This window comes from Ranitomeya imitator, chromosome 2, assembly GCF_032444005.1.
Source record: "Ranitomeya imitator isolate aRanImi1 chromosome 2, aRanImi1.pri, whole genome shotgun sequence".
NCBI lineage: Eukaryota > Metazoa > Chordata > Amphibia > Anura > Dendrobatidae > Ranitomeya > Ranitomeya imitator.
In genome coordinates this window covers 824,437,330-824,509,418 of record NC_091283.1, presented here as the reverse complement: position 1 = coordinate 824,509,418, position 72,089 = coordinate 824,437,330, and the positions used below count along the sequence as shown (strand labels likewise).

Sequence of the window (72,089 nt, the reverse complement as noted above, 5' to 3'; positions counted from 1 at the left end):
GTGGATGCGTTGAAAAACTACAGCTGCTGCCCACGTTGTGCACAATTTTCACAACGTGCGTCGGTATGTCGGGCCGACGCATTGCGACGGCCCCGTACCGACGTAAGTGTGAAAGAAGCCTAACCATAAATTTAGCCCCAACCCTAACCCTAAATTTAGCCCCAACCCTAGCCCTAACCCTACCCCTAACCCTAGCCCTACCCCTAACCCTACCCCTACCCCTAACCCTACCCCTACCCCTAACCCTACCCCTAACCCTAACCCTACCCCTAATTTTAGCCCCAACTGCTGTTCTCCTGCCGGCCGGCAGATGGAGACAGATGGTGGGCGCACTGGGCATGCGTCCGCCATGTTCTTCTGCCGGCGGCCAGGAGGAGCAGCAAGAGGATCCAGGGACCTAGGTGAGTATGCTAGGGTCCCCGAATCCCCCTATTTCTCTGTCCTCTGATGATGATGGTAATACCGACCCCGATCATGCTCTTTGGGGTCTCGGCTACCCCCGGCAGCCGAGACCCCAAAGATTCTCCCGGTGCCGGCCGGCGGGCGCACTGCGCATGCGCCCGCCATTTTGAAGATGGCACCGCCCACCGGGAGACACGAGGAGCATCGGGGGAGCTAGGTGAGTATTGGGGGGCCACCTGGGACCTCTTTTCTCTGTCCTCCGATGTGCGATCACATCGGAGGACAGAGAAATTAAAAAGAGATCGCGTTTTTTTGTTTTTTTTTTGCGATCGCCGGTAAACGGTTAATTACCGTTGATCGCAAATGCGGGGAGGGTTAAAAACCCCCCGAATCATGTTCTCTGGGGTCTCGGCTACCCTCGGCAGCCGAGACCCCGGAGAAAATCGGCCTCTGGGGGGCGCTATGGACTTTTTCCACAGCGCCGTTAATTAACGGCGCTGTGGTTTAAGTACCCTTAGCGGCCGCCGTTAAAAGGCGTATCAGCGGTCGCTAAGGGGTTAAACAACAGAATATAACTCCAAGTAATCAAACTTCTGTGAAATCAAAAACTGTCCACTTAGGAAGCAACACTGATTGACAATCAGTTTCACATGCTGTTGTGCAAATGGAATAGACAATGGATGGAAATTATTGGCAATTATCAAGACACCCTCAATAAAGGAGTGGTTCTGCAGGTGGGGATCACAGACCACATCTCAGTACCAATGCTTTCTGGCTGATGTTTTGGTCACTTTTGAATGTTGGTTGTGCTTTCACACTCATGGTGGCATGAGACGGACTCTACAACCCACACAAGTGGCTCAGGTAGTGCAGCTCATCCAGGATGGCACATCAATGCGAGCTGTGGCAAGAAGGTTTGCTGTGTCTGTCAGCGTAGTGTCCAGAGGCTGGAGGCGCTACCAGGAGAAAGGCCAGTACACCAGGAGACGTGGAGAGGGACCTAGGAGGGCAACAATCCAGCAGCAGGACTGCTACCTCCGCCTTTGTGCAAGGAGGAACAGGAGGAGCACTGCCAGAGCCCTGCAAAATGACCTTCAGCAGGCCACAAATGTGCAGGTGTCTGCACAAACGGTTAGAAACCGACTCCATGAGGATGGTCTGAGTGCCCGATGTCCACTACTGAGCATCATTTCCTTGTCTTGAGGCATTTCCACTGAAGTTGGATATGCTTGTAATTTGATTTTCCACTATGCAATGAATAAAAATTTGCAACTGGAATATTTCATTTAGAGATATCCAGGATGTGGTATTTTAGTGTTCCCTTTATTTTTTGAGCAGTATATATATATATATATATATATATATTAATATTATTATTATTTCTCTATTTTTTTTATTTTTTTTTAACAAACTTACCTGGGTGCAGCCCTTTAGAGCCATGCACCTGCATTGTCTGCATAGATAGGGGTGGAATACAGGTGTATACAGTGCCGTATGAATAACAATGCTACCCTGTGTTATCTAGACCTCCGTCAGAACAATATAACTCTCATCTGCAGAGACATAACTTGAGAAGCTCTTGTGACCCAATGCAAAGTTTTTACTGGGAACCTCATTGTAATAATAGGCGCCATCAGCAACCAGGGCATGGGTGTGAACCCATCAGCAACCAGGGAGACTGAGGAAAACACTGAAAATAGACGGTGATAGCCACTATCGATACCTGCATATATTACATCATAAAGTGCTAACAGTGCAAGTCACAGCAAGGATTTTTTGGGACCGGGTAGTCACTTACTATATAACATAGATCCCACACTGAGATTGAAGTCAGAGTATAGTACACTAAATGCCAAATCCTGGTTCCATAAGCCTTACCCATCCTGCAGATACCCAGGGGTCACCACCGATGCCCCAAAGCACGTTTCGCGTCGGCTTCTTCAGTCTCCCTCGCTGTGTTTACCTTGTATGTAATGATTGATTGTTTCAATATTTTGTATATGATCTTTTCTATGGAATAAAAACGTGTATATATACTTTTTCAATTTGGACGTATACTCCGTGTGTTCTTCTCAGGTATATTTAATTGTATATTGGAGTGTCCTATATAGTGGTCATCTCTCTAATGGCCACTTCTTGACACATGGCTAGGAGCATGTGTGAGAGATCGATGTTATTTTTGTCCATTGTGGGCTGTTTTTATTACTGCCCAAATAGATGCGGTAGCTGATGGCCTCCTATGTGCAGAAATAGGAGGACGCAAATATGGACGGATTTTGCCACAACTCACAAAAAGTCGAGAACTATGTAACAACACGAAAAACTTTTCATTAATTCAAAAACTTTTCTCTTTAATTACTGCCTGTGCTAGTCTCCACTTACAGTCTGGAATTCAATTCATGAACTAGGTAGCTCAGGATGAAACAAATGTGTAAGAGCTTTTATGCACGGGGTGATTTTAAAAGTATGTTGTGATCAATAAGGGGAGATCTCCTGGATACATTTATTTAAGTGTCTACAAGACTAGTTGGACTCATTTAAAGCACTGAATGGGTTAAGTTTCCATTTCCCCTGATGCCGGAATAACTCATGTAGAAGAAATGAATGGCCGCCTGTGAGCGTGTGAGGTGCGGCCGTGTTTTCCTCCCTTCTGTTCATTGTACACTGTTTCATGGGAGCCGAGTTCTTAAGATCGCTGTAAAAAAAAAAATTTGAAAGGTATAAAAATATAATCCGGTACTGTGAAGAACGTGTTTTTAGTGGGCAGTGATGTAATGCGCTGTCTCTGGAATGCACATGACCTGAATGGGCTTCTGTACCAACAGTGCCCATCCCAATGCCAGGCGCGAGCGCAGCCAATCATCGTCCGCGGTGCACATTCTGCACCGTAACCCTACAGCCATCATCAGGGTCAGGACAGGACTAGGTGATACATAGGAACAGTTGCAGGAGCAGGTTGAGTGGCAAAATACAGCCTCTAGGCAGGGTTTAGCGCTTTGCAGTCCGTTGCTAAACATTTAGCTGCTGAACGTGACCACTTTTTTTGGGGGGGGAGAGGGGTGGTGGTGAAAAAATTAACTATATTGTCCCATACAGTTCAACATGGTTAGTGTTACATTACGGTGGTATATAAAACGCAGAAAAAAAATTCTAAAATTTTGTGGGTTCAATTAATCATCCATAGATATTAACAGACAACTTAGTGTTACATTACGGTGGTATAAAACTAAAAAAAAAAGCAAAATTTTTTCCTGGATTCGATTAGTCATCCATACCATTTAGTGTGCTCTGTGTAAAATTACGGTGGTTTAAAATGTTTAAAAACCGCTTGACCTGCTACAGGTAACCACATTTTTTGGTTTGTTAAAATAATTTATTTTCAATAAATTAAGGAAACTTGAAAATGCGTAAGGTGTGCGATAAGAGACGGGGAAGTAAAAGTGCTGATGATGGTGCACGCAGATGCCAAGGACGTGGGGCAGATGTGACAACACCTGTTGGTACAAGAGTGGTACCAGATGAGGACGCCACACTGAGATAAATAGTGGAGGCTAGAAGCAGAGTATCGAGGGACAGCTGCCACCATGAGTTGGCAGAAATCCTCCATGTCTACAAGTTTAAATGGCAACCTTTACACAGCAAGCCCAATTAGGCATGTGGGTGGGTGGATGTTAACTATCTTTTTTTTCCAAGGTCAGGTGTAGGGACAGCTGAATGGTCTGCTGCAATATGGATTTGGAAGTGACTGATGATGGTAAGACGGAATGTGCAAACAGAGGTGCAGGGCAGGAGGCATCTGCCCAAGTGTCATGGACAGTGGATTGGGAAGCACCTAGCACAGGAGAAGAGGCAATGGTGTCACCCTCTGGCACCAATCATGAACCCAAGAGTTCAGCCCACTGACTAGGGTGCTTAGATGACATCTGCCTGATCATGCTGGTGGTTAGACTCTTAGTGGTAAGGCCCCTGCTGATCTTTGCATGGCACAGGTTGCAAATGGCCATTTTGCCTGAGCACTCTTTTAAAAATGTCCCAGATTGAGGAACACCTAACTCTTTGACGGAGAAATTCACGAGTGTCAGTGCTCTGCAGAACAGTTGCCCGCCTACTCACTCTAATCATCCCACTATCACCCCACTATCTCCTCCTGCCTGTTTCAGTGCTGCCGATCATCCCTCCCACTCATGCCAGCTTCCCAGGTTGGGTCGATGATTTCGTCATCCACCACCTCGTCTTCCACTGCAGCACCCTGGTCCTCCTGACTTGGTGACTTAACAACAATCTGACTTATCGGCAACTTAGTATCTCAGAGCACGTCGTTGACATAAGTCAGAAGCTGGAAGCTCTGCAGCATTACCTCAGCAAAAGCATCAACAGGATCTGCTGAAGCTAATTTATATAGCAAAAAACCACACACAGCAGTTATTGAAAGGCATAACAGACCAGACAGATCTGTGGCTCTCACTGCTGAACCTCCAACCAGGCATGGTCGTGTGTGAGAATGGCCGTAACTTGGTGGTGGCTGTGAAGCTTGGCAAGCTCACACACGTACCATGCCTGGCCCACGTGCTAAACTTGGCGTTCAGTGGTTTCTGAAAACCTACCCAGATTTGCCAGAGCTTTTGGTCAAGGTATGCTGCGTCAGCGTCCATTTCTGCAAGTGGGCTACAGCTGCCGCCGTTCTGGCAGTTCTGCATCACCACATTCAAGTGCCAGCTCACCGACTGGTGCACGACATCATCACATGCTGGAACTCCACACTGCACATGCTGGCAAGGCTTTATGTGCAGCAGAGGCCAGTTGTCGAATACCAGCTCCAACATGCTCGTCGATATTCTGGGCAACCTCTGCACATAACTGTAGAGTTGGCATGGATGCCTGACATTTATCCCGTTCTCCAAGACTTTTAGGACTCCACAAGGATGGTGAGCAGTGATGACGCCATAATCAGTACAACGATATCGCTTCTGTGCCTACTTAAACCATCGCTGCTCACATTTAAAGCTGAAGCTTTGCATGCATACCAGGTGGAGATGGAGGAAGACATGAGACAGGGAGATGCTACCCAGACCAGCCTCATCTCATCTACTCAGCACGGATTCGGTAAAAATGAGGTGGAGGCTGAGGAGGACAAACAGGAGCTTATTGCTAGCGCAACAGAGGCTACTACCCACACAAGCTTTGTTTCATCTCTCTTACGTGTATGGGCTGAGGAGGAAGAGGAGGATGGGGAAATGGAGAGTGGTCCTCATGGTGGAGACAGTGAAGTGTTGTAGGGAGCTAGGCACATATGGCTGATGTTATGTACCGCTATCTTTCCTGTGACGCTCGCATTCCAGTACTCTTTTTTTGGCAAAGAAATGTTTGTTCACCCTGCTAGACCCACGTGGCAAGGAGAACTTTGCATCACTCCTTCCTGATGTGGAGAGGTCTACCAGAAAAGGGTGTTATACTAGGCCATTCTGGAAAATATGTTGAAAAAATTCCCAACAGACAATGCTAGCAACAGTGGGCAAGCATCCTTACCAAATCAAGGATGAGAGGCGAGGGAGACACACATCAGGTACAGTAGAGGAAGAGGTACCCTGTCAAAGTCTTAGGCAAATTTCATGACACACTTCCAGCATCAATGCATGATGACTGGCTATTTTTGGCAAGGAGGGAAAGTTTTTAAAGTTGGTCTATCAATACCTGGCCAAAAAAACAGCATACTTCCTAATTACTCTGAGACACGATAATTGACGGTCACAATCTCGACATCTGGCATTAGCTGTTCCTCTATGCCTTGGAGGTGTTGTGCTGCCCTGCCACTAGCGTCTTGTCTGTGTGGGTTTTTAGTGCCGTGGGGAGTGTCATAACAGACAGGCGCTTTTGGCTGTCAACAGAAAATGCTGACAGGCTCACTCTGATAAAAAAAGAACAAAGCCTGGATTAACCAAAACCTTTCCACACCACCAGATAATAGCAGCACACAAAGTGTTAATTTTCAATATTTGAATGAGGCCTGACAGTTGTTACATTCAAGGTATGGCTGACAGGATGACAATACTTGTAATGTTTTCCTGTCTCTGCACTTTGTGTAAAGCCTTTACGAGTATAGGAATACATCAACTACACTTTAATTTTTTTTATAATTTTTAAAAAAAAATTTTTGTATGAGTAACACAACTATACTATCTTAATAGAATGTTGCACTACATTTGATGCCTTCAAGGGTGTATGAATGACCCTGCTTGTAATGTTTGGCAGGCTTTGCACTTAGTGCAGACCTTTAATGAGTGTGGGAGTTCCACAATTACACTTTGTTCACAATATTTTAAAAAGATCCTACTATTAGTGCCTTGAACAGGGAGTATGGTTGACCCTGCTTGTAATTTTTGGCAGGCTTTTCACTGTTTGCAGAGCTTTTATGAGTGTAGGAGTATCACAACTACACTTAGTTCACAATAGTTCAATACGGCACTACAGTTAATGCCTTTAAGTGTGTATGGATGACTGCTTAATTTTTAGCAGGCTGTGCCCTTCGTGCATAGCCTTTATGAGTCTAGGAGTACCACTACATGACAATTTGAAAAGAATGTGTATGAGGTCCTCCTTTATGTCTCATACAGGGTGTATCTGCGTCCCTCTTCTATCATATTCTTAGCTGTTCATGTTTTCTTCATAAATTACACTGAAATTTCCAATTTTTTAATGAATATTTACATTTTGGTTCTCTTTTCATTCAACACTTTTTGCACCTTCTTCATAAATCTTCATCATTATAATAAAAAAAAATCTAAAAACACACTATCAAATTCTATTCTCTTGAGAATAACACGCAACATGTAGAACAATTGCGCCACTTTTTCCACAGCATAAAGGGGGATTCCATGTTTGTGCATCAATGCGTAATTGGTGGCATCTTAATTCCGGAATAAATTTACACACAAACATGTGATATAAGGGGACTGGGAGGTGGAGCCGCATATTCATCACTGTAATGAGTGGCACCACATGACCGCTCATACAGGACAAGCTGCAAAGCTGAGAGGAAGCATCGAGGGAGCTGGGTGAGTATTTTATTTCCAGCGGGCGGGCGCACAGGGGGTGGGTAAGGGGAGATTACAGGGAACTTTATTTTTTTTTTTTTTTTTTTAAATTCTTTATTTAAAGTTTTCAAATAAGGGAACTTTATTTTAACAACAAAAAAAATAAAAAAAAACAATGATTTTTCATTCCTTCTCTCCAGCGAACGCTGCTGGGGAGAAGGAATGAATGCCGCCTTCAGCACCCAAAGCAGGGGACAGCGCTTACTGTAGCGCTGTCTCCTGCACGGTCCGTGTGGTACTCAGTCGGCACACGGCTGCCGCACGTGTGCCACACTGATGTGCCACGTGAGCACACGGACACGGATAACTCCGGTACCGGAATTATCTGGACGTGTGAGACTGGCCTTACAAAAGGATATAATAATGGAATTTTTGAACAGTTCAACCACTATATTTAAAGCAGGTAACAGCATTAAAATGGTGCAAAATGTCAACTTCAATTTAGAATTCAGAGCCTTTCTTAAACAAAAAAAAAAAAACACACATTATGGAAATGCAAATTAAGCAATATTGTTTCTTGGAAGTTGCCTTATCCTTCCCGGTTTAATTTGCAACCATTCCTTATCTTCAGTTCCCTCCTTCTCGGAGATCATGTCCCTGTATAGTTTCGCCTTATTGATTTCTGTCTTAGGAGATGATAATACTCGGTTACCAAAGGAACAGTTAATTGGTTCTGTACTACTTATCATCTGATCATCGCTACATAAATAATAAAGTATATTGTGCCTCCTCGGGGGGCATTCATCTTCTGTTGTTCTGAATCTACACATGGCAGTCTGGCCTTTAACTAATGCTGTTCAGAAGGCACTTTCATAAGACGTCATTGCTTCGATTTGCTCATCTGCTAAGAACTGCAGGAGGGGGAACAGACTATTTAATATCCAGTAAATGATCAAAATCATTAATGAGCAATACTGTTTTCCAGCTAGGTTGACATAGACAACTGCTATCCTCTGCTGCACCAACACTGCACCTTTAAGGCTAAGAAAAAATTAAGGTGCTATCTCATATAGAATATGTAAAAAGTGAGTAATTGTCACCTCCTTGCCCATAATACCAAGTAATGATGTCACCTCCTTGCCCATAATACCAAGTAATAATGTCACCTCCTTGCCCATAATGCCAAGTAATAATGTCACCTCCTTGCCCATAATACCAAGTAATAATGTCACCTCCTTGCCCATAATACCAAGTAATAATGTCACCTCCTTGCCCATAATACCAAGTAATGATGTCATCTCCTTGCCCATAATACTAAGCAATGATGTCACCTCCTTGCCCATAATAACAAGCAATGATGACATCATTGCTTGTTATTATGGGCAAGGAGGGGACATCATTGCTTGTTATTATGGGCAAGGAGGTGACATCACTGCTTGTTATTATGGGCAAGGAGGTGACATCTCCTTGCCCATAATACCAAGTGATGTCACCTCCTTGCCCATAATACCAAGTAATGATGTCACCTCCTTGCCCATAATACCAAGTAATGATGTCACCTCCTTGCCCATAGGACTAAGCAATGATGTCACCTCCTTGCCCATAATACCAAGTGATGTCACCTCCTTGCCCATAATACTAAGCAATGATGTCACCTCCTTGCCCATAATAACAAGCAATGATGACATCATTGCTTGTTATTATGGGCAAGGAGGGGACATCATTGCTTGTTATTATGGGCAAGGAGGTGACATCACTGCTTGTTATTATGGGCAAGGAGGTGACATCTCCTTGCCCATAATACCAAGTGATGTCACCTCCTTGCCCATAATACCAAGTGATGTCACCTCCTTGCCCATAATACCAAGTAATGATGTCACCTCCTTGCCCATAATACCAAGTGATGTCACCTCCTTGCCCATAATACCAAGTAATGATGTCACCTCCTTGCCCATAGGACTAAGCAATGATGTCACCTCCTTGCCCATAATACCAAGTGATGTCACCTCCTTGCCCATAATACCAAGTAATGAGGTCACCTCCTTGCCCATAGGACTAAGCAATGATGTCACCTCCTTGCCCATAATACTAAGTAATGTCACCTCCATGCCTAAAACTAGTAATGACGTCACCTCCTTGCCCATAATACCAAGCAATGACGTCACCTCCTTACTTGTTGTATGAGGAGCACTCCAACGCCAAATGAAATTGAAACAGAGAGAGGTCATCTTGAATTTTTATATTTTCTGTAGATATAATGTAGAATCTCTAACGGCCTCTCATGCTTAATTTAGATTATTAGACTTCTTCTATGAGGGCAGATGGATCTTTTTTTATACTAGAGCGAATCTATATCTACTATAGTTTGTCATCTGGAGGGAGTTCCCGCCTAGTATTTGTTCCTGTCCACTTCCTGCCTAGCTCTGCGGAGGCGGGGCCAATAGAACCCTCAATAAGTTACAATAACGGAATCAGAATCTGGGGAAGGGAGGAGAGGGACATTGTGGTAAATGTAAATGATTATAAATTAGTAATTTCTGTAAATTCCTAATAATAATAATATTATAAGGTCAGGAAACCCATCGTCTAGTTTTGGGTCTAGTGCTCAAAGCAGTACAGCATTTCCTGTTTTGGCACGCTACTGGAGGTGTGTGTGTGCGCTGACTGCTTATTTCAATAATCAAAGCCAGCCCCCTCCATGTCTATGCACCTACTATATGTCTTTAGCAACTACTTCTGATTACTGCAGAGTATGCATTAAAAAAAACAAAAAAAAACACGTAAGTACTACTTTAAAGAGGAGTCCTAGGCCATTGACAGGGCTGCTGTGCCAGCCACCAGTGATGATGGACCTAGGACAAGCTGCTGCCTGCACGCTTGCTGTTTTCTGACGCGCTCCTCCCATCCGCATGACATGGAATCGCTCGCTCTGAAAGCCTCAAGGACACAATTATTTAAAAGCGCCGATTCTTGTGGAATAATTGAGAACACCAAAATAAACAGCCGGGCTGTCAGGTTATCAGCGGCTGTCAGGGAGAATATTAGGTACATGTGTGAGGAGCCATTGACACTACTGATTTTACGTCCGATAGCGATCGCTCAGCCGTTATTGACGCATCCAATCAATGAGTGCCTGCTTATATTTAATTCCGAGTGGCAGGAAAAAAAAGTGCTAGACGAGACAAAGTGGAAGCCAAAGAGCCTGGAGACGACAGCGACTGAGGACCCGGCGTGCTCAGAAATAACAGCTTAACATCCAGTAAGACAATCAGGGGATAATAAAGGAGTTAAAAACTACTAGACGTCCAAGATTAGAAATTTTTCCTTTTTTTTTTTTTAAAAGAAAGGAAACTTACAAAATATATTCCGCAAGCAAACTTCTGCATTATATGTAAAAAAAACAAAACCACAGATATTTTATTTTAAAAACAGCGCCACACGTGTCCACAGGCTGTGCCGGTATTGCAGTTCTGTTTAACAGATGTTAAATGGTGGAGGCGTAATACCAGATACAACCTGTAGTCAGGTGAGGAGCTATTCATTTAAATTCCACCCATCACTGCCAAAAAAACGGAATCAATTCCATAGATGGTACTCACCAAATAGAGCATGGAACGGAAGGTACAGAAAGTTCCAAGTGGTTATGAGAAGTTCCACAGCTCAAACTCCACCTTCAGGGTCTCCGCAGCCCCACGCCTCTATTACATGATGTGGATGACGGATTTCTTGCACTGGTAACAACTTCATTGTATTGACTGAGTAGTGTGTTACTTGTATTGTTGGTTTCTATACAATAGCCTGCCTCTACTTGTCGCACATACAGGTGCTTCTCACTAAATTAGAATATCATCAAAAAATTAATTTATTTCAGTTCTTCACTACAAAAAGTGAAACTCATTATGAAGGCCATCATTTTTAAATGGCCTTTTCTTAGTCTTTTTCAAGTCTGTAATTATCCCAGTTGCTTGTGTTCTCTACCACACTTTTTCCTTCCTCTCAACTTTCCATTAATATGCTTGGATACAGCACTCTGAACAGCCGGATTCTTTAGCAATGACCTTTTGTGGCTTCCCCTCCTTGTGGAGTGTGTCAGTGACTGCCTTCTGGACATCTGTCAAGTCAGCAGTCTTCCCCATGTGTTATGATCTGGTGGCCTTGGAGCAGCATGAGACGGACTCTGGAGAAGGTGGCCCCTGTACTGACCGCAAACCCTGAACCTAGCAGCGCAACCAGAAGTAGCCGTGGGGGGTACCTAACACTCCCTAGACCCCTCGACACAGCCTAAGAAACTAACTACCCCTAAAGACAGAAACAGGAAACCTATCTTGCCTCAGAGAAAATCCCCAAAGGACAGACAGCCCCCCACAAATATTAACTGAGAGGAGAGGGAAAAAACATACGCAGACATGAAATCAGGATTTAGCATAGGAGACCATACTAGTTAAATAGAAAGAATAGAACAGAGTACTATGCGGTCAGTATAAAAACACTAGAAAATATCCACCACAGAAAATACAAAACACCACATCTGACTAAAGACATGGAGGGTATATCTGCATCTCCAGAGACACAGCAAGGCTACAAAAAACACTTCACAGACAAAGCTGGACAAGACAAAACATGAAAATGCACAGAACTATAAGGTCCACAGCAGGTGGACAGCAAAAACAAAGCCAGGACTTCTCTTTGAAGAAAAGCACAGTGAATAGAAGAGACAAGAAGGGATGTGAATCCTCCAAAAACAATGGACAACTGGCAGGGACTAAAGAGTCCTGCAAAGCTATATACCCCAGTCAGTTTTGCAATTAGTAGATACACCTTTCCAATCCTGCAGTCCAGGCACAACTGCATTACCCTCTACAACCACCGGAGGGAGCCCAAAAGCTGAATTCACAACACCCATGATTGTGGAGCTACTGAAACAGACTAAGGGATCTTTTTTAAACACTTAGGAAGCCTTTGCAGGCATGCTCAGAGGAGGAGGAGGATGATGAGAGCCTGAAGGCGTGCTCAGAAGAAAAGGACAAGAGCCTGAAGGGGTGCTCAGAGGAGGACAAGAGCCTGAAAACGTGCTAGGAGGAGGTGGAGAGCCTGAAGGCGTACTCGAAGGAGGATGATGATTATGAGAGCCTGAAGGCGTGCTCAGAGGAGGATGATGATGATGATGATGATGAGAGCCTGAAAGCCTGCTCAGAGGAGGAGTGTTATGATCAGGTGGCCTTGGAGCAGCATGAAATGACCTTCGCTGGAGCAGTGGTAACTTTACTGACCGCAAACCCTGATCCTATCACCGCAACTAGAAGTAGCCGTGGGGTGTGCCTAACCAGACCTAGACACCTCGACACAGCCTAAGGACTAAATATCCCTAAAGATGGAAATATGAAAACTCTCTTGCCTCAGAGTAGACCCCCAAAGGATAGGTAGCCCCCCACAAATAATGACTGTGAGTAGGAGAGGAAAAGACACACGCAGACAGAAAACAGGGATAAGCAAAAGGAGGCCACTTCTACCTAGATAGGAAAGGATAGTACAGGATACTATGCGGTCAGCATAAAACACTACAAAATATCCACAGCAGAAAAATACAAAAACTCCACTACCTAACTAAAGATGTGGAGAGTATATCTGCGACTCCAGCGAATCCAACTAGACTGAGAAAAACATCAGGCACAGTCTAGCAGGAACAAAATAGAAACAAGATCAGCACAGAAAATAAACACACAGCCGTGTGTCTGAAAAATGAAGCAAACACTTATCTTTGCTGAATTGGCAGGAAGCAGGAGAGGCCAGGCAGAGGACCAACACTTCCAAAGGAACATTGTCTACTGGCAAGGACTAATGAGTCCTGCACAGCTAAATACCCCAGTCAGAATTGCAATTAGCAGAAACACCTGTCCAAGACTGCTGCTCAGGAATAACTGCATTACCATCAACAACCACCGGAGGGAGCCCAAGAGCAGAATTCACAACAGAGGAGAGCCTGAAGGTGTTCTCAGAAGAAGAGGACAAGAGCCTGAAGGCGTGCTAGAAGGATGATGAGAGACTGATGGCGTGCTCACAGGAAGAGAAGAGCCTGAAGGCATACTCACAGGAAGAGGAGAAGAGCCTGAAGGTGTGCACACAGGATGAGGAGAGCCTGAAGGCGTGCTCGGAGGAAGAGGAGAGCCTGAAGGCGTACTCGAAGGAGGATGATGATTATGAGAGCCTGAAAGCCTGCTCAGAGGAGGAGAGCCTGAATGTGTTCCCAAAAGAAGAGGAGAAGAGCCTGAAGGCGTACTCACAGGAAGAGGAGAGCCTGAAGGCGTGCTCGGAGGAAGAGGAGAGCCTGAAGGCGTACTCACAGGAAGAGGAGAGCCTGAAGGCGTGCTCAGAGGAAGAGGAGAGCCTGAAGGCGCACTCACAGGAAGAGGAGAGCCTGAAGGCGCACTCACAGGAAGAGGAGAGCCTGAAGGCGCACTCACAGGAAGAGGAGAGCCTGAAGGCGCACTCACAGGAAGAGGAGAGCCTGAAGGCGCACTCACAGGAAAAGGAGAGCCTGAAGGCGCACTCACAGGAAAAGGAGAGCCTGAAGGCGCACTCACAGGAAAAGGAGAGCCTGAAGGCGCACTCACAGGAAGAGGAGAGCCTGAAGGCGTGCTCGGAGGAAGAGGAGAGCCTGAAGGCGTGCTCGGAGGAAGAGGAGAGCCTGAAGGCGTGCTCGGAGGAAGAGGAGAGCCTGAAGGCGTGCTCACAGGAAGAGGAGAGCCTGAAGGCGTGCTCACAGGAAGAGGAGAGCCTAAAGGCGTGCTCACAGGAAGAGGAAAGCCTGAAGGCGTGCTCGGAGGAAGAGGAGAGCCTGAAGGCATGCTCGGAGGAAGAGGAGAGCCTGAAGGCGTGCTCAGAGAAGTAGGAAGGTAGCTAAGCTTGTCCTTACCAGGGGCATAGATGTAAAGGGGACTTGTCTTCACCACTGCACACGGTCTGGGCAGTATGAATCAGTCTGGCTGCATGATATTAGCAGGGTGTATTTCTCCAGAATGCTCATCTCCGGGTATAGTTCCTGGTCCGATCATTTAAGTATATTTGCTCTAAAACACTGAAGTGCTTGGGGTAAAATATACCCAGATGCAATTGTGCTTCCAGGTTGCGATTATTGCTGCCTGCAGTTTGGGCAGGATGACTCAGGTGAAAGGTTCAATTTAATTTACTGCCCTAATACAGTATGTAAGTGTCCTGGCAAAGTCAGCGGATTCGTTAACCCAATTCCCCACTGAGCTAGCCCCCTTAGCAAACCCCCCCCCCCCCCCCCCCCCCCCGCGTGTGCATCTTAATGTTAAATTGGCACTGCTCACTGTGGCGCTGATGTGTTTCTGGATGGTGCCAGATAACCTCTAACTTTTTTTTTTCCTTTTCCTAGACATGTTATGACAGAGTATCACAAAACACGGTTTTGCTTTTTTTTCCAAGTTGGAAATGTTACGACGCTCATCTGGGATTATATTGAGCCAAGAGAAAAGTTAAGAAACAATTCATTGGTCTTAGTGCTACTTGTAGAAGTTTGGCTCAATTCCTCATAATAAAAAAAAGTTTTCCGCTATTTAACAGATCGTGCCATTCGCTGTATCATTATCAACCAGCCACAAATAAAACGTACAAGTTTATTTAAAAGAAACACTAATTTTTTTCACATCCTTTTCATTCTCAAGAAATGTCTATTACAAGAATGAACGAGTATAAATAACATCGGCAATCATTACACACACAAGATTAAAAAAAAAAAAATAATACAATAAAAAGGCTCAAACAACAAGTGACGACATAAAGCCGGTGGGCCCGCTTCTCATCGGCCCTTGCCGTGGGATACAGTAGTGATGGCACGCTGGAAACAAATACAGTCTTTTCAAGATGAATAAAAACAACATTTTATGGGAATTTGTCAACCACAAGTGACTACATAATACGGGTGTGATGCTGCCATCTAGTGGCAGATTGGGGGGGATAAAACGGCAATGAAAAAAAAAATCTCAAAAAGTAAAATAAAATTAAAAATTTTTTTGCAATTTGGATCATAATTAGTTAAAATGACAATATACAGTGATTTAGACAGCATTGGGGTTGTTGCACTGGCAGACCTGCGCATCGATACATTTATAATTTTAGAACTGTAGTTTTTATGAATCACAAAGTCTTCGAAAGACGGTGCCACACCCGTCGGCTGGCATTTATGGAACGGAGCTGCAATACCAGACGCAAACCATGGACGGTTGTGGCATCGTTTTAGAAGCTATTTATTTTTATTTTATTTATTTTTTTTTTTAACTTGTACGATTGTATTAGGTGAACCGGCAGTCCTATGTAAAATTTGTTAGATCTACAAGGCTGGCCTCCACTATCTTCCTTGCAGGAGATGCCGCCGGGTACAAATCCTAGAGGTTGACCAGGTCTCTAAAAAACTTAAAATAAACGCACATCTTAGGGGACTACTTATAATTTTACTTAAAGGCATGTATTTTGCACTAAAACTAAAATTTCTTGCAAATGGGTTCCGATAAATATGTTGCGCAGTTTGGCTTCTTACAGCTTCTTTGTTTTTCCCTGTACATTGCTGGTTGTAGAATGAGTTAACGTAAAAACTGACAGCGAGCTCCTGGGGAGTTTGTCCGTCTTTCTCCGAGCTCCTCTATAGTGATCTATGAACACAGACCGCAGTAAAGTGAAGCTCAACTTTGATGTAGTCAGAAAAATCAGCCGATTAAAAAAAAAAATTAAGACGTAAACTCTCCATCGGAACGTGCTCAAAGACAAATTCTCAGCCCATTAAGTAGCTGGTGGTATAGACGGAAAGAAAAGTGGTGGTAAAAGCCAAAAGGTGCAAAGTTTAAAATAGTTTTTAAGCCTTAAATATATGCAAAGTAAAAATTAGCCCATATACTTTAATCATAGAATTTTTCTCATTTTTGCCGTTCCACGTTTTAAAACAGTCAAACCTTTTGTATATATTTTTTTTTTTTCAGATCAAAAATGAGTTTTTTTGGGCGCAGTTTCTGCGTGCATAGCTTTAGAACTTATTTTCTATGAAAAAAAAATATTTGTCTTTTTTTTTTTTGACAAGGTGGGATGATTTAATTGTGTGCAGTGTTTCCACTGTAACTTAGGCGTCCATAGAAGCCCAAGTTACAGGGGAAAATAGCCCACTACTGGGATACAAGTCTCGGGGCAGGGCTGATCTACATCTCTTGGACCCGGCAGCTAATCTCATGTGATCGCCAGGTCCTACGGAAACATTCGCATTGCTGATGCTTCTATGTACTATACAGCAGCAAAAGAAAAAAAAAAAAAAAAAAAAAAGACAGTCGGTAATAAACCGCTTCGGTCTTCTCTTCTGGGTCGTAGATCGCAGGAGATTTAATCCTGCTCCATAAAAGCCTACAAAAGATTTACAGCTTGGTTGTTATCAGGTTAAAGCCAATCAGGGAGGAACAACATAATTCAAAGGTTTATTTTTCCTTATTTAAAGTCTGAATTAAAAAAATAAAATTAAAAAACGTCATTGTATAATGGACCGAGCGCCAACGTAACGGAACAAAATGTCTGCAACACAGAGCGCAGAACTGTTTAACAGTGTGCACCGTATGGCGGATAGTCACACGCTCTCCTATCAATATTCTAGGTTACAAAAATAACGGAGATTTAGGAAATACATAAAGTCTCTACTCTGAGCGACTCTTTGGCACAAAAAAAATCCTTTATTCTTCAAGTCAACCTAAACCTCTCAACATGAGCATTAACCTACGCGAACGTATAAATCAGATAAGTGATGGCCACGTTTGGTCAATGGTCGGTTGCATTCATTGGCATTCTGCCAGCACTATAGGTGTCGGAACCGTTTGTTGTGAGAAATTGGTCAATTTGGCATTTGAGAAAGCAATACAGTCACGTCTGGATCTCTGGGGCCCCGTAAAGGATATAAAATGTATCAATAGCTTATGTTCATGCTGTCAAAGTCCAAATCTGCAGCATTTTTGTCCATCAAAAGTGCAGAAGATAAAATTAAATTATTGTGGATTAGCTGAGTGAATGCAGCTCTTAACTAGACAGAATAATTCAGAAAAATTGGGACACACATCCGCCCACACCGGGTCTTATAAGCCAGGCCTGAAAAGCTTTAAAGGGTTTGGTCCGACACTAATAATACTCTTACCCTCTAATTGAGAGTTACCGTTACCGTTTTTCTCCCAAAAGACCCCTTTAACTGTTACTTCTCATATTTGTCAGCAGCGTTCGTAAAAAAAAGCATCCCATATCTCAGCCTCCAAGACTTTTGTAAGTATGGCTTGGACATAATGGGGGGGTGTTAATACTTTACTGGACTCAAATGGATTTTGTAGCAAATTTGGGTTCCATCATTACCAAGAAAAAAAAAATTAAAAAGCTTAAAAAAAAAAAAAAATAAATAAATAAAAATTATATATATATATATATAAATAAAAGTTACAAAATACATAAAAGGCCAGTGCTCAGGAATAAGTTACACACGGTGAAGTTACACATAGCATAGAAGTCATTTCAAAGAGAATTAAATCTTCACATTTCATGATACAAACATCATAGGTAACAAACAGGTATTTTGGGGGGAAAATTTTCACAAAAAAAAAAAAAAAATTTTGTGATCACTTGGGGGGGGGGGGACCCAAAACGATGTAAACATGTCAGAGATACAGTGTGAATATTCCAAGAGTTAAAAAACAGAAAGAAGGAAATATAAAATAAGGCACATGGAGGAGAAGGTCTAAATCGTCCCCTTCTCCAGCCAGCCACGTCCACAAGGCAAGCACAAATGTTTGTTTGTTTTTTTTCTTTTTGGTCCTCGTTAGGCACGGTTCATATGCGGTGCGTGCCGGCCGCAACAGTAAATGTATATATATTTAATTAAAAAAAATTTAGAAAAAAAAAATCCAACATTCACAAAAGGTGATCCAGGTCTGCAAAGGCTGAAAATTGCTCCTCGACACAAGCAATTAACGGATGCGGGGGTTGTCTTGAAGCCATGGGTTAGAATAATGGAAGGAGGGGTCCGTCTTGCAGACGGGAGGGAGGGAGGGAGGGGGGGACTCTCCTTGAGCCAAAATACAATATATTAAATAATGGGGAGTGAAACTGCATAACTGAGGATTAGTTGTAGGTTAGGATAAAATGTAAAAACAACAAAAAAAATAAAAAAAAATATAAAACACTAATAAATACGTATTGTGTGATTTTAAAAAATGCCTTAATGGGTTAATTAACATATCAGTAAATTATCACCTAATTACCGGGTACATGCTGATTTGTGATGAGTGACCGTGCTTGGATAAGGTGTTATCTGAGCATGCTCTGGTGCTAAATGAGTGTGGATTGCTGGGAACTCAACCAGTCCTGAGAGTGGGGCTCCAAAGTTCCCATATGTCTGCAAATGCGGACAATCACTCCATTCGTTCATGGACTAGGGGACTGATCTTTAAGGAACTAATGGAAGATTAATAATATAAAAAAAAAAATACTTCGTATAATAAAATTATAATAACCCACGGTAAGATAAATACTGTTAAAAAAAACCCTGTTATACTCGTTGTGGCGAGTCATGTCATTTTTGCCTCTTGTTTCATTGGTTTACTGCACCCAGAACATTTATAAAATTTGCAATTGGAAGGAGGGGTGAATAAATGTAAATGCATAAATGTGTGTATATATTTTGCAATTAAACTTATTCATCCAATATCCAATTTTTTTTTTTTTTTTGTTCACTTTTTTCGGCTAAGCAATATAAAGCGGTCTTTAGTTAAAAAAATTTATTTTTCATCTTTAGGAGTTTGCAAATTTTTTTTTGGGTGCATGCAATATATATTTGTATAAAATAATATATAAACACAAAATAATCTAAATAAATGTGTATATTAAAATATATACGCACGCTTAGATTATTTTGTGCGTATCTGTTTTATATAAATATATTGCTTATACACAAAAAAAAAAAAGGAAAAATCGTAAAAGATGAAAAATTAAAATACATTTATTATATATTATATAATTAAAACAACCATTATATAGCTTACAGAAAAAAGTGAACGAAAAAAAAAAAAATATATAAAAAAAAAAAAGCACAAAAAGCTTTTTTCCGTCCATAGGGAATGAGCTGAAAAACCATGACCTCAGTGATGCAATTTCATGCTGGGGTAAAATACTGCGTTTGGCTGTCTGTAACAGGTCTGCATATTTCCAGAACAGTCCGTCCGTCTGCTCCGGGGGGGTAACAGTTGGCACAGTGCGGGCAGATGCCCCCTGCAGGGTCCAGTAATAAAGTGCAGGTACACCCCTCGCCATGAGAGATGGACAGACTGCGGCTTCTAAGTAAAGAGGAATCTTCAGTACTTTTTTGTAGTAAATTGCACTTGGATCACATTTCTTCATGATGTCCGCTCCTTCCGCGGATTAGCTTTTCCAGGGTCTTCGGTCTACCCCTTTGTTCTCCGGTATGTGGCGGTAGCGGCATTTCTCGCCGTAACTGCAGCCGTTCAACCTCCAGTAGAAACATTCACTGCTCTTAGAGGATACTTTCTTCTTGGTGCTAAAAAGAAAAAACATATTATTGCTTTTATTATCTGTCCTTGTAGTTACATTTTTTGGATCGGTGCCGTAGCATTTAAATGGAGTGGTGGAGAGTAAGGGTATTGGTGGTCCGCACGCCTCTGGCCATGTGCTTTCCGTGTAAGGCATAGAGGGGCTAGTGATACATTTCCGCATATAATACTGATATTTCAGCTTCTCAGTAAAGTTTTTTTTTTTTTTAAACTTTTTTAAAACAACAGAAGTTGGGGTCAGCGCAGTTCAGCGATTATTAAATATTGATGGTCGACGCGCCCCTCGGCACATTCCACCCCCCGGTTCACGAGTCGACTGCTCAAGCAGCAGAATAAGGCGAGAAAGCAATCAGCTCGGGCTGCGAGGAGGATGAACAAATGGTAGATGTCACCCAGGACTGCAATTATTACACAGCAGCACATTAATGGGAGGCGCGAGGCGCGCACCGTAGGGAGGATGGGCAGAATCCAAGGATCGGCACAGTCTGTTCATGGACACAAGACTGCAAACTAAAACTAATATTATAAGGAGGAAGATGTAGCACCTCCGGAGCGATCATTAGCAGCAGCAGGAAATAGACTGCTACAAATCAATGGGAGGGCAGACTGGCGAGGCCACGGCCAAATGTCACATCTCAAGGTCTAACGACAGCTCTGCAGTCACCAGCGAGACGTGCACAGGGGTATATGCAAGAAGATCAGACATAGACATCACTTCATAGCCTAAACCTACCGCTACAACATTCTACACACTTTCACTCAGCAGTGAGACCAGGCTCTTACTCTGGTGTTGTCTGCCTCCATTACCAGATAAAGCTTCCTTTGGCGCACAGACCAGTCTAATATGTCCAGTATCTATCCACATTCTAATTGCCAGACACCTTTTTTCAGCCGCTGGTGCGCCATTCAGTATTCTGCCAGCACTATAGGTATTGGGACTTTCAAAGTCTTAGCATGACTTTCTACCATCATTGCTCAATGGCCTGTCTACCCAGAATGGAAAGCTTGTCTTCGCCATGTCTGTTTTGCTCTTCACCAAGGGGGGCGGGCCTTTGTCTAATGCCTGTGAACTGCAAACAAAGGACTGCACCCCCATTGGTGAAGAGCGCGACAAAGCACCGCCATCACTTGGCGAAGAGCGCGACAAACAACTGCCCCCATTTGGTGAAGAGATCGACAAAGGACCACCCCCCACTTGGTGAAGAGCGCGAAAAAGGACAGCCCCAACTTGGTGAAGAGCGCAAAAAAGGACATCCCCCACTTGGTGAAGAGCGTGAAAAAGGACCGCCCACTTGGTGAAGAGATCAACAAAGGACCGTCCCCACTTGGTGAAAAGCGCAAAAAAGGACCGCCCTCTTGGTGAAGAACGAGACTAAGGACAGCCCCCACTTGGTAAAGAGATCGACAAAGGACCGCCCCCACTTGGTGAAGAACGCGACTAAGGACCACCCCCACTTGGTGAAGAACGCGACTAAGGACCACCCCCACTTGGTGAAGAACGCGACTAAGGACCACCCCCACTTGGTGAAGAGATCGACAAAGGACCGCCCCCACTTGGTGAAGAGATCAACAAAGGACCGCCCCCACTTGGTGAAGAACGCGACTAAGGACCGCCACCACTTGGTGAAGAACGCAACTAAGGACCGCCCCCACTTGGTGAAGAACGCGACTAAGGACCGCCCCCACTTGGTGAAGAGATCGACAAAGGACCACCCCCACTTGGTGAAGAGCGCAAAAAAGGATTGCTCCCACTTGGTGAAGAACGTGACTAAGGACCGCCCCCACTTGGTAAAGAGATCGACAAAGGACCGCCCCCACTTGGTGAAGAGATCGACAAAGGACCACCCCCACTTGAAGAACGCAACTAAGGACCGCCCCCACTTGGTAAAGAGATCGACAAAGGACCACCCCCACTTGGTGAAGAACGCAACTAAGGACCACCCCCACTTGGTAAAGAGATCGACAAAGGACCACCCCCACTTGGTGAAGAACGCAACTAAGGACCACCCCCACTTGGTAAAGAGATCGACAAAGGACCACCCCCACTTGGTGAAGAGCGCAAAAAAAGGACCACCCCCACTTGGTGAAGAGCGCAAAAAAGGATCTCTCCCACTTGATGAAGAACGCGACTAAAGACCGCCCCCACTTGAAGAACGCGACTAAGGACCGCCCCCACTTGGTGAAGAGATCGACAAAGGACCACCCCCACTTGGTGAAGAGCGCAAAAAAGGATCGCTCCCACTTGATGAAGAACGCGACTAAGGACCACCCCCACTTGGTAAAGAATGCGACTAAGGACCGCCCCCACTTGAACGCAACTAAGGACCGCCCCCACTTGGTGAAGAGATCGACAGAGGACCACCCCCACTTTCTGTAATTCGTCTCGGGACAGATTACACTTGGCAACAAGCAGTAAATCGCAATTTATACAGAAGGAAGACCCTCTTATTTGGGGGCTCAATTTCTCGATTAAAACAACATGATAACTTTATAGGATGTCCGGCCTTTTGGTACAAGTCAGTAGTCACACTGTGAGGATTCACCGTTCTGCAGTCACACACTCACTGGACGCGGTGAGGATTCTTTGGGTCCAGGAGCGTAGCCACATAATGCATGCAGTCACACACCAACTAGACGTGCGCGGCCGGACACAATCAGGATGTGGCAGGAAGCATTTTTAATTGCAGACTTGTGGTCACATGACTGCCCGATCCCGGGGCTGGAGAATCCTCACAGCGAGCAGCGAGGGTGAGGAGTCACATGTCACAGAGAGTGACTGCAGACTTGTACTCTAAGGCTGGACGACCCCATTTAAATGAACTGATAGATGATTTGATAAGTAGATAATCTACAATCACTGATCACACTGTCTGAAAACACAGGGACCATTTAATTTTATCTGTGTCCGACAAAGCAGAGAGAACCAATATGGCCCCAGCAGGCTCCTCACTATAGAGTTGATGTTGCAATTATTTTTCTTTGGATCCATAATTAGGCAGAAATGTAATTTACAGATGGGGAAAGCTGAGTGCCCGCCCCCGAGGGGCCCGTGATGAAGAATAGAAAATAAACCAAAATAATCGAATGAAGCTTGATAATACTCGATTTTCCATAAAGACAGATGTGCAGCGGGCGCTCCGCGGGTGACAACTTACTTTGCTGCTGCCGTTTTGGTTTGTGCTTCAGAACTGATGACGGCCAAGGGTCGGTAAGGCTTGTCCGGGTATCGAATCAATAACTTTGTGTTCTCTACTTCTTTACCCTGTGGATAGGAGCAAAATTCTCTCTAATCTCATGTTTCTCAGCAGTATAGAGCCAGGATCCTCAGATCTGTGGGGGTCAGACAACTAGCGCCCCCACTGATTTGGTTTTTAATCCATGAAATAAAAAGCTGATTTAACAAGTAGGTCTTTTTCTGATTGATAATTTCTCTTTACTACGACGTCGTTAAAGATTTTGAACGACAAATAACTATTTATATTACTGGATAAGATTATGTAAAACAGGACAAGATTTCAATAGAAAATGTCTGCGCCCATGTGCAGATCTTACCATTACATTCTCATTACGGCGCCCCCTGCTGTTCTTTTGGTTACGTCTCAGAAAATCCACCAAATGTGCCCAGTGCTGGGGTCAGACACGCCGAGTAGATCAGTCCCGTTACCTGGATCCTCTGGCACAGATGGACAAGTGATCCCTGCTGTTGTGAGACCACCAGTAGGAAACGGCTCACCAGCAATGGACACATTAGATGAATGTTCCAAGAAAAAAAAAAAGAACAGCAGGGGGCGCTAAACCAGGAGTGTAACAGCAGGGGACGCTAAACCAGGTATATAACAGGAGGGGACGCTAAACCAGGTATATAACAGCAGGGGACGCTAAACCAGGTATATAACAGCAGGGGGCGCTAAACCAGGTATATAACAGCAGGGGGCGCTAAACCAGGTAGATAACAGCAGGGGGCACTAAACCAGGTAGATAACAGCAGGGGGCACTAAACCAGGTATATAACAGCAGGGGGCGCTAAACCAGGTAGATAACAGCAGGGGACGCTAAACCAGGTAGATAACAGCAGGGGGCGCTAAACCAGGTAGATAACAGCAGGGGACACTAAACCAGGTATATAACAGCAGGGGGCGCTAAACCAGGTAGATAACAGCAGGGGACGCTAAACCAGGTATATAACAGCAGGGGGCGCTAAACCAGGTAGATAACAGCAGGGGGCGCTAAACCAGGTAGATAACAGCAGGGGACACTAAACCAGGTATATAACAGCAGGGGGCGCTAAACCAGGTAGATAACAGCAGGGGACGCTAAACCAGGTATATAACAGCAGGGGGCGCTAAACCAGGTAGATAACAGCAGGGGACGCTAAACCAGGTAGATAACAGCAGGGGACGCTAAACCAGGTATATAACAGCAGGGGACGCTAAACCAGGTATATAACAGCAGGGGGCGCTAAACCAGGTATATAACAGCAGGGGGCGCTAAACCAGGTAGATAACAGCAGGGGACGCTAAACCAGGTATATAACAGCAGGGGGCGCTAAACCAGGTAGATAACAGCAGGGTGCGCTAAACCAGGTAGATAACAGCAGGGGGCGCTAAACCAGGTAGATAACAGCAGGGTGCGCTAAACCAGGTATATAACAGCAGGGTGCGCTAAACCAGGTAGATAACAGCAGGGTGCGCTAAACCAGGTAGATAACAGCAGGGGGCGCTAAACCAGGTATATAACAGCAGGGGGCGCTAAACCAGGTAGATAACAGCAGGGGGCGCTAAACCAGGTATATAACAGCAGGGGACCCTAAACCAGGTATATAACAGCAGGGGACCCTAAACCAGGTAGATAACAGCAGGGGGCGCTAAACCAGGTAGATAACAGCAGGGGGCGCTAAACCAGGTATATAACAGCAGGGGGCGATAAACCAGGTATATAACAGCAGGGGGCGCTAAACCAGGGAGATAACAGCAGGGGGCGCTAAACCAGGTATGTAACAGCAGGGGACACTAAACCAGGTATATAACAGCAGGGGGCGCTAAACCAGGTATATAACAGCAGGGGGCGCTAAACCAGGTATGTAACAGCAGGGGGGCGCTAAACCAGGTATATAACAGCAGGGGGCGCTAAACCAGGTATATAACAGCAGGGGGCGCTAAACCAGGTATGTAACAGCAGGGGGGCGCTAAACCAGGTATATAACAGCAGGGGGCGCTAAACCAGGTATGTAACAGCAGGGGGGCGCTAAACCAGGTATATAACAGCAGGGGGCGCTAAACCAGGTATGTAACAGCAGGGGGCGCTAAACCAAGTATATAACAGCAGGGGGCGCTAAACCAAGTATATAACAGCAGGGGGCGCTAAACCAAGTATATAACAGCAGGGGGCGCTAAACCAGGTATGTAACAGCAGGGGCGCTAAACCAGGCATATAACAGCAGGGGGCGCTAAACCAGGTAGATAACAGCAGGGGGCGCTAAACCAGGTAGATAACAGCAGGGGGCGCTAAACCAGGTATGTAACAGCAGGGGGCGCTAAACCAAGTATATAACAGCAGGGGGCGCTAAACCAAGTATATAACAGCAGGGGCGCTAAACCAGGTATATAACAGCAGGGGCGCTAAACCAAGTATATAACAGCAGGGGGCGCTAAACCAGGTAGATAACAGCAGGGGGCGCTAAACCAGGTATGTAACAGCAGGGGGCGCTAAACCAAGTATATAACAGCAGGGGGCGCTAAACCAAGTATATAACAGCAGGGGCGCTAAACCAGGTATATAACAGCAGGGGGCGCTAAACCAGGTATGTAACAGCAGGGGCGCTAAACCAGGCATATAACAGCAGGGGGCGCTAAACCAGGTAGATAACAGCAGGGGGCGCTAAACCAGGTAGATAACAGCAGGGGGCGCTAAACCAGGTATGTAACAGCAGGGGGCGCTAAACCAGGTATGTAACAGCAGGGGGCGCTAAACCAGGTAGATAACAGCAGGGGGCGCTAAACCAGGTAGATAACAGCAGGGGGCGCTAAACCAGGTATGTAACAGCAGGGGGCGCTAAACCAAGTATATAACAGCAGGGGGCGCTAAACCAAGTATATAACAGCAGGGGCGCTAAACCAGGTATATAACAGCAGGGGCGCTAAACCAAGTATATAACAGCAGGGGGCGCTAAACCAGGTAGATAACAGCAGGGGGCGCTAAACCAGGTATGTAACAGCAGGGGGCGCTAAACCAAGTATATAACAGCAGGGGGCGCTAAACCAAGTATATAACAGCAGGGGCGCTAAACCAGGTATATAACAGCAGGGGCGCTAAACCAGGTATATAACAGCAGGGGCGCTAAACCAGGTATATAACAGCAGGGGCGCTAAACCAGGTATATAACAGCAGGGGCGCTAAACCAGGTATATAACAGCAGGGGGCGCTAAACCAAGTGTGGAACAGTTTTCCTTCCTTTTGGAGGAGAGATCTTGCACTGGCTGTATTACAGTCTTCAGAGCTGAAATCTTCCACCATACAGGTGTAATGCCTGCACAGAGTTTGCTGCAGCGATTTCAGCTCTGGGGAGCGTCGGCTTTGAACTGGACATTGTAATGTAATATGCGCTAGGAATACCGATCCGCTCGCTGGAAGCGTCCGTACAGTAGTATAGAGTGTGCTGCCCCGCTACAACTTGTGCGCTCACATGCCAGAAGAAGCCATTGCTAGGTGCACACACACACCACTTCTTACCTGCAGCGCCTCAAGTGCTCTGGCTGTCGCAATGGGGCACTTAAAGTTCACAAACGCACAGAATCTTTCACCGAGGAGTCGAATGCTGTGAATTTCACCATAACTGGGGAAAAGAAAAAAAAAATGAAACAGTTGTAAAAGAAAGAAAAAAAAACAAAACAAATTTAATCATTAAATTAGTTGCAAAAAATTTAAATTGCTGAAAAATGCAAAGAATAAAGTAAACTCTAGATTATAGATGTTTTGTCAGCAGATTCCAGAGCTTTCTGCAGGGACAGGTAGTTAATCAGATGCTTATCGGATTTCAGATACAAAAAAAAAAAAAGAGTGAAAAAAAAAAAAAATCCTAATGCCAGTACATGTGCCATGGTTGCTCTGAATTGTGCAATTCTCCATTTCTCCTGCGGAGGCGCTGCAGGAGAATTGAACACTTTCTGCCTTATTCTATCGCCGGTCACATCTGATCGCTGAGGGTTTCAGCAGCAGAACACCCTGTGATCGGCTGATAAATGGACGTCGCGCCCTCCGATGGGGCAATAAATGGTCTAAAAAGTAAAAATAATTCAGATAAATAATAAAATATTAATTATTTTGACTCCTTAGACTAATGAGCTGACTATGGAGAGGCGTCGGCATTCCCTCCCGCCATCCATTAAGCAGTGCGGTCCCCGGCTGCGCGGTGTTGCAGAGCGATGCTTTTCAGTAACGCGTAACGACTACGCTAATTTCAAGGCTAATTGTCAGAGGCAAACAGAGCTAATGAGATGAAGCCAAGACTTTCCCCTCCGCAGAATTTACAGGTAGAGTCACAAACTGAACACAACTAAGTGAAACGATGGCTAATATCAAATCAAATCTAAGAAGAAGGAAAAGCTTAAAAAAAAAACAAAAAAAAAACACCTTGCCGAAACCAGGAAATCTAGTGCAAAATAGGAAAAAAAAAATGATTTTTAAATGATTATTTAATAATATAACATTCTACCAATATTATTAGTAACAATGATAAATAACCATTTTATTTATTTTTTTTTTGCCAAGTTAAGGTTTGCTACATAACAGTATATCACTTTTACTATTTAATTTGAGCATGCTCAGATAACACCTTATCGCTAGCCAGGAGAAAACAAAGGTCCCAAGTCCCCCGTTCTGGCACTTTGGGGTCCCACTGCACCTTTAAAGTTTGTTCAATTGAATTCAGATGTATCATTATGAGCCCGTTCTGAAATCGGAGTAGCCAAATGGGCCACTATTACAATGCCGCGATCAGCATGCGAGCCCTGACGCAGAACCAAACACATGAGCTTGTTACTGCGGCAAGCAGCCACCCAGCCAAAAAACAAAGAGCGGCTTAAAATGCTGTCCCTTTACAAAAACCAGCAGAAACATGGAAAATAAAAGCCAAAAACAGAGCTTTTCCTTACTATTTAAACAGGTCGCGCAGCTGCTTTTCCGTTATCTGGTCGGTGACGTTTCCCACCCACAGCGAACAGCTCTGCGTCCTGCAGAACAATACACAAGGAGGGAGAAATCAGTGCGACCACAGGACAAAGAAATGGAAGGGAGAAAACCAAATCCTACACAAAACGTTGACAAATAGACAGAAAAGTAAAAGCAGTATCCTGTCTGAGGGTGCTAAGATTTACGCAAACTCTATGCACATGTTTTTACATTGAGTTACAGAGGTGAGCGTCGCCTTGTCGTGGCCGGTGGGCTTGTCGCCTTGCTCGTCGCCTTGTCGTGGCCAGTGGGCTTACAGCTTGTTTTTATGTGAGGTTCTAGACAAACATTTAGTCGGCACAGTGTTTGCAGACACACACTATATGGAGAAAAGTCTGTGCTCCGTCGACCGCAGGAGCTTTCCTGACCTCCCATTCTCCATAGACAAATATGGAGTCGCCCCTTCTGCAGATACAACGGTTCAGGCACTTCTGGAAAGGATCTGTGTAGGATTGTTGCCCCTTCATCCAGAAGAGCATTTGTGAGTCGAGACCCTAATATTGAGGGGGGGGAGCCGGACTCAACAATTTCCGGTCTAGGTGTTGGATGGAGCTGAGGTCCGGGCTCTGTGTGGCTGGACATGCTCAAATGCCACCAACCTTGTCTTCATAGACATGGTCATGGGGACCCAAAAAAGCCTTCCCCAAACTGTTCCTACCAAGTCAGAAGGTACAATGGTCCAAAGTCTCTTGTGCTGAAAAATCAAGATTTGTGATGAGCGAGCGTGTTCGGATATGGTGTTATCTGAGCATGCTCAGGGGCTAACCGGGTGTCTTCGGTGTGCTCGAAAAATACGTTTCAGTCCCTGCGGCTGCATGTCTTGCACCTGTTCGACAGCCGCAACACATACAGGGACTGTTTAACGCTAACAGACACAAGACATGCAGCCGCAGGGACTCGAACATATTTTTTTCGAGCACGGTGAAGACAGTCTGTTAACATTCAAGCATGCTCAGATAACACCTTATCCGAAGACATTCGCTCATGACTAAGGCCTTGCATTGGAATGATCTTTGCATTATTCTATATGGCTACTACATAAAGTACAGTGGTCAGCAGCTCAGTGGTTAGAAAGGTGGCTCAGTGGTTAGCACTGTTGCTTTGCAACGTCTGCCATACCGGCTTATGGTAAAGACCATAAAAAAATAACACTAAATAAAAAAGCCCTTTTTTTCTTTTTAATGGTGGATAAAAAAAAAATGGGGCAGCAGTGGGAATAAAATAAATATAAACAGTTTAATACTATTTGGGGCAGCACGGTGGCTCAATAGTTAGCACTGCAGCGCTGGAGTCCTGGGTTCAAATCCCACCAAGGACAACATCTTCAAGGAGTTTGTATGTTCTCCCCGTGTTTGCGTGGGTTTCCTCCGGGTTCTCCGGTTTCCTCCCACATTCCAAAGACATACTGATAGGGAGTTTAGAGTGTGCGCCCCATCGGGGACAGCGACGATAATGTCTGTAATATGCTGTGGAATTAACGGCGCTATATAAATGAGTAAAATAAAATAAAACCTGTTCCAGATCTGGTGCATCAATTGCGCAAAATGAACGTTTGTAAGGTTCTCTCGACGATTGCAAAAAAACAAAAAAGAAGGAGGAAATGCTCCATGCAAAATTCAGCTCTGCTACAGCTATAGAAACCAGCAGATAAAGAGCAGAGACCACCGCAGCCAACGTGATAGAAAGCGGGCGAAACCGATCCTGTAATAAGAGCCGGCAGTTGTCAGGAAACATTCTCCCGTAAAACAGTTTATAATAATATCCCGAAGACGACGCTCGGGAGGGAACTGAACCGTGAAACGCACGCCTGACTACGAGATTAAAAAGGAAGGCAATCTGCATAAGTGAAATACTTGTGGAGAGCACGGATACGCTGTTGTCAGCCATTACAGATTTATAGGTTTCCTCCGGCAGCAGATGTGGCGGCGGCCGCTGCACTCACTCAGACAAGTCATTTAGGAAGAGCAGCTCCTCTTCTCCCGTCTCATCGAGCTTCATGTTCTCCTGCAAGACTGCGGGGGGGAAAAGGAGGAGAAGGAAAGTCACCGAGAGCTCGGCCTCTGCCCCCCCGTAAATAAGGGTAAGTGTCCGGAAAATCACCTTTAGCAGAAATTGGCGCTTCCATTACAGCAGCAACAGATCCGTATTCCTCTACCAAGTGAAGGCTTTGTCCCTGGGTAAAACCCAGATCCTACAAAAAAAAAAAAAAAAAAAAGCGAAAGACACCTTAGGGTATGATAAAATAAATAAATAAAAAAATCTGTTGCTTATTTTGTCGCAGCGTATCTAGTTTTCTGCTTTCATAATTGTATTTATTGTAGGATTAGAAACATTTACTTTTTATTTGCTCAGAATTTCCCAAATCTCCGTAATCTGGATGTTAAGAATGCCTGACAGCAATCAGATGCTGAAAGTGAAAGGAGCAAGAGTAACTGCATTGTGAAAGGTGCTAAAGCTACATTCTTCAGACGCGCAACACTCCTCCGCCTCCTGCTTGCCACAGTGCAAAACTCCTCCGCCTCCTGCTTGCCGCAGCGCAGAACTCCCCCGCCTCCTGCTTGCTGGTGTGCATCGAGTTCCACTTGATTGACAGTTTTGACCAGCACCATAGCAGCAATGCTATTCCAAGCTGTGTCCTCTCTTAGATGCTCCAAGCAGACAGATTAGCCTCAGCAGCATCGGAGGAGCAATGAAGCTTGGCAGATCCAGTAGTCCGGCCAGCTTCAGATCAGTGCTTACAATCCGTATAGTGGACTTCTTGTAAGTGTACGCTCCTTGCCTTGGAAATCGGCTACCACAGACTGCAGAGTTGGCCGGTAACCTGGACAATAATCTAAAAACTATAGAATTAAAAAATCCCTCAATTACACATTGCAAAACATGTCCACTGCGGATTTGGCTATGAATCTGCATGTGTGCTACTTATGGAATTAGTAAATGGCATAAGGGGAAAATCCACAACGGAGCACTGAAAATGGATGGGAGGAAACTGCAATGATAATTGTCAAAATAAAGAGCGTGCTGTAGATATGAGGTCTGCACCATGCTTTCACGGTCGGGCGGATTTTTTTCTGCAATGTGCGACTGGGATTTTTACATTTTCTTGCACTGTACTGTATTAGCTGCGGACTTGCTGTGCGGAATCCAGGAACCAGAGGTGAACTGCAAAGTTGCTTATTTTTTCACATCCTTTTTAATTTTACCCCTTCGAGAAGTTGAGACAACCCCTTTATCTACACCGACTACTGGAGATTCACTTTCTGATGACCGGTCCTTCCTTCATGCTTTATATTGCACCGCAGGCTTTTCACCATGCTTTCCACTGCAGCACAGCCGGAAATACAGGATTGTGAAACGATTGAGGAAAACCAGCAGAGAACCATCATGAGTATCTCAAACTAAACTGATTTTTTTTTAACACAGCGTATCTGAAAATGGCATTTTATAAGCCATATTACACGGGGGGGAAAAAAAAAAAATACAAATTTAAAAAGCCATTAAATTACCATGAGTCGCAAAACTTGGCAAGTGTGAATCTCCTTTGAAGCCTCGCTGCATCCGTCATCCAACTTTAACACCATCTTGAAGGCGTCTTCTGCTTCCAGATACCTCTGTGCCAAGGAGATAAATCTGTTAATGGCAATTAAAGGGGTCCTCCAATCACACCTAGATTATTTTATATACAGGGAGAGGCGACCAGATCACATCTATCAAAAGCTCTACAAAATGTTGAGCAGGATTATGGAGGGGCACTAGGGCACGTCTATGGCACAGGAAAGGCGACAACTGCGCCCGGCGCAGCAGCATGTATGGCACAGGTGTCTCTTCAAATTTAAAGGGATCCTTAATTATACAGAAAAGGTGCAGATGACATACCACCTGTGATTGGTGGATATATACAGCGGAGCAGGATGCTGTATACCGTGTGTACCATGTATAACAAGAGATTGTGAATATTCATCCATCTTACACACGACAGACATGAGAAAGCAGCTGAAACGCCCCATGCCACCTATAGCTTTAAAGGGATACGTACATTGCATCCTTTCAGGGCTCGGCCTTTCCTGAAATAGCCCTTAGGGCAATCAGCCGAGAGCTGTATGGAAATGTCTGCGTCCACCAGGGCCTTGGGGTAAAGCTCCAGCTGCTCGTAGCAATAGGAACGGTTTCCAAAATACCTGAAAAGTGCAAAATATATTAGCGCGTCCAAGAAAGTTATTACAGAAAAAAAAAAAAAAAAAAATCTTGATATCCAACAGTTCAGCACTGACCGATAAACTGGAATCTCACAAGAGTTAGGAGAATGAACAAAACCCGGCCCTCCGAAAATAAATCAGTCATTATAGATGTATCTGGAGCCCTGTAACCTCCTACAGCATAAAGACCGGCGCTAGCAATGGTCAGAGCGATTAGCAAGTGGTTTTCTTAAGTCAGTCTTCACAGCTCACCCCCTCCTGTACAATCACATATCACATCTCTATAAAGAGTAGAGAACACAGGATCCACCATTCACAATAGGTGATATCACAGCTCACCTCCTCCTCCTCTACAATGACTGATAACACCTCTATATACAGTAGATAACACAGGATCCACCATTCACAATAGATGATGTCACAGCTCACCTCCTCCAACAATGACTGATAACAACTCTATATAGAGTAGATAACAGGATCCACCATTCACAATAGGTGATGTCACAGCTCACCTCCTCCTCCTGTACAATCACATATCACATCTCTATAAAGATTAGATAACACAGGACCCACCACTCACAATAGGTGATGTCGCAGCTCACCTCCTCCAACAATGACTGATAACTCTATATAGAGTAGATAACACAGGATCCACCATTCACAATAGGTGATGTCGCAGCTCACCTCCTCCTGTATAATGACTGATAACACCTCTATATACAGTAGATAACACAGGATCCACCATTCACAATAGGTGATATCACAGCTCACCTCCTCCTCCTGTACAATGACTGATAATAACAGACTTGGATGAGGTCAGTGTGCTCCCCATATAATCGCGGTTCCGCACACAGATTAACAACATTATCATCATGATAAATAAACATTTCCTTAAACTTCAAGGAATCAGAACCCAAATCCAATTTCCACAGCAGGTTACATGATAAGGAAGATATAAACCCTCCGGCAGACGCCGTCGCTCCCGGCTGCACATTTTTACCTGTAATCTTTAGGATCTAATCTGATCGCGTCACTAAACAGTTCAATTGCTTTGGTGTAGTTTCCGTCTTTCACTGAATTAACGCCTTGTTCTGGAAGAAAAGAGAAGGTTAATAAAGGCGAGGAATGCAGGAATTCATGTGTAATGGCGGGAGGGCTCGCTGCCAAACACAATCACCAACTAAACCACAATTAAAACACTTTTTTATTATTATTTTGTAAGCAAATTGTTAAACGTCGACTATTTTTTTTTTCTTTGCAACTATAAATGTAGATTATTCATAGAGTGAAATTAGAAGAGGCAGAGACCCCAAGGTACCCAATAACAGACCTAGCAGGATAGAGACCCCTATAGTAGCGCCAGGACAGCATCCCCATTACACAGCCAGCACATAAGGACCCCCCATTACACAGCCAGCACATAATAAGGACCCCCCCATAACAGAGCCTGCACATAAGGACCCCGTTACAGAGCCTATATGGATAATAGCCCCTATTAAAGCCAGGACGTGACAGGGACCCCATTACAGTAGTAGAATTTAGCAGAGCCCCCCATATAGCAGAGCCAGCAGCACATAAGGCAGTGCGCACACGGTGCATTTTTGATGCGTTTTTTCAACACGGAATTGGGCCAAACACGCTATGGAATTATTCTATAAGGTAATGCAATGACAATCCTGAAGTGTTGTGCACACGATCGGTCATTTTCCCTGAGTATTTGCAGTGCGTTTTTTTCTGCAGCATGTCCATTCTTTGTGCATTTCTGCAGCGTTTTTCACCCTTTGACTTCAATTGAGTCGGTCAAATCCACAGCAAAAACGCAGGTATAAAAATCTTTGTGGATTTGCTGCATTTTTATTTGCGTTTCTTACCATCTTCCTATGGCATTTCCCACACTGTCATCTGTTTTACAGCGTGGGAAACACCAGAGCGGTGGTTCTTATTCGCGGTAATGCTACCACCGGTGAGACCATCCGTCAGAGTACTGCGGGATCATGCTGCCAGATGTCACCGTGACCAGAGGTAACACTAACTTCTGTAAGACTGTCAGTCAGAGCGCTGCGGGGCAACGCTGACACCAAGCCCTAAACCCAGTACTCTGACGCCACTGCATTGGTATGAGAAAGGTGGTGGTGTTGAACCAAGAAATTACATCACAAGACTTAAAAAAAACAAAAACAAACAAAAAAAAAAAAAAAACTTTTCTTTTTCCCCAGGAACACTTTCTTTTACTGCATGCTGTGTCTTGTACTGCAGCTCAATACCAGGGACACTAAAGCAGCAGCATCAAAATCAAACCTGCGGCCCAGAGGGGCGCTGTAACATTCTCTTTTACAACTTAAATTTAGGCTATGTTCACACGCTGCAATTTTTTTGATGCAAAATTTAAAGTTGCATTTTACAGTACCAGCAAAGTCTATGAGGTTTCAGAAATGTCCCACACACCCTTTTTTTTTCTGAGTGATTTTCAAAACCCCTGCGTTTTTGCAAACTGCAGCATGTCACTTCTTTCAGCATTTTTGCAGCGTTTTTTTTTTTTTTTTTTCCACCCATAGGAAACAATGAGTAAGTGCAAAAACCTAAGGAAGTGACTTTTCTTTATTTTAAAGGGGAACTAAACTTTCAACATGCACAAGAGACAAAGACACAGCAAAACCTGCTTTTTATAAGCAGCTTCTTCACTGACCAGAGCAAGTTTTGCATGTAGAAAAAAAAAACCACGTGTGAACGTAGCCTTATATAGTTTGTTTGTTTAACATTAAATCACATGCTTTATAATATATGAGCTGCCCCCACTCCCTGGGCGGAGAGAGAGCCGCCCCCACTCCCTGAGCAGAGACAGAGCCGCCCCCACTCCCTGAGCAGAGACAGAGTCGCCTCCCACTTCCTGGGTAGACAGTCGCCTCCACTCCCTGAGCAGAGACAGTGTCGCCTCCCACTTCCTGGGCAGAGACAGAGCCGCCCCCACTCCCTGAGCAGAGACAGAGTCGCCTCCCACTTCCTGGGTAGACAGCCGCCTCCACTCCCTGAGCAGAGACAGAGTCGCCTCCCACTTCCTGGGCAGAGACAGAGCCGCCCCCACTCCCTGAGCAGAGAGAGCCGCTCCCACTCCCTGAGCAGAGACAGAGTCGCCTCCCACTTCCTGGGCACAGACAGTGTCGCCTCCCACTTCCTGGGTAGACCGTCGCCTCCACTCCCTGAGCAGAGACAGTGTCGCCTCCCACTTCCTGGGCAGAGACAGAGCCGCCCCCACTCCCTGAGCAGAGAGAGCCGCTCCCACTCCCTGAGCAGAGACAGAGTCGCCTCCCACTTCCTGGGCAGAGACAGAGCCGCCCCCACTCCCTGAGCAGAGACAGAGTCGCCTCCCACTTCCTGGGCAGAGACAGAGCCGCCCCCACTCCCTGAGCAGAGACAGAGCCGCCCCCACTCCCTGAGCAGAGACAGAGTCGCCTCCCACTTCCTGGGCACAGACAGTGTCGCCTCCCACTTCCTGGGTAGACCGTCGCCTCCACTCCCTGAGCAGAGACAGTGTCGCCTCCCACTTCCTGGGCAGAGACAGAGCCGCCCCCACTCCCTGAGCAGAGACAGAGTCGCCTCCCACTTCCTGGGCAGAGACAGAGCCGCCCCCACTCCCTGAGCAGAGACAGAGTCGCCTCCCACTTCCTGGGCAGAGACAGAGTCGCCTCCACTCCCTGAGCAGAGACAGAGCCGCCCCCACTCCCTGAGCAGAGACAGAGTCGCCTCCCACTTCCTGGGCACAGACAGTGTCGCCTCCACTCCGAGCAGAGACAGTGTCGCCTCCCACTTCCTGGGTAGACAGTCGCCTCCACTCCTTGAGCAGAGACAGTGTCGCCTCCCACTTCCTGGGCAGAGACAGAGCCGCCCCCACTCCCTGAGCAGAGACAGAGTCGCCTCCCACTTTCTGGGCAGAGACAGAGTCGCCTCCCACTTTCTGGGCAGAGACAGTCGCCTCCACTCCCTGACCAGAGACCGTGTCGCCTCCCACTTCCGGGGCAGAGACAGAGTCGCCTCCCACTTCCTGGACAGAAAGAGTCACTTCCAATTCCTAGAGCCAGTGTTTCTCAACTCCAGTCCTCAAGACTCCACAACAGATCATGTTTTCAGGATTTCCTTAGTATTGCACAGGTTATAATTTCATCACCTGCTCAAGCATTAATTCCATCGCCTCTGCAATACTAAGGAAATCCTGACCCCATGACCTGTTGTGGGGTCTTGAGGATTGGAGTTGAGAAACACTGTCCTATAGAGAGAAACAGAACCACTCCCACTTCCTGAGCAGAGATCTCTCAGCCCTCCCTCCCACTTCCTGAGCAGAGATCTCAGCCCTCCCACTTCCTAAGCAGAGATCTCAGCCCTCCCTCCCACTTCCTGAGCAGAGATCTCTCAGCCCTCCCTCCCACTTCCTGAGCAGAGATCTCAGCCCTCCCTCCCACTTCCTGAGCAGAGATCTCAGCCCTCCCTCCCACTTCCTGAGCAGAGATCTCTCAGCCCTCCCTCCCACTTCCTGAGCAGAGATCTCAGCCCTCCCTCCCACTTCCTGAGCAGAGATCTCAGCCCTCCCTCCCACTTCCTGAGCAGAGATCTCAGCCCTCCCTCCCACTTCCTGAGCAGAGATCTCAGCCCTCCCTCCCACTTCCTGAGCAGAGATCTCAGCCCTCCCTCCCACTTCCTGAGCAGAGATCTCAGCCCTCCCTCCCACTTCCTGAGCAGAGATCTCAGCCCTCCCTCCCACTTCCTGAGCAGAGATCTCAGCCCTCCCTCCCACTTCCTGAGCAGAGATCTCAGCCCTCCCTCCCACTTCCTGAGCAGAGATCTCAGCCCTCCCTCCCACTTCCTGAGCAGAGATCTCAGCCCTCCCTCCCACTTCCTGAGCAGAGATCTCAGCCCTCCCTCCCACTTCCTGAGCAGAGATCTCTCAGCCCTCCCTCCCACTTCCGGAGCAGAGATCTCTCAGCCCTCCCTCCCACTTCCTGAGCAGAGATCTCAGCCCTCCCTCCCACTTCCTGAGCAGAGATCTCTCAGCCCTCCCTCCCACTTCCTGAGCAGAGATCTCAGCCCTCCCTCCCACTTCCTGAGCAGAGATCTCTCAGCCCTCCCTCCCACTTCCTGAGCAGAGATCTCAGCCCTCCCTCCCACTTCCTGAGCAGAGATCTCTCAGCCCTCCCTCCCACTTCCTGAGCAGAGATCTCTCAGCCCTCCCTCCCACTTCCTGAGCAGAGATCTCTCAGCCCTCCCTCCCACTTCCTGAGCAGAGATCTCTCAGCCCTCCCTCCCACTTCCTGAGCAGAGATCTCAGCCCTCCCTCCCACTTCCTGTATTCCGTCTGTTTCCAATGAGAGACAGATTAGACCTGTCAACAGGCAAAGGACAGTGAGCAGAAACCTAGTGGCCGGCATTTTGGAGTGATTTGGGGGAAGGGAGAGTGGACAACATGCATAATAAATAATGTAATAAATGGACAATCTGCAAATTATCTGTCAAACGAGATCGAGTTCTCCGACAGTAAAGAGACCATTTAAAGGACCACGCAAGAAATGGATGAGAAAAGGACGTGCTCAGAGTCTCGCAGATCAGACACACAAATTTGCTTTTAAAACCAAACTCTATGGGTCAGGTTTCTACTATTAAGAAAAAAAAGATAGATCGACAGCCCAGACACGTACAGCAGATATGTGAATGTATTGTAAACCTAGCGCCGGACATAAGGGGCCAGAGAATGCCCTAGGCGTCACAGATGGGGATGGCTTTAGTGCGCACTGTCCCTTTAATTCCACCACATGTGCGCATAGTTGCGCCTTACACACAGTTCAGCCGCTCCGCTTTGTATCGCTTGGTGCATTCATTAATTCTGGCTATTAACAGTCCAGGGAGTTTAGGCAATTTGTAAGGTGCTGAAGTTCATGTGCGGAGCAGCGCTCACTCGGAGCTATCCACACAGCACAAATCTGCTGATCAGAGCAAAGGGCCGGCCGGCTCTCTCTGGTCCGTGCTCTGATGACGCAATGGATCACAATCCCACCAGATCTTACAGCGCCCCCATCAGGGTTTCCTATAACAAGTTTACAGGGGTCTTCCAAGGGTATAAAAAAAAATGACAGAAAAGTCCCTTAATCTGTGTGAGCGGCCACTATATGATAGAGCGGAGCGGAGGGCATTATCATCACCGTCTGCCCCCGCTCTGCGCTGCACCTTTAATGCCGCCAGGTCCGGTTGTGGGTGAAGCTTCCACACCGGACCGTTCTCATGATTTCTCTGCCTTCTCGCAGACATTGCATCTATTATAATCGAGGGGAAAACAAATCTATAGGGGCTTCCTGCACTTCATATTAATGGCCTATCCTTAAAGGGGCAATCCGGCAATAGACGCGATCTCCTATCAAGACAGATTTTTTAACACTTACTGCCAGGTTTACCTAAATCCACAGTATTTTTAAAAAGGAACTCTTAGGGTATGTTCACACGTTCCCGATTTCCATCCTTTTTTTTTTTTTCAGGACTGAAACCGCAGCTCTTGGCAGAAAACGCAGGTCCTTTTTTTGTGCTTTTTTGGTGCGTTTTTTGATGCGTTTTTTGATCCTTTTTTTTATGCAGTTTTCTATGCAGAGTCTGTGTGTTTTCTAGGAAGTTTTTTAGGGTTAAAATGGCTGAAAATACCCTAACCCTACCCCTATTCTAACCTTAGTGGAAAAAATAAAATAAAAAATTCTTAATTTTTTTATTGTCCCTACCTATGGGGGTGACAAAGGGGGGGGGGGTGTCATTTACTATTTTTTTATTTTGATCACTGAGATATAACCTATCTCAGTGATCAAAATGCACTTTGGAACGAATCTGCCGGCCGGCAGATTCGGCGGGCGCACTGCGCATGCGCTCGCCATTTTGCAAGATGGCGGCGCCCAGGAAAGAAGACGGACAGACCCCGGGAGGCCGGGTAAGTATAAGGGGGGGGGAGATTAGGGCACGGGGGGGGGGGGCATGGGGCATCGGAGCACGGGTGGGGGGCATCGGAGCATGGGGGGTGGGATCGGGGCAGCCACACTCCGCCCACGCACTTCCGCCCGCTTCCCCGCACTTCCTGCTGCAGCGGTTCGGCACCACAAACCGCAATAAAACCCGCAGATATATTTTTGATCTGCGGGTTTTACTGCGGGTTTGACCTCACAATGGAGGTCTATGGGTGCAGAACCGCTGCGGCTCCGAAAAAAGAAGTGACATGCTCCTTTTTTCCCGCAGCTATTCAGCGCGGCTTTTTTTTTGAAATTCAGGATCATGTGCACAGCGGTTCCTGTTTTCCATAGGGTACATTGTACTGTACCCTGCATGGAAAACAGCTGCGGAACCGCAGCGGCAAAAACGCTGCGGTTCCGCAGTAAAAAACGCACTGTGTGAACATGGCCTTAGAAATCAGAGAATGAATCACTTTCCATAACATATGTTTTTTTTCCTTTTTGCTTGTTTTTTTAACCTGGTGTAAATGCCGCCGTTCTCCTTAACCTGGCATTGGTTCTCTTTTTTCTTCCTGGGATATGGCCCATTTTCCCCTGTATATGAAGCTGGTCTAGTTAAACAAGTGGGCGTGGTCCTCAACTCTGCTCCTGAGGACTGTTCTTGGGGAATCACACCCACTTGGCTAAAATCCAAGATTTATATACAGGGAAAAAGAGCGCCATATCTCAGGAATGGAGAGAAGCAGGAGCGAAAAAAAAATAAACAAAAAAAAAAATATATACAAAGATTCGTAACAGCAGCATTTATACCATTTTTAAGAAAATATTGCCGGTCCCCTTTAAATGCACTGTAAGAAACATCAGAAAAAGAACCATTTAAGTGCAAAAAAAAAAAAACATGGTTGTCACTTGGTTGGCTACTATAGATCCTGACCCTTCCTTTTTTTTATTAATATAAATGTGAAAAAATCTCTTCTTGTCTATGGGATATAATACTTCTGCATAATAGATCAATTTGCAAAAAAAATAAAAATAAATAAATTTATATTTATTTTTGTTTTGCTAATTGTTCTCTTATGTAGAAGCATTATATCTATATTTATGTGTAAATTAGGACATGGTTCGGATTTGCAAGGCCCTACTTACCGGCAAGATCTCTGGCTCTTTGGATCATGGGATCGGTGCAGTCATCCTGCAAAAGAAATACCTTTATAACTAAGGGTAGTCAGAATTTTACCAATTAAAAGGGATTTTGTCACCAGATTGGCGCTGCCTCATCTAATGGCAGAAAAAATAAAAAAAATAGACATTGCACAATGGCAATAAAAGAACAAGCGATTAAAGGGGTATTCCCATCTCCAAGATCCTATCCCAATATGTAATTGGTGTAATAATAATAATAATAATAATAATAACAACAAATACCTTTAATTAGAAATGTAGTATAGTTCTTCTGATTCGCTATGTCTCATTTCTCATATGCAGGCATTGCAGGACCTGAGGTATCCATGGCTACGACCACTGATAAAATGAGTTAGTTGGTAGTGGGCGTAACAATGGATACCTATCTAAGATCCTGCAAATCTCGCACACGAGGAAAGACAGCGAATCTGAAAAACTACACTACATTTCTAATTAGGTATTTGTGAATATTATTAGACCTACTACATATTGGGATAGGATCTTGGAGGTGGGGGTACCCCTTTAAATCCTTTAAAAAGGGAATAAAAGGTTAAAAAGAATGTTTTAAAAATAGGAAAAAAATTAGAATCACTTACTACAAAGAGAAATTAAAACAAAAAAAAATAGTAAATATATAATTATGTACTATTTTTTTCGCTTAATTTGCCTTTTTGTAGTTTAAAAAAAAAAAAAAAAGTGTTTAAAAAAAAAAAAAAGCGATTTTATTTCTTTTTTCTTATATTTTTAAAACATTCTTTTTCACTTTGAATCCCTTTTAAAAGGAATAAATATATATTTTAGTTGCTGCTGCATGCACAAATGTCTAATCAAAATTAAAGGTATTTAACCTGCTAGGCAAATTGCATATAGGAAAAAAAATAAATAAATAATCACGAAACGTCAGAACTGCTGTTGGTCTCTGCACGTCCCCCCTAAAAATGCACTAAAAAGTGACAAGAACTTTGTACGTATCCAAAAACGGTAAAATCCTAAACGGAGCTTCAGCGCCCCCAAAATATGACGATACAATTATTTTAATTATTTTTTTTTTTCTTCAAATGTCATCAATAAAATAAAAAAAAAATAAATAAATAAAAACGAATCGCCATAATCGTAATGACGTGAAGAATTAAGTTGGCAAACTATTTTCACCATATAAATGAATGCTGCAAAAACTATACCACAAAACAATGGTAGATATGCATTTTTCTTTTATCATATTTGTACATTTTTTTTCTTCACATTATATGGCAAAATTAATGGTGTCCGTCAAAGCTACAACTTTTCCCTCGTACAACTAGGTAGCCAAAAAAAAAAAAAAAAAAGTTGTTGTAACTCTTGGAAGAGGGGTGTGGGAGGGTAAATATTAAAGCGCAAAGAATAATTTAAAAAAAAATAAAATAAAAAATAATATTGGCTGCGGCATGGGAAGGGGTTTAGGAAACCTGAGGTAGTCAACATTTTCTGATCCAAGGGTTGCCCTCGATTCTCTGCAAATTTGTATTTATTTATTTTTTTTTCACTTTTTTTTTTTTTTTTTTTGGGGGGGGGGGGGGGGGAGGGGAAACGACGACACACCATACTGTGCATTGTCTCCGCCCGTGCCAGGAACAGCAGCGTTACCTCCTGCACCTTCTCTTCGTTCTCCTTGTTGGCACTGTGCTTCTTGTCAAGTTTATTCCTGCTCTTTGGTCTGATGTGACTGGCAGCATTGGCAACAAACGCGCTATTTACATCCCACTCCGGCTCCTGCCAAAAAAAGAAAACATAATTGTTTGATTACGGGCAAGAAAGAAGCAGTCAGACCGGCTCCTGAGTACAACGACTGATTAATGGAGAGAAGGCGCAACGCAGAGAATACACAGCACGGCGCTTGTTTCGTCATATTAGAGAAAAAGGCTTCCGTGCAGAACAGCAGAGCCGCACGCCAACAAGGGGGTCATTACACCCACGGACCTGAGGCTTCAGTAATATTTTGTTTTTACAATAACTTTGGAATTTCCCCCATTTCAGATGTGGAGATTACCCCTTTAATATATATTTAGGGAAATGCCCTATAAGCAATTTACCCATTTCCTAACTCTCTTCCCTCCCTTAAATATACATTTACACAATAGCTGACATAGGCTTCTTATTCAATCACTTCTATAAACAGTTTATCTCCAGAGATTTCTTACACGACTTTATGACCTGCAGAGATTGTACCCTAATAAACACGCAGCAGAAAACTCCTCGTAAGGCAATTCCTTCATATGTGACACTGAAAACGTCTTACTTATAAGAGTGACTCCACGAGACCCTGGAGATCGGACGTGGTTTTGTTATGCTGCAGCAATGACAACACTTCAATAAAGTATATAATAAGCGGCTAATAATTATATCAATTAGCAACAATTATCGCAGTGAGTGGCTGCACAACGGCTCTGAAGAAATACCGGAGAACGTGAGTCATTACATCCGAGAAACGCTATCAGAGTACAAGATGGCGGCCAGTCACACACACAGTGGATTAAAGATGGATTTATACATTAAAGGCATATCAATAGACATATCATGTAGAGAATAAAAACTAGAAAAGTTGTGCACTGTTCTATGTACAATACATATCTTCTACCGATCTAGCGTTATATCCTGTATTCTACTCCAGAGCTGCACTCACTATTCTGCTGGTGCAGTCACTGTGTACATACATTACATTACTGATCCTGAGTTACATCCTGTATTATACCCCAGAGCTGCACTCACTATTCTGCTGGTGCAGTCACTGTGTACATACATTACATTACTGACCCTGAGTTACATCCTGTATTATACTCCAGAGCTGCACTCACTATTCTGCTGGTGCAGTCACTGTGTACATACATTACATTACTGATCCTGAGTTACCTCCTGTATTATACTCCAGAGCTGCACTCACTATTCTGCTGGTGCAGTCACTGTGTACATACATTACATTACTGATCCTGAGTTACATCCTATATTATACCCCAGAGCTGCACTCACTATTCTGCTGGTGCAGTCACTGTGTATATACATTACATTACTGATCCTGAGTTACATCCTGTATTATACTCCAGAGCTGCACTCACTATTCTGATGGTGCAGTCACTGTGTACATACATTACATTACTGATCCTGAGTTACATCCTGTATTATACCCCAGAGCTGCACTCACTATTCTGCTGGTGCAGTCACTGTGTACATACATTACATTACTGATCCTGAGTTACATCCTGTATTATACCCCAGAGCTGCACTCACTATTCTGATGGTGCAGTCACTGTGTACATACATTACATTACTGATCCGGAGTTACATCCTGTATTATACTCCAGAGCTGCACTCACTATTCTGCTGGTGCAGTCACTGTGTATATACATTACATTACTGATCCTGAGTTACATCCTGTATTATACTCCAGAGCTGCACTCACTATTCTGATGGTGCAGTCAGTGTGTACATACATTACATTACTGATCCTGAGTTACATCCTGTATTATACTCCAGAGCTGCACTCACTATTCTGATGGTGCAGTCACTGTGTACATACATTACATTACTGATCCTGAGTTACATCCTGTATTATACCCCAGAGCTGCACTCACTATTCTGATGGTGCAGTCACTGTGTACATACATTACATTACTGATCCTGAGTTACATCCTGTATTATACTCCAGAGCTGCACTCACTATTCTGCTGGTGCAGTCACTGTGTATATACATTACATTACTGATCCTGAGTTACATCCTGTATTATACTCCAGAGCTGCACTCACTATTCTGATGGTGCAGTCAGTGTGTACATACATTACATTACTGATCCTGAGTTACATCCTGTATTATACTCCAGAGCTGCACTCACTATTCTGATGGTGCAGTCACTGTGTACATACATTACATTACTGATCCTGAGTTACATCCTGTATTATACCCCAGAGCTGCACTCACTATTCTGATGGTGCAGTCACTGTGTACATACATTACATTACTGATCCTGAGTTACATCCTGTATTATACTCCAGAGCTGCACTCACTATTCTGCTGGTGCAGTCACTGTGTATATACATTACATTACTGATCCTGAGTTACATCCTGTATTATACTCCAGAGCTGCACTCACTATTCTGATGGTGCAGTCAGTGTGTACATACATTACATTACTGATCCTGAGTTACATCCTGTATTATACTCCAGAGCTGCACTCACTATTCTGATGGTGCAGTCACTGTGTACATACATTACATTACTGATCCTGAGTTACATCCTGTATTATACTCCAGAGCTGCACTCACTATTCTGATGGTGCAGTCACTGTGTACATACATTACATTACTGATCCTGAGTTACATCCTGTATTATACCCCAGAGCTGCACTCACTATTCTGCTGGTGCAGTCACTGTGTACATACATTACTGAACCTGAGTTACATCCTGTATTATACCCCAGAGCTGCACTCACTATTCTGATGGTGCAGCCACTGTGTACATACATTACATTACTGATCCTGAGTTACATCCTGTATTATACTCCAGAGCTGCACTCACTATTCTGATGGTGCAGTCACTGTGTACATACATTACATTACTGAACCTGAGTTACATCCTGTATTATACCCCAGAGCTGCACTCACAATTCTGATGGTGCAGTCACTGCGTACATACATTACATTACTGATCCTGAGTTACATCCTGTATTATACTCCAGAGCTGCACTCACTATTCTGCTGGTGCAGTCACTGTGTATATACATTACATTACTGATCCTGAGTTACATCCTGTATTATACTCCAGAGCTGCACTCACTATTCTGATGGTGCAGTCACTGTGTACATACATTACATTACTGAACCTGAGTTACATCCTGTATTATACCCCAGAGCTGCACTCACTATTCTGATGGTGCAGTCACTGTGTACATACATTACTGATCCTGAGTTACATCCTGTATTATACCCCAGAGCTGTACTCACTATTCTGCTGGTGGAATCACAGTGCACATACATTACTTACAGTCATGGCCAAAAGTATTGACACCCCTGCAATTCTGTCAGATAATACTCAGTTTCTTCCTGAAAATGATTGCAATCACAAATTCCTTGGTATTATCTTCATTTAATTTGTCTTAAATGAAAAAACACAAAAGAGAATGAAGCAAAAAGCAAAACATTGATAATTTCACACAAAACTCCAAAAATGGGCCAGACAAAAGTATTGGCACCCTCAGCCTAATACTTGGTTGCACAACCTTTAGCCAAAATAACTGCGACCAACCGCTTCCGGTAACCATCAATGAGTTTCTTACAATGCTCTGCTGGAATTTTAGACCATTCTTCTTTGGCAAACTGCTCCAGGTCCCTGATATCTGAAGGGTGCCTTCTCCAAACTGCCATTTTTAGATCTCTCCACAGGTGTTCTATGGGATTCAGGTCTGGACTCATTGCTGGCCACCTTAGAAGCCTCCAGTGCTTTCTCTCAAACCATTTTCTAGTGCTTTTTGAAGTGTGTTTTGGGTCATTGTCCTGCTGGAAGACCCATGACCTCTGATGGAAACCCAGCTTTCTCACAATGGGCCCTACATTATGCTGCTAAATTTGTTGGTAGTCTTCAGACTTCATAATGCCATGCACACGGTCAAGCAGTCCAGTGCCAGAGACAGCAAAGCAACCCCAAAACATCAGGGAACCTCCGCCATGTTTGACTGTAGGGACCGTGTTCTTTTCTTTGAATGCCTCTTTTTTTCTCCTGTAAACTCTATGTTGATGCCTTTGCCCTAAAAGCTCTACTTTTGTCTCATCTGACCAGAGAACATTCTTCCAAAACGTTTTAGGCTTTTTCAGGTAAGTTTTGGCAAACTCCAGCCTGGCTTTTTTATGTCTTGAGGTAAGAAGTGGGGTCTTCCTGGGTCTCCTACCATACAGTCCCTTTACATTCAGACGCCGACGGATAGTACAGGTTGACACTGTTGTACCCTCGGACTGCAGGGCAGCTTGAACTTGTTTGGATGTTAGTCGAGGTTCTTTATCCAACATCCGCACAATCTTGCGTTGAAATCTCTTGTCAATTTTACTTTTCCGTCCACATCTAGGGAGGTTAGCCACAGTGCCATGGGCTTTAAACTTCTTGATGACACAGCGCACGGTAGACACAGGAACATTCAGGTCTTTGGAGATGGACTTGTAGCCTTGAGATTGCTCATGCTTCCTCACAATTTGGTTTCTCAAGTCCTCAGACAGTTCTTTGGTCTTCGTTCTTTTCTCCATGCTCAATGTGGTACACACAAGGACACAGGACAGAGGTTGAGTCAACTTTAATCCATGTCAACTGGCTGCAAGTGTGATTTAGTTATTGCCAACACCTGTTAGGTGCCACAGGTAAGTTACAGGTGCTGTTAATTACACAAATTAGAGAAGCATCACATGATTTTTCGAACAGTGCTAATACTTCTGTCCACCCACTTTTTTATGTTTGGTGTGAAATTATATCCAATTTGGCTTTAGGACAATTCTTTTTGTGTTTTTTCATTTAAGACAAATTAAATGAATATAATAACACCAAATAATTTGAGTTTGCAATCATTATCAGGAAGAAACTGAGTATTATCTGACAGAATTGCAGGGGTGTCAATACTTTTGGCCATGACTGTATGATATAGCCTGTGGCTCAATTAAGATTTAGTTTAATTCTGCAATTGGAAAAAAAAAAATTATGAAGGAAGCAAGGACATAAGGAACCAGAGTACAATTTTGCACAATAAGATGTATGGCCATCAAAGACTTATAACTTTGCGCCCTATTTTATAGAACAGAACACTGCTGGGATTACACGTCTTTTGCACATCCCCTGGATAACTACATGCTGCATACCTGCTCATTTTCTTCAAGGTGTTTCTTCTTCTCAAGCTTCTTCCGTTCCCGCTGCCTCTGTGGAGAGAGAGGGACATATGAAGTAAAAGGGTTTAGGCCGGTTTCACACGTCAGTGGCTCCGGTACGTGAGATGACAGTTTCCTCACGTACTGGAGACACTGACTCACGTAGACACATCAAAATAAATGTGTCTCTGCACATGTCAGCGTGTTTTCACGGACTGTGTGTCCGTGTGCAAAACACGGAGACATGTCCGCGTTTCTCCGGCAGCACGGTCCGCAAAGCATCCCGCACACGGAGAACAGTGTGCACTCTCCTTCGTGTGCACGTACCGCCGCAGGAGAAACAGCGCTACAGTTAAGCGCTGTCCCCTGCTTTTGGTGCTGAAGCCGGCATTCATTCCTTCTCCCCAGCAGCATTTGCTGGAGAGAAGGAATGAAAAATCAAGGTTTTTTTTTTTTTTTGTTAAAAATAAAGTTTGGGGTCACCCCCCCCCCCCCCCCCCCCCCCCCCCGTGCGCCCGCCCGCTTGCAGAGAAATACTCACCCAGTTCCCGCGATGCCTCCTCTCAGTGTCGGCAGCTTGTGCTGTGTGAGCGTTCACGTGGTACCGCTCATTATGGTGATGAATATTCTGCTCCACCCCTATGAGAGGAGGCATTGCGGGAGCTGGGTGAGTATTTCTCTGCAAGCGGGCGGGCGCACGGGGGGGGGGGGGGAGGGGGCTGAGGATGGGAGGTGACCCCAAACTATTTTTAACAACAAAAAAAAAAAAAAACCACTTGATTTTTCATTCCTGCTGGGGAGAAGGAATGAATGACGGCTTCAGCACCAAAAGCAGGGGACAGCGCTTAACTGTAGCGCTGTCTCCTGCACGGTCCGTGTGGTCCTCAGTCGGTACACGGCTGTGCCACGTGAGCACACGGACAACTCCGGTACCGGAATTATCTGGACATGTGAGACTGGCCTTAGAGAGGATGATGTAACCACTGGCAGCACGGTGGCGCAGTGGTTAGCACCGCAGCCTTGCAGCGCTGGAGTCCTGGGTTCAAATCCCGCCTAGGACAACATCTGCAAAAGTTTGTATGTTCTCTCCGTGTTTGCGTGGGTTTCCTCCGGGTTCCTCCCACATTCCAAAGACATACTGATAGGGAATTTAGATTGTGAACCCCAATGGGGACAGCGATGATAATGTGCAAAAAACTGTAAAGCGCTGCGGAATATGTTAGCGCTATATAAAAATAAAGATTATTATTATTATTCCCGTATAACTAGGTCTCTTGCGGGGAAAAACAAAATAAAAAAATTTCCCCTTCGCAGGCTCTCTAATTTTCAGTAGTCACTGAACCAGTGGGTAGAAACTAGCTGTTATGAGATCACACAGACATGACGGACTCCAGCTCACATATCTATGTAGCAGCAGCAGCATGGAGCATATTATGCAGCAGGACTGAACAGTGCAGCTGTGAATCCAGCACTGCAGCTGTGAATCCAGCACTGCAGCTGTGAATCCAGCACTGCAGCTGTGAATCCAGCACTGCAGCTGTGAATCCAGCACTGCAGCTGTGAATCCAGCACTGCAGCTGTGAATCCAGCACTGCAGCTGTGAATCCAGCACTGCAGCTGTGAATCCAGCACTGCAGCTGTGAATCCAGCACTGCAGCTGTGAATCCAGCACTGCAGCTGTGAATCCAGCACTGCAGCTGTGAATCCAGCACTGCAGCTGTGAATCCAGCACTGCAGTGAGAAAAAACACTTACTAGAAAGCAATGGCATGGTCTGTTTGTGCCTTTGCCTCTCTCTTTCACTCTGCTTCTCCCTTTCCACAGATAAAAAGCTGCCTATTAAAATCTAACACACCATGGGGTCAACCTTTCTTGTTTTTACCAAGATGGATTTTAGCAGTTTTTCATGAGTTCAGGAGGGAAAAGTGGCTCATCGGTGGAGAAAGAAACAGATTTCTCCGATAAGATATATTACAAAGATTCTTATATCCGCCTGGATTTTTAATCCATGCCATGTTTGCTGAAAAGGTGACCAACAATCTTAGCCACACACTTCTAGTCCAGGGTCAGCAGGAAACAGCCAGAATGGGTAAGATGCCCAGCAGGCTAGAGAGGACTACTTACCTTCTTCTTGGCTCGCCGCTTCTCTGCTTTTTGTCTGGACTGATCGTCTTCTGACAAATCATCAGAGTTTATATCTTCTTCCTTCAAATGTAGAATTAAAAAAAATAAAAAAAAACTTAATTTCTGGTCTGAAGGATAAAATGATGGATACACCTGTATAATAAAATAAGAGCAAAAGAATGTATCACGAGTCATATGCAGACACATGGGGTGCAGATATAAATGAGAGTATCCGTATACTGGGTACTGCGATTACAGACATGTCTGATATGAACTACACCAGGCCGTGGCTTAAAGGACCCATTCCCATCTCACCTATCGGACAGTGGATTTGCCGATTGCTGGGACCCCCATCCACCCACCGGACCATCCGACATGCCCTATGAGAATGGAGCAGTGGACATCTCTCCTCTCGTTGTCAATGGGACCAGCGAAGGTAGACAAGCGTTAGAAGGCGCCGTTTGGAGGAAAGGAAGAAGTGGCATTTTTATGGACATCTATTAAAACGCTCATTTCCATCTCCACCTTTCACGTCCAACTTGGCAATAACTCCGTCCATTAGAGCTGGATTTACAGAGAGACGACAGTGGCTGAGCTAGGCGGTTTCCATAAGTCTAAATCACTTCTATAAAAGTCTCAGACGTGCTGGGCCGTTCCCGTAAATCCATCTCCAGTGATCGGAGCCTGGACGGAGGTGTTCCCATCTCGGCTATGAAGGGTTGCGTTTCTTCGACCAACTCAAAGAGCACCAAGCCATCTTCTATGTCCTTTTCACCCCGAAAATCCCCTACCGCCTTCTGTCTCAATCAGAACTCAAAAGCTCATCTTCCATGACCCTTCCTCAAAACCAGGGCTGTGCAGTCGGTAAGTCAAACCTCCGACTCCTCAAGTTCCATGACACCGACTCCACCAAAATGGGCTCCGACTCCACAGCCCTGGTCAAAACCCCACTCACAAAATAGCTCTTGATTTCCATGCCCCTGGAACCTTTAATTTCCCCTCTACCTGTACCCCCTTAATAGTTCCCTCAGACTATCTCCTTACAGGGTCTCGGCCATCTCCACCCTTCTCAAAGTTCACGTTATCTGGTACTCAACCCCACTCCCAATAGTTCTGTAGAGTTGGGGCTCCCAACGCCCTACTATGGGGACCAGAATTTGCCAATGGCACCCCATTTATACCATTTCTATAGATGGATAACATTGTTTCTCCGCAGCACTGCATGGCATCGGCCGCTCCGTTCTTCCATCCATCCATGGTACCCTACCTGGAGATTCAGGTCTTTTTTGTGCATTATCTTTTTTCGGCAGCCATGGATACCTTCAGCAGTTTCAAAGTCCATTGCATTCTCTGATGTTTCAAGGTGAAGCTTTATGGTGAGGAAAGAAAAAAGAAAAAAAAAAAAAAAGTTTTTATTAAGAATCCAGGAGCTGAACTCTAACTTCTTCATTATGGATCAGAAGTCTAATGAATAATGAACTATCTACCTGGAACTAAAGCATCTGTCTGGTGCGAGCGGCAAATTACTGCTCACCGCTCCAAATACATTTACGCTGCATAAGCAAAAAAAAAGTTCACTGAACTTTTATAAAGTGGATGAACAGAGAGAATGAATCCCCCCCACCATCATCAGAGACGGAGGCGGTGGCATTCACATTAATACTCCAGAGTACAGACCCTTAAAGTGAGTGTCCTTGAGTCGTCCTCCGAGCCTGCGACCGCTGGCGGAGAACCAATATGGCTACTCTTCACATGGGCTATGACGCCGGCTTTTTTTCCCCAGGTAGAAGTTATGTGGGCGATCAAATAATTAGGTGACCATCAATATGGCCACAGTTACCGGAACTCACAGCGGAAATGTAGCATGGTGGTCCTTGGCCACAATGAAAAATCCATAACTGCCCTCTCCATTCTATCATGTGACATGTATACAAATTTTATTTATTTTTATTTTTTTTTAATCACTATGCCCCCCCACACTGATCCTCCCTAAAACTACATGACAGTTTAGGATTTCTGCATGAAAATATCAATGTTGCTTAATATAGGAACACAATTCCATAACCGGATTTAACAATGCAAACTCGATACATTATTAAATAGATCTTGGGCCTGATGAGACTGGGGCACTTACTATGGAAAAATATATGTCATAATGGCTGTATGATACCAAATATTAAAATGGACAGTTTATGAGTCCAGCTAAAAAAAAAAGATGATGAGTCCAAGTTTAATTTAGTCTTCACCAAACCAGCCTGACAGCTGCAGCTTGTACTGATCAGTGTGAGATCTCAGCAGCAGCAAGGAGGGACACTGAGGAAATGCTAATTCCGCTCAGTAGGTGGAAAATCAGCTTTGGCAGGGAGAAGCTACTTATGTTAGGTCTGAGGAGATCCAGTTTTAAGGTGGGACACCGAGGTACTGCTAATCAGAATTGTGGGCAGGGATTCTGCAGCATTTTTTTTTTTTGAGTTTTACTGGTATTCTAACTTGGATTTCTGCAGCTTACACCACCTTCATCAGGTCTAGTAAATTTCTATAATGTATGCAGCTTGTATAGTGAAGTCTGGTGACTGATCCATTGGAAATTGAATAGCAATGATACAGAACATTTTAAATACTGCCTGCTCTGATTAATTCCCGACATGAGTTCTTTATTCAGATTGTATCTAATAACATTTGACAAACAGTGGATCGGCACGAGAAACATTCACAAAACTATGTCTGACACTATATGCGAGGACACAGCGGTCTTCAAGTGCCAGGAGTCATGGACGCTGCCCGTTTCCTCACTTACGCTGCAGGTAATTCTAATTACCTGAATACTCCGAGAATCATACACTCCAGCCAAGCGACAGGACGGGCCGGAGCAGAGGTCCCCAGCCAAGCGACAGGACGGGCCGGAGCAGAGGTCCCCAGCCAAGCGACAGGACGGGCCGGAGCAGCGGCCAACCAGCCAAGCGACAGGACGGGCCGGAGCAGCGGCCAACCAGCCAAGCGACAGGACGGGCCGGAGCAGCGGCCACCAGCCAAGCGACAGGACGGGCCGGAGCAGCGGCCACCAGCCAAGCGACAGGACGGGCCGGAGCAGCGGCCACCAGCCAAGCGACAGGACGGGCCGGAGCAGCGGCCACCAGCCAAGCGACAGGACGGGCCGGAGCAGCGGCCACCAGCCAAGCGACAGGACGGGCCGGAGCAGCGGCCACCAGCCAAGCGACAGGACGGGCCGGAGCAGCGGCCACCAGCCAAGCGACAGGACGGGCCGGAGCAGCGGCCACCAGCCAAGCGACAGGACGGGCCGGAGCAGCGGCCACCAGCCAAGCGACAGGACGGGCCGGAGCAGCGGCCACCAGCCAAGCGACAGGACGGGCCGGAGCAGCGGCCACCAGCCAAGCGACAGGACGGGCCGGAGCAGCGGCCACCAGCCAAGCGACAGGACGGGCCGGAGCAGCGGCCACCAGCCAAGCGACAGGACGGGCCGGAGCAGCGGCCACCAGCCAAGCGACAGGACGGGCCGGAGCAGCGGCCACAAGCCAAGCGACAGGACGGGCCGGAGCAGCGGCCACCAGCCAAGCGACAGGAGGGGCCGGAGCAGCAGCCACCAGCCAAGCGACAGGACGGGCCGGAGCAGCAGCCACCAGCCAAGCGACAGGACGGGCCGGAGCAGCGGCCACAAGCCAAGCGACAGGACGGGCCGGAGCAGCGGCCACCAGCCAAGCGACAGGAGGGGCCGGAGCAGCAGCCACCAGCCAAGCGACAGGACGGGCCGGAGCACCAGCCACCAGCCAAGCGATCATTTCCTGATTGCTGCAGTCAGACTGTTGGACCACCACTGATCCAGAGTATGGGGGCTCCTCAGCCTTCCATAGACTCCTAACACCTCAGTGAGCAGTCTGCTAAAATCCGTCATGCTCAAGACAACAGTTTTCAGAAAGAGTGATGGATTTAGAAAGAAGGGGGAAAACATGGCTCAAATGGAGAAAGTAATATTTCTCAGGTAAGATAAACAAAGTTCTTCTGTCTGCGAAGAATACAAACAAGATAGACAGATGGGACCCAATTGTGTCCATTAAACAAGACTGCATGCATACATGGGTTGTCCTGTTTAAAAAGATCCACATTGATCACCTGTGATCTGCAGTGAAACCTCCTAGCAAGAGTTCAATTTCCCTGCACTGCCCCCACTGGAGGAATGAAGAATTACATTGTGTACTTGATTTTAAAAAGGGAGAAGTGTCTTACCACAATAAGACTCTTCGTAGCTGTGGATCCATAAGGGTCCTGAGCAGGAGACCCTCTCTAACAATGAAAATCCCCTAATAAAGTATTGGGGGGGGGAAAAAATAGCGTGCTCATTTAAGCTTTTTGCATCATAAAAACCAGAAAATGTAACATATATTGAAGTGTTTGGTCTGTGTGTAGTTCTCCTTGATAATAGGTTTCAGTGAAGCTCAGAATTCATTATATCTTCTTTTTCGCAACGTTCTTGTTTATGACAATGAGACGCGTCATGGAGATTGTAAAATATTCACAAGGACATCTGAGCACGCGGCGCCTCATTTGTTAGATACCTTCTAATCATGTCGGCTTATTTGTTTTACGCTACAGCCCTGCAGGTTCTGGGGACACCTTCCCCGGGATTAAAATATTATGCAAATGCAATCACAGGAGAATCCGCTCCTACAATGCAGCAAATTGTTCGGCCGGGTGCTCCGAAACAGAGCAAATACATAAAGGGATACAAGAATACGACAATTCCTTAAAAGAAAAAAAAACAACAAAGTTTAGTGCAGATTCAGACAATGGTAATGCAGCCTGAGCTTTTTTTTTTTTATGCATTAGCAGCTTCATGTAAAAAAACTCTGCTGACATTTGCTCAAATTTTGCGATTTTGATCTTTCGCCTCTTTATATTTATTTATTTTTTTTTGCTCCGCATAAATGAGTACACCCTAACAGTTTTGTCAGAAATCAAAATTTTTCCGTGGGATATAAAATATTCTTACAATTGTGGGCCATTGATTGCAAAGATTTGTTATTCTGTACACCCCAAAAAAGTAAGTTTTCCGAACAAAATTCTTTCAAGACCATGTTGTAAAATTGAGTACACCCCAATGAAAGTGTTCAGAGCAAAGCTAAAGTTTAGACTACAAAATTCTAAATTAACAATTTTCCAGTAGACAGCGATTATACAAGGGCGTTATTCATCAAAGAAAACGCATTCCCATCTCAAGTTGTCAGCAATGGCACCACATGGAAGAAAAACGTCACAAGACCTGAGAAAATACCGTATATACTCGAGTATAAGCCGAGATAAGCCGAGATTTTCAGCCCATTTTTGGGGGCTGAAAGTCCCCCTCTCGGCTTATACTTGAGTCATACCCGGGGGTCGGCAGGGGAGGGGGAGTGGAGGCTACTCCTGGTGCAGTCCCTGCTTCTCCCGGCGCTGCAGCTTCTTCCTGTAGTGAGCAGTCACATGGTACTGCTCATTACAGTAATGAATATGCGGCTCCACCTCCCATAGGGGTGGAGCCGCATATTCATTACTGTAATGAGCGGTAACTGTGACCGCTCAATACAGGAAGAATATGCAGCGCCAGGAGAAGCAGGGACTGCACTGTTAAATAAGTAGGGGTGAATTGTTCCTGTGACACAATACAGTGTATACTGCAGATGAGTGGCGTGTATGGGAGTCCTCCACGAAGGAAGTAGCACTTAAAGCACATGAACAAAAATGTCACCTACCATTTGCCACAGAGCATGCTGCAAAATATGAAGCCTACTGGGACTCTACACTCTGGAGTGACAAGACCAAGGGGAAGGTTTTTTTTGGAATTGATGCCTTCAAAACTGTATGACGTTGAAAAACTGAGGAGTCCAAAGAAAAATGCATGGTGCCTACAGTGAGGCATGGTGGTGGCTTTGTCCTTATGTGAAGGATGCATAAGCTGCTGCTGTTGTAGGGACACAAGTCATTGATGGGATCATGAATTCACAGATGCCCTGCTCTTTAGTGAAAGAAGATCTTGCCGTGTAGCCCACTTGTTCATTCCAGGGCTATAAGACTTGGAGCGGTCTGTAATAATCGTGGAGGGATTATTGGTTTTTATTTTTTTTTTGTTTGTTTTTTTTGTTTTTTTAAATGTGGGGTGTACTCATTTTTTGCATCAACTGATTTAAGTAAAATTGAAGATTTTGTAATATAGGTTATATTATAAACCTTATTTTCACACTATGGGTTTAAAAAAAAAAAAAGTTCTATGAACCTCAATCTTGTCAAAATGCTGGAAGTCGTTCTTATGTTGAGGGAGATCTTAAAATCTTAGTGGTCAAAGGGGGTGTAATCATTTATGCTAATAACTATATTTTAGAGGTTTGAAACAAAAATATAATAAGAATATTAGTAATCAGAATTCTGAACAGAAAAAAAAAAAAAAATTTGGGTTAGTGTCAAAATTCTCCAAAACCACCAACTTATTTTTTTTACTACTTCTCCTTTGTGCTTTCACAGTTATCGTTTTGGTGTTACATATGATGTTTTTCTTTTTATTTCAATTTTTTTTTTTTTTTTTTTTGGGGGGGGGGGGGAAATTCAATGTTTTATTAGGAACAATTAATAGGCATCAATCATGGTTTGTAACGTCTGACTGTGTAAGTACAAACAAGTTACAAGGGGAATAGTATCACCCAGTTGCCCATTCATTAGTAAAGCTCTAGAACTTATGGGGGAACATTACAATGCGGAACGCTAAGAAAAGGTTCTTCACAATTGTTTTTTCATGAGATATTTGCTAAATTATCAGGTCAGGAAAGCAAACAGTACTTGTCCACTACTTTTTACCAGTGGGGGCGCTTTATAAAGACTTCATTATTGGGGTTTTCTATTTTAGGCCAATGTTACTTTTTTTTATGCACCATAAGAGCAGAATGAACGGAGAAGAGTTTTTCTTGGCTCCTGGCTGTGGATAGGAGATGTAGTGCCCAGAACCATTAGTGGGCAGCGGAGCGTGCGATGGGGTGTTTGGCGCGGTCTGACTACAGCTGAGCTTCGCCGGCTCGGTCCTACTCTTTTTACCCCTTGCTCGTGTTTTCAGATCAGAATAGCTTTCCCAGTGCAGGACTTGGCTTTTGTGCTTGTGTCATAAAGCAGAAAAAAAAGTGCAAAAGGAAACTGCTGGAGGATGAAATACGCCAATGCAGCATTTCCGAGCGCCATTCTCCCACCCTCCGGAGCATCCAGCAGCAGCGGGCACCAGATAAGACGGCACCAGCCAATCCCTCATAGGAAGATATTGCAGGATCAGAAATGTAAAAGCGAGTCCAGCCATCAGCAGCCCGTTATCACACACCGAGACGAGAAGTCATAAGGCTCAGGTCGTTTTTAGAGCAAGTTCATAAACACTTAAGACTTTTTTTTTTTTTTAAAGCAGAGTATCTGTAAAAAAAAAAAAAAAAAAAAAAAAAGGCAAATTTTCTAACATTTTTTTGTCTCAACTTTGCGCCATTTTCAACACCACTGCTTGCACTCAATGAATGGGAACTCACTTCAGGTGCATTAAATATGTAAAGGCTTTGGACCAACCCCACAATACATCACTAGGGGGTCCAGCCAAGCACAGAACACGGCCATCTTCGGCAGTCCCATTCCCTGTGCAGGGTCACCGCTCCGTCCCAACAGGACATTTCAAGGCCCTGTTCTCAGGATCGGATCACTTAGATCCACAGTGATCCCTTATCCAGATTTGGGGACAAATCTATTAATATTTCACACTGCTGAGCACTTCCTACGGTCTAGGTATCTCCCATTAGCATATATATATATATATATATATATATATATAATGTGTAGAGGTATGGCTGTATAGGTGCTTGTCCCCCACTAAAAATGACACCTTTCTTCTAGAGATCAGTTGTGCCAGTCATGAGAAATCTAGTGTCTATGCAAATTAGGCAGGAAGTGCACTGGGGGCGTGTCAGTGCACTTGGTAAAAGTTGTCAGAGGGCAGTGACACGCCCCCAATGCACACAGCCTGATTTACATATGGCTTCTACACTAGAAGCGCCTATCTATGGATGATCACGTGTCCCCATTTGAAAACCCACTGCCCTAACTAGAATATATACACAGACAGAAATAATAGTGTCTCTTTTATGCTAAGTTTTATACTGCAAGATATTCCAAATATCCTTTCCTGTCCCCCCCTAGGTCTGTATAAGTGTCAGTTTATATGATCAGTGCCAAAGGTCTTCCCAAAATTGGGGTAGTTTCTTTTTGGGAAAAAAAAAAAAAAAAAAAAAATCTACTGAAGAAAAAAAAAAAAAAAAAAAAATTCATGACCCATGCGAGGAATTTAAGAATTTAGCAGAAAAAAAAAAAGAACCCCATAACTGAACACTATAAGAAAAAGAAAAAAAAAGTGACTTAAAACGCAAAATTACGATATGTAACAGCCCTTAACGTCAGCAACTATACCTCTGTATTAACGCAAGGTAAAATAATAGAAAGGAACTCTTTTTTTTAGTTAGATTATTTTATATATAATTCGTAATATGACATTATCTTAGGCCCCAAAATGATAAAAATTAATCCACCTAAAAAACAGTTATGGTATGTGAACTGGGTTGACCGACACTGCAGATGTGAAGTCCGCAGCGTGACAATTTACGTGGATGAAATGAACGTGAAAATGTGGTGACATTTACAGCAAGTCCAAAGCATTTTCCCAGCAAAATCCACAGTAACATCAGTGGAGTTAAGGTGTTATCTGAGCATGCTCGGGTGCTAACCGAATGACTTCGGCGTGCTCGAGAAACACATTTGAGACCACACACCTGCTTGTCTCGCAGCTGTTGGACAGCCTCAACACATGCAGGGATTTCCTGTTTGTTAGACAATCCCTGCATGTGTTGTGGCTGTCCAACAGCCAGGAGACATGCAGCTGCGGGGACTCGAACATATTTTTCGAGCACGACGACGACTGTTAGCACCAGAGCATGCTCAGATAACACCTTATCCAACCACGCTCATTCATCACTAGTGAACAGCTCATTAGCAATCAGCCCAAGTCAATTCGTTTCTTAAAATACAGTGGGGCAAAAAAGTATTTAGTCAGTCAGCAATAGTGCAAGTTCCACCACTTAAAAAGATGAGAGGCGTCTGTAATTTACATCATAGGTAGACCTCAACTATGGGAGACAAACAGAAAAAAAAAATCCAGAAAATCACATTGTCTGTTTTTTTAACAATTTATTTGCATATTATGGTGGAAAATAAGTATTTGGTCAGAAACAAAATTTCATCTCAATACTTTGTAATATATCCTTTGTTGGCAATGACAGAGGTCAAACGTTTTCTGTAAGTCTTCACAAGGTTGCCACACACTGTTGTTGGTATGTTGGCCCATTCCTCCATGCAGATCTCCTCTAGAGCAGTGATGTTTTTGGCTTTTCGCTTGGCAACACGGACTTTCAACTCCCTCCAAAGGTTTTCTATAGGGTTGAGATCTGGAGACTGGCTAGGCCACTCCAGGACCTTGAAATGCTTCTTACAAAGCCACTCCTTCGTTGCCCTGGCGGTGTGCTTTGGATCATTGTTATGTTGAAAGACCCATGCACGTTTCATCTTCAATGCCCTTGCTGATGGAAGGAGGTTTGCACTCAAAATCTCACGATACATGGCCCCATTCATTCTTTCATGTACCCGGATCAGTCGTCCTGGCCCCTTTGCAGAGAAACAGCCCCAAAGCATGATGTTTCCACCACCATGCTTTACAGTAGGTATGGTGTTTGATGGATGCAACTAAGTATTCTTTTTCCTCCAAACACGACAAGTTGTGTTTCTACCAAACAGTTCTAGTTTGGTTTCATCAGACCATAGGACATTCTCCCAAAACTCCTCTGGATCATCCAAATGCTCTCTAGCAAACTTCAGACGGGCCCGGACATGTACTGGCTTAAGCAGTGGGACACGTCTGACACTGCAGGATCTGAGTCCATGGTGGCATAGTGTGTTACTTATGGTAGGCCTTGTTACATTGGTCCCAGCTCTCTGCAGTTCATTCACTAGGTCCCCCCGCGTGGTTCTGGGATTTTTGCTCACCGTTCTTGTGATCATTCTGACCCCACGGGGTGGGATTTTGCGTGGAGCCCCAGATCGAGGGAGATTATCAGTGGTCTTGTATGTCTTCCATTTTCTAATTATTGCTCCCACTGTTGATTTTTTCACCCCAAGCTGGTTGGCTATTGCAGATTCAGTCTTCCCAGCCTGGTGCAGGGCTACAATTTTGTTTCTGGTGTCCTTTGACAGCTCTTTGGTCTTCACCATAGTGGAGTTTGGAGTCAGACTGTTTGAGGGTGTGCACAGGTGTCTTTTTATACTGATAACAAGTTTAAACAGGTGCCATTACTACAGGTAATGAGAGGAGGAAAGAGGAGACTCTTAAAGAAGAAGTTACAGGTCTGTGAGAGCCAGAAATCTTAATTATTTGTTTCTGACCAAATACTTATTTTCCACCATAATATGCAAAAAAAATGATAAAAAAACAGACAATGTGATTTTCTGGATTTTTTTTTCTCAGTTTGTCTCCCATAGTTGAGGTCTACCTATGATGTAAATTACAGACGCCTCTCATCTTTTTAAGTGGTGGAACTTGCACTATTGCTGACTGACTAAATACTTTTTTGCCCCACTGTATTTAGCGACATATCGCTGCATTGTTACCCACGGAATACCACCGATGAAACCGATATCATCAGGAGTTGTGTAAATTGGCAAAGTCCTTTCTGCTGTATTTATTTGCTAAAAATTCAGCTCCGCTTCATATCTAGGAGGAAAGTTTCTCAAAGCAGCTTAAGTGATGTGCAATGTCGGAGTTTCGTCACAAACTGGACGTCTAACGGCTTTAAGAAATACTGTATTCCTCAATTCTTTCAAGCAACATCAGAATATGCTGCCATGTGTTTACATCAGAAAGAACGCCATTTCTGGCAGTTATAGGACTTATATCCTACATTTTCACTAGTTCTTAGCCCTGCAGGGTCACTTTCTAATTTTCATCTCTCTCTGAGCTAGTGGGTGGAGACTAGATGTTAATGTCTCCCATACACAGCGCACATAGACACTGGACTTCTGCCTCTATTTAGCACATAAATTGAGGCCGTACCGAGCAGTGTAGGTGCGAATCCAGCACAGAGATTAAATACTCATTACAAAGCAACAGCATGGAGGCCATTATCTCAACGTAGTACTGGATTCCCAGTCACCCTGCTCAGCACTGATATATATGGTAGAAAGAAGAAGCATCATCTGAGCCCTTCCCAAGAGATATATGATATAATATATATATATATATATATATATATAATATCGGCCGGAAGTCAGAGTTGACTGAGAGAGACCGTCGGACTCTAAAGCGAATTGTGAGAGTGGATCGCAAGACCACGGCTCCGAAAATCACTGCTGAACTCAATAAACACCTGCAGAACCCAGTTTCCACGAAAACGGTTCGTCGGGAGCTGCACAAATCTGCTGCTCTCAATGACAAATGTTTCCAAGCGTTTAGAGTGGTGTATAAACCTCCAGAACTGGTCCCTCGAGCAGTGGAAACCTGTGATATTCTCAGACGAATCATTGTTTACCCTATTTCCGGCCGAGTGTACGTTTGGAGAAAGCCGAAAGAAGCATTCCATCCAGACTGCCTTCTCCCAACCGTAAAACATGGTGGAGGTTCTGTAATGATCTGGGGGCTATTTCGTGGAGATCTGCCGGGCCAATGATATCCCTTCATAGAAGAATTAGCAGCCGAGGTTATTTAGGCATTTTGGGCGACCAAGTGCATCCAATGGTTCAAGCACTGTTCCTGGAGGGGAACGCCATCTTTCAGGATGATAATGCACCAATTCATACAGCTAGAATCGTTGAAGCATGGCACGAGGAACATTCTAATGAAGTTGAGCATCTCATCTGGCCCCCACAATCCCCAGACCTCAACATTATTGAGCATTTATGGCCGATTTTAGGGATTCAAGTTAGACGTCAATTTCCGCCGCCATCGTCGCTCAAAGAACTGGAGGGTGTTTTAACTGCAGAATGGGCTAAAATTCCTTTGGAAACAATTCACACCTTGTATGAATCCATACCTCAGAATTGATGCTGTAATCGCCGCAAAAGGTGGATCTACACCATATTAAACTAACTTTTGTTGAGGGTGTGTGTGTGTGTGTGTGTGTGTGTGTGTGTGTGTGTGTGTGTGTGTGTGTGTGTGTTTGTGTGTGTGTCTATACATACATATCCGGTTATTGCATATTCAGGATTACTTGAAACTAAGAAGGCACTACCACCATGAGTGCAAAAGTTAGCGCTAGGAATATAAAAATGGCATCAATAGAGGAATTAAAAAACAATACTTTTACCTTTCACCGAGGACCTGGAAAGTATATGCAGTCTGAAAACCTAGACCGGAAAGTCAAGGAACTGGGAGCAGGTCGTCTTCTCATCCATCCTCCCAGTGGATGGACATGGAACAAGGAGATTGAACAGGATTCTACAGGTGAACAACTGGATACGTCGTTGGTGCCATGAGCAGCGTTTTGGGTTTCTTGACCATGGAGTGGATGTGAATACTTTTCTGCCCAATGATGACAGAAGTATTCTGGGAGTGATACCTTTATTGGCTAACCAGAAAAGAACATGTTTGCAAGTTTTCAGAGCACAGAGGCTCCTTCTTCAGGCAAGATTACAGATGAAGAAGGAGCCTCTGTGCTCTGAAAGCTTGCAGACATATTATTTTCTGGTTAGCCAATAAAGGTATCACTCCCAGAATACTTCTGTCATCATTGGGCAGAAAAGTATTCACATCGATTTTTCTGGCTAACACGGTACCACAAAACAATCTGTTATTGTACATCTTGACCATGGAGTGAATCACCTGTCCCAGCGTCAGGAGCTGGGACCCTCAAGAAACTCGTCAGCTTTCAAGACAATGGATTTTGCACCAAGAAATCTCAAAAAAGGCCTCCCTACTAGGAGGAAAATTTCACAAAGATGCCACCTATAGATGGCAGGAAAGAGCTAGTTTGCTTAAAAAGCATCGCCTTACTCTCTACAAGGAGAACCATTACCTTAGATGACCACTCCAGGCTTCTTCAGGGGTCCGCCAGTAGGGATCCCATATTCTGCTACATCTTGTGTGACGACTCAGCCCCCAAGACAACGTTATCTTTACTAAACTGTGGTGACCGAACGGTTTACACATCCGCACCTATAGGAACAGCACAAAGGCTCATGGCACCGGCCTCGCTTGCTAAACAGAGGAGATGATGTCATTGCTACACTCATTTTTGCTGATCACACCATTTGGCAACATGTTGCTTAACTCTTCACATGCCGAGAACACAAAAATGCAAAGCAGTGATGGATGGAGGGGGAGGAGGGGAGTGATCCTCCTGTTTCATAGCTTCCATGTAAACTAATGCAAATGTTTACAGCCCTCCGAGCAAATCTAGAACAGATCGGAATAATGCAGCTCGCCCAAACCAGCAGCTTCCAGGGTCAATGGAGTTTACACACAAAGTAGCAACAGGAACCACTGCAACATAGTGAACAGAGAAGATCAATAAGTGGCTACAACCCTGCGGAATGTCCAAGATGATCCAGAACTGGTAATCGTGGGATCGGTGGTCCTCATCTGTGAACGTCAGCGTGGCAGAGGTAATGTAAGAGTTATGTCATTGCGCTGTCCGCTCCGTTATCACAGCGCCCAGTGAGCAATGTAGGACAGCGTGACATTGGAAGCATCAGCGAGCGTCGGACATTGACCCCAGTTATTGAGAAATCCATAATGAAAATAATCCCCTTGCAATCCTGAATTTGCCAGATTTACTATAAATGAATTTTTTGGGAATCTTTCTCATAAGATTTCTCAGAATAAACTTACAAAAGTTTAAATGTGACTCCACTACTTTGATATGGGTGATCTACCAGCAGAAAACATCATCGATATCAGACGATGATCAAATAACAAAATACTGACTGGCCCATCCATAGTGTGAGTAAGTGCATACGAGGAGGAGCTACCTCCATATTTAAAATACACAAAAAAAAAGGTTGCAACCTACTGTGCTAAAGCATGTCAGGGTAAAATATATTAGGAAAAAGTGAAAAGCTTTGCACGCAAATTTGGCCAAATCATGCCTGCCCACCAACCAACGTCAAGGTAGTCTCAACTCAAGTAACTAATATATCTCTAAGTAATTAAATGTATTCACATTGGTAGGGACTAGTGATGAGCGAGTGTACTCATTGCTCGGGTTTTCCCCATGCACGCTTGGGTAGTCTCCGAGTATTTATGACTGCTCGGAAAATTAGTTTTCATTGGGGAAGCTGAATTATTTACAGGTATTCAAGCAGGCTAGTAGCTGTAAATCATTCGGCTGCCGTGATGAAAGCTACATCTCCGAGCAGTCATAAATACTCGGAGGTCAACCGAGCGTGCTCAGGGAAAACCCGAGCAATGAGTACACTTGCTCATCACTAGTAGAGACCCATAAGTTACTTTGAGACCGCCTTGACGTTGGTTGATGGGCAGGCACGATTTGGCCAAATTGTGTGCAAAGCGCCTCATTTTCTACTAATGTACAAAAGCCGTATTGCTATTCATATTTCACATTGACATGCTTTAGCACGATAGAGTGCCCCCAACGATCAGCCATTAGCTCCAGCAGATGCACACAGTGTCCGCAGCAGGACAGCCCAGCTGTGTGCACTAGGTTGTGGCCGGTCTTCGGTACTGTATACCAATTCCTTTTCCATTTTCCTACTTGTTTGTAATATTACATTTTTCTTTCCTTATTACTTTTAATCTTTTGCTTTTGTGTCGCCCTACCCCATAACTTTTTTATTTTTTAGTTGAAAGTTGTTTTGTTGAGGATGTGTTCATTTATACTATTTTAGGATATATAGGATTTGTTGATTGGTTTTTTTATTCCAGTTTTCAAAAAGTGGCTAAATAAAAAATAAAAGTAGCTACTTTTAACCATTTTCACAGTATGGGTCAAGCTATAGTCACATCAGTTTTTCTCATGCCTTTTTTTCTTTTTACTCAAGAGCAGGTAACTATGAAGAGTTGGTGGAAAATCTCCTCAAAACATATAGGGATCTTGGCTGTAACATGTCATTAAAGATTAATTTCTTACATTTCAATCTAGACTCTTTTCCATCAAAACTGCGGAGCAGCGATATAGCGGCTATGGAAAAAAAAATAAGTATATCAAGGGAAAAAAAAAAAAAAAAATGATATCAAGGAAAATGGAATCCATCAATGCTTGCAGATTACTGTTGGACAACTGTAAGGCTATGCGCACACATCAGGATTCTTTGCAGAAATTTCCTGACCAAAGCCAAACTTTTTCTGCACGAAATCCGCATGCTTTTTTTTCACTTTTTTTTGCGGATTTTTCCGGAGCTTCCCCAATTGCAGAATATAGCAGCAAAAAAAATCTGCATAATTAAACGTGCTGCGTTTTTTCTTGCGGAAAGAAAAGCAACATGTGCACAAAAATTGCAGATTGCATTCTATTAATAGGATGCTTAATGTGTGGGGTTTTTTTTCACGGTTTTATCACGTTTTTATAGCGGAAAAAAAAACACGAAAAATCCTGAACATGTGCACACAGCTTAACAGATGATCCGATGTAGGAGTACAAGAGACAAGCAAAAAAGTTGTCACTGAATGAGGACCAAGTTTTGTGGTGCAATTTGTCTAACGGTTTCACAATAGTGTTTACACAGGTTTTAGTTATTTGAATTGTTGCCAAGTTTTCTCTAAATAAATATCATAACATTGGCATAAAGTAATATTCTGCATCTTTATATTTGCAAACATTACAGCTCTGTTGACAGAATAGTGGTCGGGCCCGATGCTGCACATCCTACCCCCATTCATTTGAATAGGGGGATTGAACAGTTCCCGGCCGATGTCATTATACAGTCAACGGAGCCATGCAAAAAAAAAAAAAAAGTGTTCAAATGTTTTTTAGTCCCACTTGTATGCCATGATTCACAAAAAGGCCATAGTCGTCCCAACCCAAACTCAATAGCCATATTGGTATGTATAAGGGTGAGGAGACTCGTGGCCAGACAGTGCATTGTGGTATTTTCGTGAATCCAGCCTCAGCCCCACTAGAATGGTCCTGGCTAAGTCAATAAGGAAGACTGAGGGTATGTGCACACGTCAGGATTTTTAGCGGTTTTTTTTTGCGGAATTTCGCCATAAAAACGCTATAAATCCGGTAAAAAAAAAAAAACGCTAACATTATGCATCCTATCATTTAGAATGCATTCCGCATTTTTTGTGCAGATGTTAGCGTTTTTTCCGCAAAAAAAACGCATCCCGCAAAAAATCTGGACATGCTCAATCTTTTTCCGGATTTGCTATCAAAAAGGTCATTCAGGAAAAAAAAAAAAAAAAAAAAACCCGCAAAAAATCCGCAAATTCCACGCGAAAAAAGCACGCGGATTTCTGGCAGAATTCTCAGGAAAAAATCCTGACGTGTGCACATACCCTAATATGGCGGCCATATGGGCTATTGCTAGATTAATGAAACTTCAGTCTCAGTAACGCTCAGTGATCAGATGACGTGGTTTTGGCAGCTACTCCATAAAATAAGTGGACAGCCATGTAATAAGACACATGATTAGTTCATTGGAGTGGGGTCCTGAACAGAGGGCCCCCTACGAAGCATCCACATGCTTCAGAGATATTGGTAGGTAGGGTAGGGCTACTCATCAGAGAACCACTTATAGAAGGCAACAAGGTGCGGAGGCCCTTATGGGGGAAATTAAAAAATTACAATGGCAGCTATATCGTGGGATAGCTTTGTGTGCAATAAACCATAGTGAGACCATGATCCTTAGGCCGGGATCACACATGCGAGAAACACGTCCGTGTCTCGCATGTGAAACCCAAGCTCTGGCGCCGGCACTGTGGAGCGGAGCGTGCGGCCGCATAGGAACACATGGAGCCGCACGCTCCGCTCTGGAGTGCCGGCGCCAGAGCTTGGGTTTCACATGCGAGACACGGACGTGTTTCTCGCATGTGTGATCCCGGCCTTAGAGAGGGACTCAAATAGGGAACCCACCACTATGACGACCACCTGCCCTATAGAGACAAGGCCTTTCAGCCTTATTACCCACTAGGCTTCTTTCCTCGCTCTATTGATTACATTGCATATGCAAATAATTCCTAATCCTCCAATAGCTGAGATGTGACTTACAAGACAGGCGGATTCACATGCACAGTAAGATCACACATGGCTCCTCCGTACGCTCACGTTGACTCCTCATTGTGATTCTAGCACAACTCTCCGGAACAGGTACCATTACCGGTGGTGACTCATGCTGGAAATTCTCCGCTCACTCGGGGTAACGCTGCTTTGTATGAACAATGAGACGCATTAAAGAAAAAAAAAAATTATATACGCATACAAAACAAGTAAAAGGAACAGCGTGCAGCTAAGCAACAACCGTCCATAACAGGTGACATCCATACAGTCATGGCCAAAAATGTTGGCACCCTTGAAGTTATTCCAGAAAATTACACGTTTTGTTATATGCATGTTTATTTGCTTTTTTGTGTATTGGAACACCAAAAAAAAAACAACCCTTTGAATCTCCACCATATTTGACTATAGGTACTGTGTTCTTTTTCCTTGTAGGCCTTATTCCATTGTCGGTAAACAATAGAATGATGTGCTTTACCAAAAAGCTCTATATTTGCCTTATTTGTACAAAAGATGCTTTCCCAGAAGGATTTTTGGCTTACTCACATACATTTTAGCAAACTGCAGTCTAGGTTATTAAGGTCTCTGTGTCAGCACAGGCGTCCTCTCCTGGGTCTTCTATCATAGTGTTTTTCATTTTATTCAAGTATTGATGGATAGTTTGCGCTGATACTAATGATCCCTGAGCCTGCAGGACAGCTTGAGTTTCTTTGAAACTTGATGGGAGTCTTTTTATTCACTATCTGGACTATCCTCCGTTGCAACATTTCATCAATTTTTCTCTGCGGTTCACGTCCAGATAGATTAGATACGGTGCCTTGGGTGGTTAATTTCTTGATTATGTTGCGCACTGTGGACAAAAGAACATCAAGATCTCTGTAGATGACTTGCAACCTTGAGATTGTTGATATTGTTCAACCATTTTGGTTCTCAAGTCCTCAGACAGTTCTCTACTCCTCTTTTTGTTCTCCATGCCTAGTGTGGCACACAGACACAATGCCATGCTTGAGTCAACTTCTCCCCTTTTATATCTGGTTTCAGGGGTGAATTTCATATTGCCCACGCCTGTTACTTGCCACAGGTGAGTTTGAAACAAAGTTGTTATATACACACAATTTTGGAAATGTGCCAACAATTTTGTCCAGCCCAATTTTGGAGTTGTGTGAAATTAGTTTCAAGACGCACAAAAGGAAAGTTCTGGTCAGGAGATCCACGGCTTCTCCACACCGGACTACCTCTGAGGGAAGCCCAGGGAGCCATGACCCTTCGATAAACCATCCCAGTAGTTAAATCCCCAGCCATTGACGACATAACCCTATTATCTATGATGGGAAAAGCACTTAAAACCCTCTTGGCCCAATGTTTAGCCTGAGAACACTCATGCACAGAGATTTTAGGAAAAATACTAATTCTGTTTTTGTTTTGTTTTTTAACACAAACAGTGTGGGGAAAAACAAACAAAAAAAAATCTGCTGCAGATTCTGCTCCAAAATCCACATGAAAACAGCATCAAAGATTCTTTAAATAAGTTTCCTATTCCTTTCAGTGTGAAAACATGCCCAGGCCACGTTCCCATGTATAAAAACGCTTTTCTTCTGCAGGTGTCCACACGAACATTAGTAATCTGCTGCGTTTTCCCCTTTTTTATTTTTGGTGCAGATTTCACAGCATTTTCAATGCAATTTTAAGTCCAGAAACGCTTTGTTCGGCTAATAAAAACCTGCACTTTTTTACATTTATTTTTTTTCCAGGCACCCCTTAGAAGCCTAAAGGGAAAAAGTGCATTGAAAAAAAAACCAAAAAAAAAAAAAAAACCATGCACTATTCAACGATGCTGTTTTTTTTTTTGTTTTGTTTTTGCGCATGGAAGAAGTAGTAACATTGTCTGCGCCGTTATACTGATTACAATGATGTCGAATAATAATAATACCCGAGTAGCCTCGAAAGCTTGCAATTTGTTACCATCTTTTCAGTTATCCATTAAAAATGTATCAACCACTGAGGACTGTCAATTCTAAATATTTTTCTATCTACTGGCTAACACGGCACAAAGATATATATCTTTCCTGTATCAGGAGCTGGCGGATGCTTTAGTCCAGGTCTGGGAGGAGATCCCTCATGAAAACATCCGCCGCCTCATCAGGAGCATGCCCAGGCATTATCTGGAGGTCATACAGGCACGTGGAGGCCACGCACACTACTGAGCATCATTTCCTTGTCTTGAGGCATTTCCACTGAAGTTGGATCAGCCTGTAACTTCATTTTCCACTTGGATTTTGAGCATCATTCCAACTCCAACTGATCATTCAAGGCATTCTATTCTACTATGTAATGAATAAAGATTCGCAAATGGAATATTTCATTCAGTGATATCTAGGATGTGGGATTTTAGTGTTCCCTTTATTGTTTTGAGCAGTGTGTGCCATAGCGATGTTTGGCTTTCGAGGTGAAATTTATGGAAAATGTAAGAAGTTCCCGCTACAGTGATATTTTCTTGTGACCGTCGGGCATACAAGTAGAAGCAGCAATGGTGATCTCCTCATCTCAAATAATTTACTGAAACAAAAGCCAACACCAGCCAACTAGAAATGTCAATGTCTCAATAACTCGTCATGTGGCCTTGAGCATCAGTCACAGCTGACGACGTCTCGTGCTGTTCACAAGTGAAGTTATTGTCTGCCATCTTGATGGGCGACCCTCAGGTGATTGAGGTTCTGGGGTACAGAGTTACGAGCCCACACTAACACCAAAGGCTCATCTGGTGAAAAGTGGCTGAGCGGGCGCCTTGACGACTCCAACATCGCTGGCGGCCATCATTTCTGCTCGCGAATCCCCCTTCATTAGTGACCAGCACAGAGGCCGAGTGGTCCCTCATCCAGAGTAGATGCTCCCTTGCCCATGATGACCCCTGTGCCTGGTGGGGGGTCAGGTACCCTTGCAGGTCGTCTAGCACTCAGACCACGCTGATGTAAATGGTCTGACGTGACACTTGGGAGCCGCTCACCTCCCTCACATGTGTCTGGGGTCCTGTAGGACATTGTTCACAATGAAGCAGTCATCACTGTGATGTGGGCACAGGACGTCCAGGTCTCCTCGGCCATTCTGGGACTCTTCCAGTCTCTTGCATCCCGCTGATCAATACCTAGGCGTCGTCTTGGTCTCATGGTGTCAAAATGTGAACAGCGCGATGATGAGGAGGAGGAGGAGGGCTGTAATATAAAATTCTAATTGAGACCCCTAAACATATTGGCCGATCCATGGAGCAAACACCTGATGGGAATTTTGCCATTAACACCTTGTTAGAGAACAGCAGGTTGTGCAAAAAGTGCAGAAAACACCGGAGAGCTGGACGTCCGTTCAGATGTGTAGAAACCGTCACAGTAAAGTTCACCTGACGGCTTCAGAGGGCATTTTGGGGTCATCCTGAAATTTCACCCAAAAGCCAAATATCCCTAACTTTTTTGTGGAGTGTAATATTATTCTATATACACACAGATACGGAGTGGACATATCGTCGGTGCAGCCTGGGCAGCCACACCGGAGCCCAAAAGAAAAGGGCCACTACGACGTCCATAGCAGGTGTGACTGCATCCACCTGGGCTATTGCAGGCCCATATACTGTTCTTGGGACCATCTTCGTATATAAGCGAGAGGGGCCCACGTAGACCCAGAGCGGCCCCCAAAAGACCCCTCAGTTCACCCCATGCTATTACGCCATCTTCATCTCTCATGGATCCGATCCAGCCTGCTGCGCCGGTCGCGGCTCACCGCCGCCGTACACACTCACACGCGCTCCCGCTGCCAACTCTGCTGCGCACCTCTTTGTTTTCTGCTTCTATATAATTAATTGGCAAACAGAAAACTATACAAAACTGTTGCAAAACTACAGTTCCCAGCATGCCTCGCAAGGCTTCAGATGACCAGGCGCACTGGGACTTGTAGTTTCACAACAGCAGCGGCCGCCATCACATATCGCGTAGCCACAAACCTTAACATTACAAAACTCCCAGCGCATGCGTCAGTCACTCTAGTGGTGGAACTACAACTCCCAACAGCCGATCTTCACCTCGTTGGAGACTGCTATTCCCATTCTGTCCAGCAAGTCAGTGTCGATGAACTACAACTCCCAGCATGCCCTCCAAGGCCACAGACTCCTGGTGTCACCACAGGCTGCAGATACCATAATGAAACCATTACTCCCAACATGCCCTTTAACTGCTGGGAAACTACAACTCCCAAGCCAGGCCAGGTACTGGGGAACTACCATTCCCAGCATGCTTTGCAAAGCTGCAGATGACACTGAGGACTAGTCGCAGGGAAGAGCAACAGGTTGCAGCCGGAGACTACAACTCCCAGCAAGTCCTGGCAGCTGCTCTTACTTACAGCTGTGGAACTACAGCTCCCAGCATGGCATGTCAGCTCCATAGCACCTGTTGTGAGACAGGTCTAGTCACTCTCCCATGTTTGAAGAACTAAAGCTCCCAGCATGGCCTCCCAGTAGCTGTAAAACTACAAGTCCCAGCATGCTTTACACGGCTGCAGATAGTAGGGCATGCTGGGAGCTGTAGTTTCACAGAGGAATGCAGCCACAACTTGTAGCACCGTGCATCTGCAGCTCCCTCCGCCCTGGCGGCTGCCGCCCTCAGCACAAGTACTGGAGAGGCTGCACTTAGCATCTTCCGCCAACCGCGCCCCAACAAAGCCTCGAAATCCCGGTGTGAACACCCACCTGGCAGCTGTGCGGTAACTCCCGGGCTCCCGTACTCCAGTAGGAGGCGCACTCGCCGCCGCTCCGGTACCATCACCCACTCCCGGCTCTTCTGTACCTCTCTACCTCCGCCTTCCGCTCCCAGTCTCCGGCGCCCCGCCCCACGCCCGGCTTCTGTCATAAACCACGCCCACTGCATACCAAGCGTTGGCGTCATATCCCGCCTACTTAGTCATAACCCCGCCTATTCGACGAAAGACTCCACCCCTCTATCGCTAACCATCATTTAGAAAGAACTGGCGCCGTGCCCCGCCCCTTAATCACGCCCCGCCCCTTTTATGGTAATTATCTCTCCCTACTCTACACGTGTCCCGCCTCTCCCGTCAGTGTCCGTCCTGTGCGACCGCCGGGCATCACGTCAGCCGCCCGCTTGTCACTTTAATTTAACCTCTTCCCAACCGGGCGATTTTTAATTTTTGCCCTTTTACTTTTTTTTTTCTCTTTTTCCAAT

At 44.7% G+C, this 72,089-nt stretch overlaps 1 protein-coding gene across 2 annotated transcripts; it reads right to left on the bottom strand.

Moving 5' to 3' along the window:
* Positions 1-18,274: 18,274 nt before the first annotated feature.
* LOC138665979 (tetratricopeptide repeat protein 31-like) lies at positions 18,275-71,727 on the bottom strand. Of its 2 annotated transcripts, none has more exons than XM_069754006.1 (15): positions 71,600-71,727; positions 50,862-50,963; positions 49,595-49,675; positions 47,466-47,522; positions 42,225-42,350; positions 40,566-40,611; positions 33,452-33,542; positions 32,292-32,433; positions 31,762-31,866; positions 30,356-30,446; positions 30,198-30,267; positions 28,180-28,257; positions 26,759-26,861; positions 23,185-23,291; positions 18,275-20,016 (listed from the first exon to the last, which is right to left on the bottom strand). In XM_069754006.1, the coding sequence occupies exons 2-15, from the start codon at positions 50,934-50,936 to the stop codon at positions 19,881-19,883; spliced, it is 1,308 nt and encodes a 435-aa protein (XP_069610107.1). In that variant the 5' UTR covers positions 50,937-50,963; positions 71,600-71,727; the 3' UTR covers positions 18,275-19,880. The 2 variants fall into 2 exon arrangements, with proteins under 2 accessions (XP_069610107.1, XP_069610108.1); XM_069754007.1 differs by lacking the exon at positions 71,600-71,727 and adding an exon at positions 62,713-62,845 and having other exon boundaries at positions 19,743-20,016.
* Between the last annotated feature and the right edge of the window lie 362 nt (positions 71,728-72,089).

Coding starts and splice junctions, on each gene's coding strand:
- LOC138665979 (XM_069754006.1), bottom strand. CDS start 50,936: ATGGACTTTGAAACTGCTGAAGGTATCCATGGCTGCCGAAAAAAGATA. Junction 30,447..31,761: donor GCCAAGTTTTGCGACTCATG/GTAATTTAATGG, acceptor TTTTTTTTGTAG/GATCTGGGTTTTACCCAGGG. Junction 20,017..23,184: donor ACCAAAACGGCAGCAGCAAA/GTAAGTTGTCAC, acceptor TTTTCTTTTTAG/CACCAAGAAGAAAGTATCCT.